Raw genomic sequence first — 72,089 nt, 5'->3', positions numbered from 1 at the left:
GAGATGCAGTAAATATTCTTTGGGTTGATGCTTGGCTTTCAGCAAGAGTCAAGTTGCAGCTGAATTGAGTCTGAGTATTTTGTAGGTGCTCTGTAGTAGCCTAAGGTTTACCTTGTTTCCTGGTCCCTGGCAGCCTGGACACCCTTTGCCTCTTCACTGGAGGGCCAACAGGGGTTTTTGAAATGACCCTGTGGATGGGGTAAATGGAGCAGGTTCTGTCCAGGGTGAGGTCCCTGGGAAGCTTCTAGCATGGTGTGTTAATGCAGGCTGGGAGGTCAGGAGCCCCATGCCAACCAATGAGACCTGAAAGCTTAGTCCCAGCCTGGTAGAAGGTTAAGGGCAATGTGCCAACATGAGGCTGACCTGAGCTTAGTTCAGATGTTGCCATTTACTGGCTGTGTGACTACAGGCTCCTCTCTGGTCTGTGAAATCGGGCTCATGTTGTCTTCTGTGCTCATCAACAAGGTTGGGGTTGAGGATGCAATGATATAGAAAGAATGTATAGATACAATGGAGTGTGGGACACAAGTGTCCTGGGAAATTAAATGAGAACTTTGAACACCTTTTACAGAAGGCAGCAGAGTAAAGAGGAAACCTTGAACCAGCGCTCATATCTTGGTTCTGTAACTTTGGGGCTGCGTGACCTTAGGTAAGTTAGTGAACATCTCTGAATCTGGTTCCTCATGTGAATGCATACTCTATTATCATGAAGGCATAATAGTCTTTCCCACCCTAGTGCCCACCTGGGACTCTCTGTGCTCCAGGAGAAAACTCCTCTGGCCAGAGCCTGCCACCACAGAACATGGTCTGTCCTTCTCTGACCCCAATCCACAATGTCACTTGAAGCAGATGGAATGAGAGGGGCAAGCTAGGGAAGAGCTGTGGAAGCTTGGTTGGATGCCAGGGAGCAGTGACAGTAAAGTGAGGTCCTGCCTGCCCTCCTGGTGGTCGTGCTCCGGCAGAGGGGTGCATGTTGGAACATATGCTACAAAGGGCAAACAGGCACGGGAGGGGATAGGTGTGGGAGGAGGCTGTTCTGGTTTGGATGTGAGGGGTTCCCAAAAAACTTAGCTGTGAGACAATGCAAGAGGGTTCAGAGGACAAATGATGGGGTTGTGAGAGTCTTAACCCCTCAGTGAATTAATCCCCTGATAGTGATTGACTGAGTGGTGACTGAATTGGTGGGGTGTGGCTGGGGAGGAGGGTCATGGGCCAATTATTTGGGATATATATTTGTATTTGGCAAGTGGAGCCTCCCTCTGCTTCCTGATCATCATGTGAGCCCCTTCCCTCCACCACACTCTTCCGCCATGAGGTTCAGCTCACCTCAAACCTTGAGGAATGGAGCCTGCTGTCTGTGCATTGAGACCTCTAAAACCCTGAGCCCCCAAGGCAACTTTTTCCTCTCTACAATTGTTCTGGTTGGGTCCTTCCATCGTGCAGCAAAAAAGCTGACTAAAACAGAGACTATTTTCAATCAGGTGGCAAGGAAATCTTCCCATATGGTGTCACAGGATACAGAGGAACAGACTGACCCAAGGTCAGCCAGCAAGGTTCTGGAACATTCCAGGGGTCTGCCCCTTCTCTCTGCACCACGCTGTGTCCAGGGTCCACTCACACTTTCTCCATGGCCTTGTCCTACTCGTGCCCACACCTCGGCACGGACAGCCCAGCTGGCTAGCCCTTTCTTCTCTCAGGCAGCTGAAGCTGCTGGGAGGATCTGAACTCCAGCCAGCCATGGCACTCTCGGGTCCGTCCCTGCCCAGTCATGGGGAGGAGGCTCAGAACCCTCTCCTCGGGGGGGGGGCATGTTGGGGGCCAGGCACTTACAAAGGCAAATAATACAAAGGCAAATAAACATTGGCTGCTGATAGCTCCAGCTGTGAGGGCCAACGATGTCCCCTTGGTCCAGATGTTGGCCTCACCCACCTCCCTCCTGTGGCAGTACATTTGAAGAGGACCTTGGGGGCCAGAGGAGAGCAACACAGAATGCGGGGTGGGGAGGGGGCTGTTAGGCCACCCAGCACAATCCGTGCACAGCTAGCCAGCATGGTCCTCTGCCTCCAGGGTTGTCCGGACAGCAGGGGTCACTCCTGGGCTGAGAGTGTACCAGGGAAGATGGGGCCACAGCCTCCTCTGTCCAATGTCTCAGATTTCCTGGCTGGGAATGAAAACTGAATCCAGAGGTGGAACCAATGCATGGACTTTACGCTCTCCCAGGATAGAGTGAGCTCCTTGTCCCTGGAGGTTTGTCAGCAGGGTCTGCACCTTCAGAACTGGCGAGAAGCAGGCTACTCAGGTCATTGGAGAGGGTTGGGACCAGAGCCTTCCCTTGGATTCTTGCCAATTGCCCAACCCTTAATCCTGAAGCCCACAGGGTGCCCAGTCCACCCTCCCCTCCAGCACCAGGAGAGTCTAGAACTTCCTTCGTCAACTCTCCCTTCCCTGAGTGGGTCAATGTCTTGATGGGACCCTCCCCCGCCCCAGGTGCACACCGACACTTCTCCTAATGCATCCTGGCTGGCAGGCTGGGAGCCACAGACGGCACTATCACATGAGGGGACATAAGGGGGCTCTCACATTTCCCATGCCTGTGCTCCTGGGCCCCCAGCATTCATGATGGCTGATTTCAACATGAAAGGGCCCCTTGAGAAGGAGAGCCCCTCTCCCTTTCCCCCTCACCTCTATTAAGCCCCACTCTGCAGCTAACCACTGTCTGAGCCTCCCTCCCTCTGGAGCACCCTCTCACTCACCTGCCAAGCCTTCCCCCAGACTGCTGCAGCCTCACCTCGCAGCCTCCACCAGCCAGAATGAGAATCCCAAGGTGGGGTGGGGGGCTCAGGGCTCCATACTGCAGAGGAGGAGGGGGGGCCTGTCTGTTATAAAGGTATAAGCCATTTGGCCAACCATAGGCCAGAATGACTGAATAAATCTTTGTGGGTGCTTTAATGCTCTGAGGACAGGAGGTCTCCCAATCTCAAATCCAAAGACAGGCAGAGCAGTGAAATTTCCCATGAGGCCTTCCAGGCATCTGCCCTAAATTTTCAATGTGGCAACTTTTTTAAACTTTTATTTTGACCTAATTTTAGATTTACAGAAAAGTTGCCAAAAATAGAACAGATAGCTTCAGTACACCCCTCACCTAGCCTTCCCTAATATTCACATCTTACATAACCCTAGTAAATGATCAAGCCTGAGAACTTATCCTTAGTTCAGTACTATCACCTGAACTTCACATCTTATTGGATGCTGGGTACAGTGGTGCATGTCCGTAATCCCAGCAGCTCAGGAGGCTGAGACAGGAGGATAGGGAATTCGAGGCCTGCCTCAGCAAATTAACAAGACCCTAAGCAATTTAATGAGACGCAGTCTCAAAATTAAAAAAAAATGAAAATAAAAAAGGGCTGGGGATGTAGCTCAATGGTAAAGCAGTCCTGAGTTAGACCCCCAGTACCTAAAACAAAACAAAGTAGCTCTTATTGGAATTTCCCATTTTTCTACCAAGATCCTTTCCTTATTCCATCACCCCATTCCGGACCCCACACTGCATTTAGTTGTTATTTCTCTTTTGTGTCCCTGATCAATTGGTTGCCACAGTCCGGCTGCAGCAAAATAACCAGGGGGTGACGAACAACTTGTGTAGATTGATACAGCAGGAGTCGGAGCCATTTATTGTAGGACAGGAGGGGTATATATACATTCCACACAGCTTATCTTAATTAACATAAACTAGATACAGCAGTCAACCAATAAGAAATCTCCACAGTTAATGGCTCGCTGGCGCCACCTCACAAACCACTCCCTCTGGCAAAATGTCAGGCGCCATTCTGACTTGTTTACAGACCTTAACATTGGTGACATTCCCTCAGTCTATACTCATCTTTCATGATCTTGACAGCACTGAGGAACAAGTGTTTTGTAGAACTGTGGGTTTCCTTGTGTTTTCTCTAGATCAGAGGGAGGCTCTGCAGTTTTGGCAATACCACAGAAATGGTGCTGGCTCCTTCTCAGCTCACCATATCAAGAGGCTCATGTCTTCAACATGTTTGATTACTGGTGGTGATGACCTTGATCACTTAGTTAAGTTGATGTCTAAAGGGTCTATCCACTATAAAGTTACTATATTTTTCTTTTGAATTAATACATATCTTGGGGAAAATACTTTGATATATATGTGCAACTATTCATAACTTTATAATTTAATTTACACATATATCTTTTTTAATTTCTTTGTTTAGTTGTAGAAAATTGTTATATCCTTATTTATTTTATGTCGTGTTGAGGATTACACACAGTGCCTTACACATGCAAGGAAAGTGCTTATCATTGAGCCACCACTCCAGTCTGACACAAGTATATCTTTATCATACAATATAGTAATTTGACACATATATTGATAATAATGGTGTAATTATCATTTTGCCTCCTCAAATACTTATCATTTCTCATTTTGTTTATCACATTTACTTTCTTCTAGTAATTTTGAATCATATCATATATTGTTGTATATATAGAATAGAACACAAGAACAAGTTAATCCTACCGGTGTTTGTGCCCATTTAAAAATTTGCCTACAACTAAAGACTCCAAATGTTCAGCACGTTTTTTTAAATATTCATAAAATGTCAAATTATTTAAACATAATGAAAATGATGCCTGTAATCCCAGAAGCTTGGGAAGCTGAGGCAGGAGGATCATAATTCAAATCCAGCCTCAGCCACTCAGAAATGTCCTAAGAAATTTAGGGAGATTCTGTCTCAAAATAAAAAAAAAAGATAAAAGGGCTAGGGATGTGGCTCAGTGATTAAGTGCTCCTGGGTTTCATTTCAGGCGCAAAGGAAATAAATAAATAGAATAAATAAAATAAGTAAACTGCTTATCCACAGAAAAACTTGGAAGAATCAAAACACTCTTTTAAACAAAAACGTAGACATCAAAGTCAATATCATGAGAGACTGGGATTTTTCCTCAGAGGTAGAGTGATCAACTAGCACATGTGAGGCACTGGGTTAAAACCCCAGTGTCACATATAAATTAAATAAAGATATTGTGTCCACCTACATCTAGAAAATAAACATTTAGAAAATAAATATTTTTAAAAGTGTATATCATGATTTTTTTTAGCTAAAATGTTTCATTAGTGATTATATTAATACTTTGATCAAAATCAAAGCAAAGTTGCATATGGTCAACACAGTTGAAAATTGTACTAGATTTTTTTTTCATTAGTGAATATGACACTCATGATCAGGGTGTTGAATCCTGCAGAAGAGGAACAGTTACTGGTTTTGTTTGGTCCCAGATAAATTTTGGGATGATCCCCTGGTTTATGTTGTAGCTAGTGGATCCATGGTTACTTTGCAGAATCCTGTGGTGAATAGATGCCTTGGAGGACCTAAAATTCTCTGTGGAGATTGAATTTAGGCTAAAATATTACAAGCTTAGTGAGTTTACACTGAATTTATTTTCTCCCAATAATCTGAGGCAACAACTCAGTTGTTACACCTCCATAGAAGATGTAAGTAGGCCTACCTATCATCAATTTATTGGTATTTTTTTTCTTACTCAGCATAGCTCCATCAGTTGACTTGTAGGTATGATGTGAAAAGCAGTGTGAAGAAAAGTAAAACCTTCTGCATAGATTAAAAGAAAAAAAGGAACTCATGGGCAAGCTGAATCCTGCTTAAAATAGTATGAAGGAACTGTCATTCTTAGAAAATGGCAGGAAACAGAAAGTTCTTTTCATTATCTCCACCCTAATAAATGCTTAAAGAAAAGCAAAAATCACCCAGTCATTTCTAATGGAAGAATAACCTTCTTTGTTACAAAGAGAAAGTGAGTAAATATCCAAATATTGAACATGTGGTGATGGAAATGCTAAACATACTGACATTCATTAGAGGTCAGGAGAGTCACATTACAAGAATTTTTTTTGAACCTTCAAAAAAAAAAAAAAAAGACAAATGCTATGTACTGATGTTTATGTGGGCTCTTTCTGGTCCAGCAAGGGGTTTCACAAAAAATTGTAGAAGAGGCTGTGTCTGTGAAGTCACTAATCAAGACCTCTGGACATCAAGCAGGAAGCAGGTCTCATTTTATTGTGAAGTTACCATGTATATATACTCAGGCAGTAGCTTATCAGATTACAGGCAGCCACCAATGCAATTTCTGCAGTGACCAATCAAGGAGTGAGCAATGGAGTAAGAGCAGGGAATTTAACACATAGCCTCATGCCCAGGGTTGTGCCTAAGGGGTAAGTAGTTTGCTATTCACACAACCTAGCATGGGATAGTGTGTTGCCACTCAGGCACTCTTAATGTATGCTATGAAGGCAGTATTCCATGAACTTGACTCTAAGACATTATTGTGGCCTTACCTCTCTAAGATTTTTTGAGGTTCAAGGTTGTGCCATACTTCTGGTCTCTTTCAGATGAGATCATTGTGGTCAGGTGATGCAGGGGTGCATCAACCTCATGACAGGAGTTTTGCTACCTTTACATGGGGACACAGCAGCAAGTCTGCTTATAAATAATTGATGCTTGAAGTCTCCTTGGACTTGCATTCTTTAACAGAGATCATTAAGTTATCACTTTCTGGTAGTAAAATCTCATCTATCAGCAATAAGATAAATATGGTGTATTAAAGATTAAACACTTTCATTCAAAATTAAATTTAATTAAACTATGTCAAAGATAGCATTTTGTAATTATTAGTTTTATTAGATGTATTATTTGGTAATTTATGATATATATTCCCCCCTTGTGACAGAACAGCTAGTTCAATGACCTTGTGGGCCTTCTTTGCCTCAGGAGAATCCAAGTTGGGTGCAGCTCTGACTTGAGAGCATGTCAGCAGGAGGAAATCTCCTGTCTGTTCTTGATGTCTGTGAAGGGTCTTCGCCACAGCTTCATTATAATTTTATGTTATAATCTAGCAAAAAAGTGCTCACATTCTGTACTGTTTCCAAGTGGGCTGCTCTTTACTTCCTCAAAAAATATTTCAGAAAATATTCTTTTAAAAAAACTGTTTATCATTGAGGGGTTTAGTGGGCAGAAGCCATATGGAGATGTGATAATTTTTAAAAATTCAAGGTCTTTTTTAGAGAAAAATCCCCACATAAATGTAGAGGGCTTTATGTTATTGTTATTGTTGGTGGTGGTGGTGGTTTTTGTCTTATTTCAGCAGCATTCCCAGCTTATAACTAAGTGGGCTTGAGTCATGTTCTACTAGGACCTGTTATAAAAACTAGGACCTGTTATAAAAACAGAAAATTACTAACTTTCTAAGTGTGGTACCAATGACAGCAGCTTCATCCTCCTAGGATGGCTATGAATTCCCATGCACAAGAATTATCTGGAGTGGCGGGGGTAGTGGTTTATTGATTGGCTAGTTTCCTCATTAGCCTAGAAGGTAAGAGGGATTCTGACAAAGGACACCATAAGAGTCAATGGCCTTTACCAGAATGGGAGGGGGCCTTCAAGAGAGGTGCTTGAAATCCTGTGATTGGAAGAGGCCAGGTAAAACCTGGTGGATGCTCTAGAACAGAATTCATAAATGTAGCTCCTGATAGCTGTATCCACACCATTCTATTTTATTTATTTATTTATTCTTTTTAACAAAAAATTTATATTGGAACACAGTTAGCAAGGTATTTGTTGAAAGGTGCTAGATTTGAACTCCAAATAGGTCATATTATCCATAATATTTGCTCCTGGTGATTTATAGAGCATCATCATTCAATAATTTTTGTGATTATGGAAATGTTCCATGTCTATCCTGCCTAATTCAGTAGCTTCAAGCACATGATATTTTGGCATATAGATCCTGTGACAGAAAAAGCTGAGTTTGTCAATTTGATGAATTACATGGCCAATGGCCACAAGATTGGGGAGCACCATTCTAGGACACCAAGGCAGAAAATGGAAGCATTTCCTCTAAAAACTGGAAAAATACAGGGATGCCCATTTCCACAACTTCTATTTAACATATTTCTTGAAACAGTGGCCAGACCAATTAGACAAATAAAATAAATTAAAGGGATATGGATAAGTAAGGACGAACTCAAATTAGCACTATTTGCAGACAATATAATTCTATATCTAAAAGACTCGACATATTCCATCAGAAAACTGCTAGAACTAGTAAATGAAGTCAGTAAAGTAGCAGGATACAAAATCAACACCCATAAATCAAAGGCATTTCTGAATATCAATAAAAAATCTTCTGCAAAGGAAATGAGAAAAACTACTAACTTTGAATAGTATAAAAATTATAAAATCCTGGGGAATCAACCTAACAATAGCTGAAAGATCTCTCCAATGAAATCTACAGAACCCTATGGAAAAAAGATAAAAGATGACATGAGAATATGGAAAGATCTATTTTTTTCTTAAATAGGCAGAATTAATATTGTCAAAATGACCACACTATCAAAAGCACTATACAGATTTAATGTAATCTCAATCAAAATCCCAATGACATTCCTCAGAGAAATAGAAAAAGCAGTCATAAAATTTATCTGACAAAATAAGAGACCCAGGATAGCTAAAGCAATTTTTAGCAAGAAGAGTGAATTAGGTGGCATCTCTATACTAGACCTTAAACTATGCTACAGATCAATAATAACAAAAAACAGTATGGTATTGGCAACAAAATAGACTTGTAGACTAATGGTATAGAATAGATAACACAGAGACCAATGCCCATAATTAGAGCTCTCTTATATTTGACAAAAAGCATAAAAAATGTACATTGGAGAAAACGATATCCTCTTCAAAAAATAATGATGGGAAAATTGGAAATTCATATACAATAAAATAAAATTAAACCCCTCTCTCTCACCATGCAAAAAACTCAACCCAAATTGAATCAAGGACCTAAAAATTGAACCAGAGACACTGTGTATATTAAAAGAAAAATAGGCCCAAATCTATCTGGTTAGTGTCTGACTTTCTTAATAAGACTTCAGAGCACTATGATTTATATTAAGCAACAATAAATACTATGGATCTAAATTAAAAAGGTTCTTTTCATCAAAAATCCTGGATTCTAAGGGTGGTGATTCTCCACCCCTTGGCCCAAGTGAATAGGTCAGAGGACATAACTTATTAAGGCTGTGTTAACCATGTTTATACTTACTGCATATTTAAGTTTCTCCTCCCAGAATCTGGATGTCACACCAGCCTCAAGTCTAGTGAGGCAACTAGAGAAATTACACACTCATCACAGAGTGGACAAGACAAAGAAGTTGGCTATAGGTCTTCTTGTACACATCCTTGGGATGGCTCTAGAACTAGGACCAGGTCCCTGTAACATAAAACCATCTACTCATGACATAGGGACCCTCTTCTAGACTATGCATATAATAAAAACATCACTGTTCATCTGAGTGTGTGCATATATGTATATGTGTGCACCGTTATAAAGTGTGTGCCCAGTTGTGCCTCCCATCCTGGCCTCATGCCCTCCCCCGACCCTAGATGACCTTTACAAATCCTGCTACAACAAAAGCAATACCTATGTTTAGCATAATTTTCTTAGTTTGAAAGAAATGTTCTCAGTTATCCTGTCAATAGAGTATCCTTGGGCCTCAACTATATCTACATGTATGGCTTTCTAATTTTGTTTTCAAATTAAATGATATAATAACAGAAAGGGCCTCATTAATAGAAAAAAGGCTCACCTAGATCTCAGTGAGTGAGATGATTCTTGGAGTCTTGACCTTCCTCTGGAGAAATGTGGAAAATTGGATCAACAAATGGTTGCCTTTATGTGTGGTGGGAGAACACTTCCCCCTTAGATATGGGAAGGAAGTCCCCAGTTTGAAGAAAGTACACACTGAGTTGATGGGGAAATTTTCCACTATGCACTGCAAATGTGCACGGTGGAGTAAAATAGTTGTAGCAGAGGTTATAATGAGGAGGAGGAAGAAGATGGTGATGGTGATGGTGATGGTGATATACACACAGTTGAACTGCTGTGCCAGAGCAACAGCTGTTCTGATGACATTTCTACTATTGCTATTGGAGCAGAAGAAAGCATCAGTCTTGATTCCAGCATAAAATGTGCAGGTGGTAAATGCACCAAAATGTGTCACAAAAGTTTCTGTAGCCTGGACACATTAAAGAATAGCTATAGTTTATTCAATAGGCTCCACTTTCTATTAAAACACAAGGCTTAGAGACAGATTTTCATACTAAGACTCAGTTACAGGAAATACACCAGTGTCCCACCATGCATGGGACAAAAGCTGCCTCTCTGTGCTGTGCAGGACAGGGTGCAGCTGGCACAGCGAGGCAGTACTCCTGTCCACATTATTTCAGGTGACAGAGGCTTTTGGTGTCATCTAGAAGAAATGGCAAGCTCTTGGCCTCCTCTATCAACAAATAGCGGCAGAGGTACTACTCCAGGTCAGAGGATAGAGTTGCCCAGAAAAGACAAAGAAGAGACTAGGGTGGGGGTTCAGGACAGAAGATTAAGAGTCAGGCATTGAACTGGAAGTCAGAACAGTTCATCCTATGCCCTGGACTGTAACCTGAGTCTGAGGGCTGAATCTTTGGGTCTCTCCAGGACATTCAAAGAAGCCCTGGACATAGAACAAGACTCACCTAAGAAAGGTCCTGGAGGAACCTGGCCTCAGGTATAAGCCTGAGTAGATTTTGTAGGGCTGAAAATCACACAAGAAACAAAGCTGAGGTGCAAGTACCTTAGAAGGGATCTCTGGAAGGTAGGTGTATAAATATCCCTTAAGCAAAGAGGATCCTTTCACTTAAGCAAGTTCAGGCCCATGATCATACCTTAGGCTCTGAGGCAAGTTAGATTGTAGAGCACTCTGCAGAGTCTCCTCAAGGAGGCTGTGCATGCTCCATCCAGGGAAGGGGCCAAGTATCCCCTCCCCCACCTGTTACTGAACATGATCAAAGAGCCTTAAGGGATGATGTGAGTGGACATGGAAGGAGAGGCCAGGGAGGAGTGGGAAGGCATCTCTGCAAGTTCAGCAGCAGGCTTCCTGACTGTGTCTTCAGAGCCAAAAACACCTGGATCTTCTGTTCTATGCTGTCATAATTATCCAAAGAGCTGCTGTTCCCATTAGAGTGGGTAGGCACACTGGAGGAGCAGAAGTGTGTGCTCACAGATGCAGGCCCATTGCTGCCTTCCAGGGTGGTCTTGGAAACACCCCGGATTGCTTCAGTGCACATCAACTCAGCAGAAGTGTCTGCCCCGCCAAGGTCACTTCCATAGGCTCCCTCCTGGTGGTGGTGTTTCCTGGAGGTGCAGCAGCTGTGGCATTCTTTGGTGGCTTGGAGAGGTGGTAAGAGTACAAGCCCCTTGGGATGAGGTCTGTGTCCCTGGGGACTGCTGAGTTCCTCTTGCTGGGTGTTCTCCTGGGGGCTTCAGGGAAGACACTTTTCAGTGAGCTACCCAGGCTGCTGGCAACTTTCAGCCCCTTCTTGATGAGCTGGGCTCTTGTTGCTGGACTCCTTCCTGGTTTTCTCCAACTGACACAGCTGGATGGCCTCTTGGATGCCATCATTGCTGCTGGAGTCAAGATCTTGTGCTGGGGCTCCAGGGACCTGGAGCTGCTGCCCCTCCCTTCAGCCCTGCAGTTCCTATTGCCCGTGCCCCTACTGTGTGCTGCCTGGGGCTTGGGGACAGCAGACTTTGTGCCGCCCAGGTTCTCAGCTCTGTGGTCACCTTAGGCCTGAGGCTACTGGGTGCTGTGCTAATCTTTTCTGATCTGAAAGTTCATGAAAGAAAAACTCCTAACAGGCTCCATCAGACTGTGGCTAGCAGCACCATGACAGGGGCTCCTGGGTGGGTTTCAGTGTGGATTGGGGAGAATTTTCATTTGACTTTGTTTTCGTATCCACAGACCTGTCACACTTTTGGTTTTCATGTTGTCTTTTCTCATTCAGAAATAGTTCTATTTCTGCTTGGATGCTCTGCTCAAAGGAGTCATCGCTGCTCACCCTGACTGGGAAGTCTGAGCCCTGTTTCCCACCGGCCTCCAGAGGCTGCCAGGAACATTGCATGATGCCAGGGTAAGTTTTAGGGGAAACAGGGTGGGCAGGGTGCCACTGTGTGGAGGGTCTGTTTTGCCTCTGCTATCCTCCCTGCAGCCCTGCCAGGGTGAGCCCCATTGGGCATGGGCTATTGTTCTAAGGAGAGCAAGAACCAGAATCCTTGTACATAGCCCTGCCTAAATGCACACTAACATGATGTTTTTATTTAACAGATGTGTCCTGGTAAATATGATTTTTGTAGCTTTTTGTAAATTAGTTATACTGCTGTAAAAAATATTTTTGAAAAATGTTGTCTTTTGTTTTTGGAGGGTGTTCCTAACTGCATCTTTCTGTGGTCCACTCAGGAGCCATTGCTGGACATGCAGTTTGATTCTTACCTTCATGGTGAGGGTCACCCTGGCTGGAACTCTGGTCAGTTGGTAGTTCAGATGCTCAAATCTGAGGAGGCAGTGGCCGCCTTCCGGGAAGCACTAAAATGCCCTAGTGTCTGTCAGAAGCTCCCAGAACAATGCTTCTAATAAAAGACACAATGGTCCCTAACAGCCAGAGCAGTTCCTCTTAAAATTGTAATCACAGCCTTGGATTAGTCAAATGTTTCTAAGCACAGTGACTAGGAAGCAAACTGACCAGCCAGTGTGTGCCTCTTGAGACCCCATTGAGACAGTGGCTCTCTCTGCAGCCTAGTCCTTCTGTGTCCTGTCTCCTGCAATCACTAGGTGATTCTAACATCTACAAAAACCTCTTTTTGTAGGAGACCTGCTGTTCTCCTCTTTTGATCATTATGCTAAGAGATCACACCACATGTGCATTTAAACTGTCCTTTTCTTGATTTGTGCACACAAGTGAATAAGTACAGCAATTAGGTGGTTTGCTCCATAGACAAATTTGCCAGAGCTCAGTGCTGGGGACAAGCCTTGCATACCTACATATCTGCCATCCAGGAGCTGCAGCCCAGTCAGGGCTCTGAATATTGACAGAGCCACTGCTGTTAATGCCTCCTGCCACCCACCTCCTGGGTCAGAAGGGTGCTGATTGTAGGACATGGCCTCTGGTCCCCTGAGTCAAGGCCAGGTGTTGCTGCCTTGGTTTTCTTACCTTCTGCCCGGTGGTACTAAGTTATCCATGGTCGCTGAGGGAACAGGTACACTGGCCACTGATGTCCTCCAGTCACCCCATATTCTGCAACTCTTATTCAGCTGTAAGGCAGAGTCTACCTTTTCACCAGAGGATATTGTTGGTATTCTAATGTGGATGTGAGTCTTGTACAACTCCTGCACCCCTGGGTATAAAGAGAAACCCAATTCTGTACCCAAGTGCAGACCCCCACCCACAGTGAGCATCAGCTGGGTTAAGCTGCAGTCCTGAGTATCTCAATGTGCCTGTGTGTCGCGACCCCTTGCCCGCAAGGAAGACGCAACTCAGGAATCTTCTTTCAGCAGTTTATTCAGGCCCTTGATATTTCTTCTTCTCACCCCAGATGCCCCTCCCAGCCTTAATAAAGCATCTCAAGCCCCAATGCGAAGCTGCCACATGGAACTTTCTCATAGGGTGTTGAAAAACCATGCGCCAACTCTCCCAAATAAGGAGTTGTTTGTCACAGACCACAGCGGAGCCAGCGCCATCTTGTAATGGCGACCATAATCTTCAGAAGCGGCTCACCACAGTTCCCCCTTTCTGTTTTCTGAAAACAATACAGGCGAGAGTAGAGGTCCTATCCCACTGTGCAGAAGTGGCTGCATAGTATGGCTCAGTCCTAAGGAGGGCCCTTCCCCAGATCCGAGGCCATATCAGCCGACTCCTTTTTTCGTGGGGCGGGACGTGGACATCGAACCCACATGCAACAGGACATGCTCTCCTTGAGGTCCACTTCAAGGATCACTCAAGTGCAGTGCCTTGCCTCACATCCTGTATCGTGACGATGGTGGACGAAGGGGGATAGCTGAGGCTGAACTGTGGCTGTTTACACCGACAAACAATTTGACAACACCCTGAAAGAAAGGCACGGACTTTAAGGCGATAGAGTAGCACTAGTGTGGAAACCCATCTGCGTGCAATGGCAGCAAGACCGGCAGAGTGCAAGGGCTTTCCAACACTAAGAGAATAACGAGGAAAGACATGCCGATCCTAGTGCAATGTTATAATAACTTGGGGTGCAATGACCATGTCAAAGATTTACTGTTTAAGATGCGCAAGCCAGAATTGAAGTGAATTGCCATTTTCTAAAGCTGCAAGAGCTTGGATGATCATAGCCTTATTGGGAGCACTGCGAGCCTTGAGGCGACAGAGAAACCACAAACAGAGAAACATACTGAAGCAACACATTGCACCAAAAATGCCTACCCCCACCCACTCTTTAAAAAAGGAAAAGGCAGAAGATATCCAATTGGCGAATAGACCCAAACTCACGGGATCAACACGGCTACTATTCAAGAGAGCTATCTGGGTTAGTTGAGACTGGATCATGTCTTCCACTTCCATGGACCAATTTCTGGCCAAATATTCGCCAATGATGCGGGAAGCATTCCTGGAATCATTAAATCTGACAGAGGTTATGCATAAATGTGCACGTTGGTCAACACAACCCAAAAGCACCAAGTCAGCCAATTCTTCTACCTGAGCTTGGAGTAAATCTATCCTTTGGTTGGCAGCTAAAATCCCTGACAAAATATGTTGATTAATTGTATTTTGGGATTCAAGTATAGTGGAAGTGTGTTGGACAACTTGATTAATGGTGGCAACAGTTTGTACTTGATTGGCCATAGCCACTCCAGCTGTAACCGATGCAGCAGCAGATACCGCCACGGCTGTCACTATAGCCGCTGTGATTCCAAAATCTCTGCGGACTCTAAGTAGCTCAACAATAGGGAATTTATCAGGATCCGCAGTGACCGGGATTGGGACAAAAGTTGGAATTTTCATAACCACTGCTACAGTCCAGGAACCATTCCAACACTCAGATAAGAGACAGGTAGTATGAGAACAATCCAGCATCCCCGACGAGGTGGCATTAGCCAAAAGGAATAAGAATGGGGATTGGACACAGACCATTGCAGGGGGCAATGTGGCATTATACAACAGAGAGTTGAATGAAACAGATGTAAGTCTATTACCTCATTCACTTTCCCTAACAGTACCAGAAACATTAGCCAGCCAACTTTTGGCTCCTAGCAACTGAGCCAGTGCAGAATTATCGGCTGAAGCCCCCTTTTCATTGGAAATCAGCCATTGAAACCAGGACCAACCTACTCCTGTAGAGGAGTTGGCACTGTTTTTAAAGCTATAAACATACCTCTTAAGAGAGGGGGAAAGGGAGAAACCTTTAGCAACTTGATGTTTCTCCCAAGAATGATCTTGACAAGGTGTAAATGTTGGGGGGAAACCAAGATTAGGGGAACAGTAAGGAGAGGCCTTGAAATGAGTGGCATATCCAAGTCCTCTTAGGGATTGATCAGAAGTCTGCACTGGCCATCCCTTAGACCAGTCCTTAAGGGCTATGATACTACGATCTGCTCCTGTATCCAACAATCCCACAATAGATTTACCTTCTATGCTTAATTCCAAAGTGGGGCGATTGCTCATATCCAGTGACAAATAGGCATAATTCCCTCCGGTGGTACCAATCTCATTTCCCGTCCGTGACCTTGAGTCAGCAGGGAAGTAATTATGCAAGCTAGGCAAAATTAGCAATTGAGCAATCCGATCCCCTGGGGAGATATGCACAATGCCCCTTGGAGCTTCCACCATAACCTTTACTGCCCCTACAGTATCAGGTCTTATGACTCTAGGGAAAACATGAAGACCTTGTAGGATAGAGGATGCACGTCCAATTAGCAAACCTACAGTGCCAGGTGGTAAAGGCCCTTTGAACTCAGTTTCCACCAATTGGACTCCCATCTTAGGTGTTAATACGAGTCTGGAGGTGGAAGAGAGGTCCAATCCTGCGGCACCTGTAGTGGCTCTCCGTGTCTCGTGGGATGGCGCAGAGAAGGCCATGTCTCGGGTTCGGGTGTGAGATTCTCCACTGCCCCATATATTTGTGGGCCCTGGGGTCGGGGGCCCCTTCGGCCGTTTTTTGGCCCAGCTGAAATAGGCTGTCCATGGATGTCCCTCACTGATCTACACTCTTTTGCCCAATGCTTCCCCTTTTTGCATTTTGGACACAGCCCCGGTTGACGAGGGCCATTGGAAGGGCCACCGTGAGAAGGTCCAGTAAAATTGTCTTTTTTGGGACAGTCACGTTTGAAATGGCCGGATTGACCACAATGGAAGCATGTTCCGGCACCAGGACCGCCCCCTTTTGCAATCCGAAGTACAGCAGCTGCAAGACCTGCATTAGTTAAAGGTCCTCCAATCTCTCTTCACACTTTCATCCATGCTTCTATGCCCTTGTTTTTATAAGGAGTGATTGCTGCTTTACATTCCTTGGTGCATTGCTCAGAGACCAATTGCTTGATAAGGGGCATGGCTCTATCAGGATCCCCAAAAATCTTTCCAGCGGCATCCACCATCCTTGCTACAAAATCTGAAAAAGGTTCTGTAGGGCCTTGTAGAATCTTGGTCAAATTACCAGACACCTCTCCTCTATTTGGAAGTGATTTCCATGCCCGAATGCAAATGTTGTTAATTTGATCATATGCCTCAAGAGGGAATCCTGTCTGTTGATTAGCAAATCTACCTTGTCTCAAAAGCATAACCTTGTCCCAATGGGGGTGTCCCGCCGCATGGTTTTGGGCTGCCTGCTCTACCGCGCCCTCTAGCACAAAGGCTCTCCAGTCGAAATATTTACCTGGAGATTCACAAGCCCGAACAAGGCTAGCCCAATCAGAGGGAGTCATACAGTATCTAGACAGACTCTCCACCTGAGTTAGTGTGAAGGCGGCATCCACCCCATAAGTGTGCACAGACTCCGCCAGGGTCTTCACAATTTTGAAATCTAAGGGCTCATGGAATCTTCCCCTATTGTCATCCTGGAAAACTGGATAAGCAAGACCCATCTCAGCGTTAACAGCCCTCCATGTTTGGGCATGGAAAGCTCTCCCCGAAACACCCCCACCGTACGGCGGTGGATCCGGAGGATCATTTTTCTTGAGCCCCTGCTTATTTTTGTTCCCTTCTCCTATAGCTAAACTCCCTAGCTGACGAGACAGCCTCCCGAGCTCTTCCTCCTCATCCTCCTCTTCCTCTGACCCACTTTCGTATGGGGGTGTGCGCAGCGTACTGAGATCTGGATACAATTGTCTCCTCCCCTGTTTCATGCTTCGCACACTCCCATCCTCCTGAAATACCTCACTTCCTGCCGTCTCCGATTTTTCCTCATGCTCTAGAACTTCCTGTCCTTTAGTAAGTGCTTCCTGACATCTGCCATCTGTGAGGCAACTACGGACCCTCTTCCAAAGGGGTATCACCCCACCCTCTAATATGCCTTGCTCAGAAGCAAAGTCAAGATCTTTGCCTAACTTATCCCAGCTAGGTACAGTAAGGCTGCCCGAAAACGCAAACCACGGTGCAGCAATATATGTCTTCTGTAAAAATCTCTGTAAAGTACTACGTTTCACTTTTAGGCCCTTGGAACGTAACAGGCCATCTAAGACCAGGAGAAGCGGACTTGAAGATGCGACACCCATGACACAACAAAAGACGCACAAAAAACAAAAGTGAAAGTACACAGTGCAGCTGCAATAAAATGTAACGCTCTCTCTTGCTTTACAGAAGAGCTGCCCCACTTTTATCGTGGATCCACTTACCTGGGACTAATTCCCGCTTTGATCGCAGATCCCACTTACCTGGGACTAACCGGTGCACCACCCCTGACTACTGAAAGTTCTGGTTCCTGGGTCTCGGCACCACTTGTCGCGACCCCTTGCCCGCAAGGAAGACGCAACTCAGGAATCTTCTTTCAGCAGTTTATTCAGGCCCTTGATATTTCTTCTTCTCACACCGGATGCCCCTCCCAGCCTTAATAAAGCATCTCAAGCCCCAATGCGAAGCTGCCACGTGGAACTTTCTCATTGTCACAGACCACAGAGGAGCCAGCGCCATCTTGTAATGGCGACCATAATCTGCACAAGAGGCTCACCACACCTGTGATAGCTTCCTTGTGGTGCATTCACTCACTTAAGTGCTTATGAGAAAAACAGTTCCATGTAATACATGTTCTTTTATTTAATTTACTTTTTTTATTAGTTGTTCAAAACATTACAAACCCTTGACATATCATATTTCACACATTTGATTCAAGCCAATTATGAACTCCCATTTTAACCCTATATACATATTATTGCAGATTCACACCTGTTACACAACCATTTTTTACCTACTGCCATACTAGTGTATGTTATATTCTGCTGCCTTCCCTATCCTCTACTATCCCCCCTCCCCTCCCCTTCCCTCCTCTCCCCTCCCCTCCCTTCCCTTCTTCTCCCCCTACCCCATCTACTGTAATTCATTTCTCTCTCTTGTTTATTTTTCCCTTTTCCCCTCACTTCCTCTTATATGTAGTTTTGTATAACAATGAGGGTCTTCTTCCTTTATCATGCAATTTCCCTTCTCTCTCTCTTTCCCTCCCCCCTCTCGTCCCTGTTTAGTGGTGATCTTCTTCTCATTCTCTTCCTCTCTATTCTGTTCTTAGTTGCTCTCCTAATATTAATGAAGACATTTGGCATTTATTTTGAAGGGATTGGCTAGCTTCACTTAGCATAATCTGCCCTAGTGCCATCCATTTCCCTGCAAATTCCATGTCATTATTCAGTGCAGAGTATACTCCATTGTGTATAAATGCCACATGTTTTTATCCATTCATCTATTGAAGGGCATCTGGGTTGGTTCCACAGTCTAGCTAATGTGAATTGTGCTGGTATGAACATTGTTGTAACAGTGTCCCTATAGTACGCTCTTTTAAGGTCTTTAGGGAATTGTCAAAGAAGGGAAATAGCTGGATCAAATGGTGGTTCCATTCCCAGCTTTCCCAGGAATCTCCATACTGCTTTCCAAATTGGCTGCACAAATTTGCAGTCCCACCAGCAATGTACAAGTGTACCCTTTTCCCCACATCCTCGCCAGCACTTGTTGTTGTTTGACTTCATAATAGCTGCCAATCTTACTGGAGTGAGATGGTATCTTAGGGTGGTTTTGATTTGCATTTCTCTGACTGCTAGAGATGGTGAGCATTTTTTCATGTACTTGTTGATTGATTGTATGTCCTCCTCTGAGAGGTGTTTGTTCAGGTCCTTGGCCCATTTGTTGATTGGGTTATTTGTTATCTTATTGCTTAATTTTTTCAGTTCTTTGCATACTCTGGATATTAGGGCTCTATCTGAAGTGAGAGGGGTGAAAATTAGTTCCCAGGATATAGGTTTCCTATTTACCTCTCTTATTGTTTCTCTTGCTGAGAAAAATCTTTTTAGTTTAAGTAAGTCCCATTTGTTGATTCTTGTTATTAACTCTTGTGCTATGGGTGTCCTCTTAAGAAATTTGGAGACCGACCCGACAATATGTAGATCAGAGCCAACATTTTCTTCTATCAGACACAGAGTCTCTGATTTGATATCAAGCTCCTCGATCCATTTTGAGTTAACTTTTGTGCATGGCGAGAGAAGGAGATTCAGTTTCATTTTGTTGCATATGGATTTCCAGTTTTCCCAGCACCATTTGTTGAAGATGCTATCCTTCCTCCACTGCATGCTTTTAGCCCCTTAATCAAATATAAGATAGTTGTAACTTTGTGGATTAGTCTCTGTGTCCTCTATTCTGTACCATTGGTCCACCCGCCTGTTTTGGTACCAGTACCATGCTGTTTTTGTTACTATTGCTCTGTAGTATAGTTTGAAATCTGGTATCGCTATACCGCCTGATTCACACTTCCTGCTTAGAGTTTCTTTTGCTATTCTGGGTCTTTTATTTTTCCATATGAATTTCATGATTGCTTTATCTATTTCTAGAAAAAATGCCGTTGGGATTTTGATTGGCATTGCATTGAACCTATAGAGAACTTTGGGTAATATCGCCATTTTGATGATGTTAGTTCTGCCTATCCATGAAGAGGGTATTTTTTTCCACCTTCTAAGATCTTCTTCTATTTCTCTCTTTAAGGTTTTGTAGTTTTCATTGTATAAATCTTTCACCTCAATAAACTTAAAGATGAGGACCATATGATCATCTAGATGTGGGTTCATCTTTGTGTCTTGTATTTTTGTGTTATTGTTCCACATGTGTCCTTTGGTACCAACACCATGCTGTTTTTGTTACTATTGATCCATAGTATAGTTTAAATTCTGGTATTGTGTTGCCCTCTGCTTCATTCTTCTTGCTGAGGATTGCTTTGTCTATTCTAGGCCTCTTATTTTTAGAAATGAAATTTGTGGTTTCTTTCTCTAGTTATATGAAGACTATCATTCATTGGTAGAGATATAATGCTAATCAAAAGTACTCTAAGATTCTCACTCCCATCAGAATGGCAGCCATCAAGATTACAAACAACACTAAGGATGTAGGGGAAAAGGCACACTCACACATTGCTTGTGGGACTGTAATTTGGTGTAGCCAATCTAGAAGTCAGTATGGAGAGTTCATGGAAACTTACAACATAACCACCATTTGACCATGCTATCCCACTCCTTGGCTTAGATGTAAAGGACTGAAAAAGAGCTTACTGCAGGAACAGAGTCACATCAATGTTTATTGCAGCACAATTTATAATAGCTAAATTGTGGAACAAAACCAGATGCCCTTCAGTAGATGAATACACAGAGAAACTTTTATATATGTACACAATGGAATATTACTCAGAACTAAAAGAGAATAAAATAATAGCATTTACAAGTAAATGGTTGGAGTAGGAGAATATAATTCTAAGTGAAGTAAGCCAATCAAAAAATATCAAAGGCCAAATGCTTTATTTGATATGAGGATGCTGATTCATAATGATGATAGCAGGGCATGGGAGAAATGGAATAACTTTAGATAGGGCAAAGGGAAAGGAGGGGAATGGAGAGGGCATGGGGGTACAAATGATGGTGGAATGAGTTAGACATCATTACCCTAAGTACATATATGAAGACACGAATGGTGTGAAAATACTTTTTGTACAACCAGAGACTTGAAAAATGGTGCTCTCTACACCTAATATGAAATGAATTGCATTCTGCCATCACATATAACAAATTAAAATAAATAAATATTTTAATAGAAAAGTGAATAAATAAACAAGGGGAGGACATCCACCTTGTTTTCATGAAATTAAGAAATAAAGGCCACCAGAGCCATGAGAGTGGAATTTGGCGAGCATGCCAGTGGCTTTCTCCACAAGGAGGTGGTCCGATTCATTAATAATGAAGCTCTCCTGAACAGTGGTGGCCCCGAGTTCTACATGGCCTTTCGCTCTTATCCCTGGAACAAGGTAGAGGAGTGGATTCGCACTGTGGTCATGGACTTTCAGGTGCCTTGAGACCTCAAGAGGGAATGCACCTGAAGTGCTCTTGCCCTGGGCATGCGAGTGGTGGCAAGGCAGCGGGAGCAGCAGGGGCATCGTGTCTGTCTGCTGCAGGACCAACTGGAGGAGGGTGAGGCGTCTTGCTGGGCTTTGGCCTCTGAGCTGCAGTGGCTGTATGAGGACAGTGATGATGCTACTACTCAGCTGCACTTCACTTAGATTGTCTTTCAACAGGCAATGGATGAGCGTGAAGTGCTACGTGAGAGGCTACCTCAGGCTGAGAGGTCAGCCTTCGCAGATCCATTGCCCCCAAAGGTTGTACCTGTTATGGGAGCCCAACAGCATGGTGCTGTGGCATGGTCCCTGGAAGGAGAGGAGCAGGCAGAGGTGGTAGCACCTGGAACACAGGGCATACCACATTTGGAGGCCCAGATGCCAGCCCCAGCACCTTTGCTTTATGTGCCAGGACACCCAGGTCCTTAGCTCCAGGCATTGCAACCCCATGTGAAAATGTCTGTGCCCCATTCAGTGCCAATCCCAGTTGGATTCCCATACTAAACATCTCTACAAGCCCCTGTAGTAATGAAATCAGAATCAGCAGGAACAACAGCCACAGCAGTGACAGCAATTGCACCCCAGGTGCCTCCTCATGTCAGCTATCAACCTGGCTTGTGGGCTCCAGTGGGGTGCCAGGAGGAAATGGCTCTTCAATGTGTCCAGAGTTACCTGTGTGTCCAGAGTTCCCAGAGTTGCCTTGTCCTGAGTTGCCTGAGTTGCTGGGGCCAGGATGAATATCCTGAGAACCTTCCATGCAGATGCAACCTGGGAGATAGAAAAAGCCCCAAGCAAAAAGAAGGTCCTGAAGGTCCACATGGAATGACTTCCCTAAGGGAAAGCATAAGCCAAAGCCAAAAAGAGGGTCAGGAGAGACCCAAAGGGAAAGACCCCATGTGGGAGAGCATTAGCCTTTGCCTGGTGTTTTTAATTAAAAAACAAGAATGTCATTGGGATTTTAATAGGAATTGCATTAAATCTTTGTAAAAGTTTTGGTAGTATGGCCATTTTTGGCTATATTAATTCTGCCTATGCAAGAGCATGAGAAATCTTTCCATCTTCTAAGATCTTTTTCAATTTTTTTTCTTAGTGTTCTATAGTATTCATTGTAGAGGTCTTGCACCTCTTTTTTTAGATTGATTCCCAAGTGTTCTATTTATTTGAGGCTAGAGTCAATGGGGAGGTTTTCCTACTTTCTCTTGCTGTGGATTCATCGCTTATATATAGAAATGCATTTGATTCATGGGTATTGATTTTATATCCTAATTTGCTGAATGTATTTATTGGTTCTAGAAGCTTTCTGGAGGAATTTTTTGGATCTTCTAAATATAGAACTATGTCCTCAGCAAGGGGTGATATTTTGAGTTCTTATTCTATGCAAATCACTTTAATTTCATTCATCTGTCTGATTACTCTGACTAGAGTTTCAAAGAGGGCATCCCTGTCTTGTTTCTGTCCTTAGAGGGAATGCTTTCTCCTTTTCTCATTTAGTAATAATGTTGGCCTTGGGTTTAGCATAGATAGCTTTTACAATGTGAAGACTTTGCATACATTGTTTGTATAGACCTCACCATGAGCATGTTCAACCATGAGTGTTTGTGGTATGAGATGACAGGTTAGGATGAGAAGCAAAAGAATGGATTCCACAGCAGGAGTCATGGAAGAGGAAGATTAATTCAAATGATTGGATTAAATCCTACTAAATAGAAAATAGTTTTGTTTTCAAATTTAAAATAAGGGGGATGTGATCTTAAAATTTCTCCTTCCTGAAAATTTCCTCAACTCTTAAAAGATAATACTTTGTATACATTTTCATTCTGAATCAAAAAGACATTTTAATTTTCTCTATCTACAAATGTTTGGAGGTTCAGAAAGATTGAGACATGTGTTGGTTTACAATTACAAACCAGAAATGGAATCTTCTTTGATTCTCAAAACTATAGCTATGCATCCCTTTCATCCCATGATTTTTTGATCAATGAAATAATTTTGGGAGTAAGTCCTTTTTTTCTAATTTAACTTATTTTTATTAACAACAAATATTAATATATAGTTCTAGGTTTCAGTTTTTAAAGCAATACACAAACTATTCAACAACACACTTGGACATGAAAATACACTTTCTAATACTAGCAGCTCAGAATGTGGCATGTACTCACAATGAAAGTTCCATGTTGACCAGTCACCATGGTAATGTGGAATGCACATCTTACCTTCCATTTCCACTCAGTTGGTGTGGTGAGTGAGATGGTGTAAGTTAAAGTCGGAGAAGAGTAGGGAGGTTTTGAGTTCCTGATTGGCCATGGGAAATCTTAACTGCTGTGGGAAAGGTATGTTGTCAGTGATATTTTTAAGTGTGTTTCTTCAAAGGGCAGTTAATGTTTATTGAATATATTTTACTCTTGATTTTTTCAGCTTCAACACTGAATCTTCTCTCCTGAGATTTAAATATTTGGTGATATTGTTTTATCACTCAATTCATATATTTGCTTGTTCTATTGACCTGGTTACTGAAAATGTTTTTCTAAATTTAGATAAATGAACCATTCCTAATGCCAATAACATGTGTGCCTTTAAAGTGAATTACAGGAGCAGGACACCCACCTTGCTTTCATGAGATGAAAAAATAAAGTGAGACATAGTATATGGATGCTAAGTAAGGCTATATATATACCATGAAAGGGCAATTAGAAACCAAACCCATCTCAATGTATATGAATATTTAAAAATAATGTTAGAGAAGTCTAAATCAAGACTTTTGTAAAAGAAAAGAGGACTTAAATTTCAGAAAATGTTTCCAATTGGTTGATAACTACAGGATCCCAGGTGTTTGGGGGCTACTGGGAAGAAGGCAAAAAGGACAGTGCCTTGAGGTCAGTGGAGTGGATGTCTGATAATGGAGGAAATGAGGGCCTCAGTGGTTTCAGGGAGGATTCATTCGTTGAGGTCCACAGGTTATAGTTAGTGGTGGTTCCATCTAGGCAGGTAAGTCTGTGGCCCCTGGCCATGCAGGGTCTAGGAAGAGGCTTGGAAAGCCAGGAGCAAGAATATGCCTGATCAGAGCTGGTGCACATGGAGAAATGATATTTTAACCAGGCCTTGTCTGACTGCTCAGATTATGGCTCAGAATATTAGACTGCAGACATGGGGCAGGCCAGCTTCTTACATGGAAACATCAAACCATCAGCCCAGAGTATCTGTTTCCCTGATTAATTTCCACTAACAGGCCATCCAGGAGGGAAAAGCTCCAGGAAACTTCATTCTTGGCACAGCCATCAAGTGGCAGTTGGTTTAGAATGTCCCAAGTTCTGAAACAGTTGGTGAGCCCCAGAGAACTCTGATGATTTACATGGTCAACTGCTCGTCAGGAAGGATCACTTGGAGACAGCTGGAAGTGAGAAGACCCTGGGGGAGGATGGCTCCAAGTGTGGACTCTACCCTTTGTAAAGGTCGGGTGAGCGTTGGAGGAAGAGACCACCAAGAGACTGTCTCATGCAACAGCAAAGGGTTTATTGGGGGGTCCAGCATGCTGGGGCTCAGAGCTCACTTGAATAGAGCAGAGAACCCCGGGAACAGCTTAAGCAGAGCTTATATACATTCCTTGGAGAGGGCAGGGACTTCACATACAGCATAGCCAATCATTGCATGGATTCTGGGAGGGGGGTTGTTTTCGTAGAGCAACCAGATGATCAGGGGAGATTTCAACATACATTTAGTGGGCATTTCCGGGAGTTGTTTTCAACTTCTACATGAGTTTCAGGTTCCAGGAAAACAGAACTTAATTCTTACATTCTTAACCTTTTCACCTTGACCTTCAGATAGGCTTCATTTACATGAAATGATCATTTTTAAGTCAGTAATTGCAATAAAGAGACAGGAGCCCGGGGTTATAACTTGAACATTTCTCATGGTGTCTGCTACTGAAACCTCATGCCAAAGAGGCCTGAAGGAAGGAGTATTCAAAAAGCACTGAGAAGAGTTCTGGTTTCCTGGTTCTAGAATATCCACTAGAGGACTCAAGTGCTCAGGGATTTCTGGTCCCAGGTAAATAGCTACATTCCTGTCCCATATCCACCTCTCATCATTCTTGTGAATCTGGGCAAGACACATAAAATCTCCAAATTACAAACACCTAAACTCTAAATTGTGGTGGACAGACTCTGCTCCACCCATCCCTTTAGGCTGATATGGAGTCATAGGAGGTCACAGATATTCTCCATGAGCTTTACAAATATTCATCTGTAAAGAATGAGGAATAGACTTTCTTTACCCATTGCTCTGGAGGATGACCTCTGTTTGACACCTCTCTGTTCAAACACTGTCTACGATTGAGCTTATTTTTCCACACATTTAATGAAGTGTACTATTTAATGTCAGGACACATTAGCACCCATATGAAGCACCAGTCCTCTTAAGAATGCATGGATGTGATCATTGTCAGCCTTATACCATTACATGGATCAGATGCCACACTTTTTGCAACAATTGAGAAGGGGTTTATTTAACTGAACAGGTATTTAATTTTTGAGGTAGGATTTGAACAAAAGTCACATAACCACAGCCTCTGCTTATGGTCACTGTTTTCTCTGATTTCTATGATTCCGCCTCAGTAATTCTTTTTGACCACACAATATTGTGTTGGGTTGTAGACCTCACACATTGCATTGTTATCCTAAAGATCAATCTGACTCAGGTGCTTTGCTGCCCCAATGGTGAAAAATAAACTCAGTAGTGTGAAATCTAAGAACATTCACATCCCTCCTTCAAAATTTATTAAACATTGATTTTGTTATTTTTAAAATTTTTTATTAGTTATTCATGGACCTTTATTTATTTATTTATATAAATGTGGTGCTGGGAATCAAACCCCATGCCTCAGACATGCAAGGCAAGCATTCTCCAAATGAGCCACATCCCGAGACCCAGATTTTACTGTTTTTAACTCCGTTAACAGACTGCAAAAATACATCAGAACTTTTTTTCTAATATTCAATTGTAACATTGTCTCCCCTGCTCTGCTAACTAATACTCTACTCTCACCTTCTATGATCAATTTTTCAGTTTCCACGAAAGAGTGATATTATGCAGCATTTATCTTTGTGTCCCAGACCTATTTCTGATAAGATAATTATCACCTCTTGTTGTTGAAAATGACAGAAAAAAACATACAAGAAATATTTAAGTTTCTGGGCATGCTATTAGTGTATAAATACATACTTGAATTCAAAGCTCAAATTATACCCCCAGATATTTACAATGATCACTTATCAATTAAAACTGGTTGAACTGTTATTTGAATTACTATTGATGACCCTATGTTTTCTTGCTAGCACATTGTCAACAGCTAACTCTGTTTTATACATTTCCCAGGCTGTTGCCTCTGGCCTTGGTCCAGAGGAGACCTCTGGCCACCAAACAGTGCTGTTCCAAATGAGAATTCCAACAAAGGTACTGTGGAAATCCTGTCATTGTGTCCATTCTGCAATAAGGATTCTAGTTGATTCAGATTTCCAATTCTTCTTTTATTTAACATGTACAAATTTACGTGCTTTGAGTCATTCAGCAGTGCTATAGCTCCAGAAGTAAAGATCTAGTTACCTTTTAATTCTGTGCACTTGATTATTTCAACTGCTGGTGGACATCTGGGTTGATCATACAATGTATTTATGGTGAATGCTAGAAACATTGAAGTGATTGTATCACTATAGTATGCTGACTTGTAGTTTTATCGAATAAGCAGGGAGGAATGTAATAGCTGAGTCCTATGAGTTCCACTCTTGGGCTTGTCAGGAATCTGCACAATGATTTCCAGAGTTGTCATAATAATTTACAAACCCACCAACATTGTGTCAGTGTACCTTCTTTCTCTCATCTTTCCTGGTATTTCTATGATTATCCACTTTCCCCAGCACCATTTGTTTAAATCATAATGTCCTCTTTAACATGTATTTTGGTGCTGTTGTCCAGTATCAGGTGGATGTAAGTATCAGGTGGGTTGTCTCTGTGTGGTATATTCAATTCAAGAATCTTCATATCTATTTTCAGTTCAATAAGATACTGTTTTTGCTACTCATCTCTGTAGTAAAATATAAAATTGGTCATTGTGCTGGATTTCACCTTACTTTTTCTTGCTCAGAATTGCTTTGCCAAATAATAATAATAATAATAATAATAATAATAATAATAATAATAGTAATTATTATTATTATTTAATAAATATAATAATTAATATAATATTATATTATAATAATTATTATTATTACTATTATTATCATCATCATCATCTCAAATGAATTTCAGGGTTAGTTTTTCAATACTATAAGGAATATCATTTGTAGTTTGAAGGGGATTTATTGAATTCATTGAACCTGGATATTGTTGATATTATGGCCACTTTGACAATATTAATTCTGCCTATCCAAGAACACAGAACTATTTTGCCCCTTCTGAGGTCTTCTTCCATTTCTTTTTCAGTGTTCTATAGTTTTTGTTGTAGAGATCTTACATCCTATTTGGTAGATTTATCCTCAGGGGCTTTTTTACATTATTATAAAAAAATTATTTTCTTGAATTCTAAATCAGTGCCATCAATGTTGGAGTATAGTGACAATATTGATTTATTTGTGTTGATCTTTTATCCTGCTACATTGCTAAATTTATTCCTTCTAGAATTCTTCTGGTGAAAATTTTTGGGCCTTCTAAATATAGAATCATGTCACCAGGTAATGTGGACAATTTGAATTTTTCTTATGGTATCCTATTAATTTCCTACTTTTGCCTGATTGTTCTGACATTTTTTCAGAAAAATATATTGAATAAAATTGGCAAAAGTAGACATTCTTTTCTTGTTCGTGATATTTGAAGAAGACAGTTCATTTTTATCTCTGTTCAGTGTGATGTTGGCTTTGAAATTCTCATATATGGCTTTTATAATATTGAAACTAAGTTCCTTTTTTTCCAGGTTTCTTCTTTATTTTGGAAATGAATTGTTTCTCCTTTTTAATCAAGAGCTTTTCTACATCTATTGAGGTGATTTTCTAAATCTTGTCCTTAATTCCAACTATGGGTGTGCTAGTCAGCTTCTCCCCACCCACTCTGCTGCCTGTGGAGCGACCTTTACATGCTTCCTGGGCTTATGGTCTGGGCATCTATTCCCAGCAGCCCATTTTTACACCTGCTCCTTCAAATTCTCAATCCCTTTCAGCTGGTCCTGGGAGGCACCAGACTCAAGGAGGAAAGGACCAGAGCTTTCCTGCACATCTCTGACTTGAGTTCCCCTGGGGAGAATTCTCTCCATGCCTTTTGCTCTAGCTCAGCCAGGCAAAGCCTAGGTGCTGTGGCAGGTGCCTTTCAGGTCCATGTGTGCCTACCTGCTCAGATCTCCCAGCTCCTGGCTCCTGCAGTGGCAGCATAAGCTTGGCTGTGTCAAGGTGGCTCCTGCCTTGCTCTCTGGGGACAGCATGAATCACAGAACTTTCTTCATGTACAGTGTGCAGTGCAAAGAAGCCTCTTTTCAGCCAAAAAAACGTTGCCTCTCTGATCTCAGGATTTTCACACTGAATCTTTCTATTTTGTTTCTGTCCATTTTCTTCTTTAGGTGATCTAGCAGTGCCACTAATCCTGCTGCTGCTACTGCTGCTTCTGCCACCATCAGCTTGGATCTAATGTACTTTCTTTTTTGTCTTTGTTTAATGTAGCCAAGTTTCTGATTCTCTAAGACTCCCTGAGTGTCCACTATTGAGTTTTCGTGAAACCCCTCTTTTGCACACCTGAGAGGAAGGACTATTCGCACTGTTTGCATTACAGGTTGTGGAGCTGCAAGAAATAAAGGTTCTCTCTATCTTAAATTTGCTTCTGTCTTGTATTATTTCTTTTGCTTGAGTTTTTGACTTTATATTCCTCTATAATTTTTTCCATTCACTATTAAGTTTGGGTGACTTCCTTTAGTTCCCCTCTCACTGAGAAGCAGTCTTCTTGCCTTCTAAGTCTGGCACTGAAGAACTGTCGTGGGTGCATCCTTCCTCCATTTGCCAACTTCTCTTCTCCTGACAGCAAATTTGCACAATTTCTCAACATGCCAAGGAACATTTTGGGCCAAAATATATTTTATCTTGATGAATACCTCATGTTAACTTGAAAACAAATTTTATTCTCTCACTGTCGTATGAAGTATTTGTACAAATACCAAATAGATCTATGTGATTGATAATGGTTTTGGTAAATTCCTAGGGTTGCCATAACTAAGTACCAGCTTTCTTGGGTTGAAGTAATGTAAGTGTACTATCTTAGAGCTCTATTTCCTAGGAATCCCACATTGACCTGTTAGCAGAAACATGTTACTTCTGAAAACTTTAAGGAAGGATTTTTCCTGTCCATTCTTAACTGTTACTGGTTTGGTGGCCATCCTTGATCTGCTTGGTTTTCAACTGCAGCACTTTCCTCTCTGCTTGCATCATCACATGGCATTAGTCTCTCATGAATGTGCCCCATCTTCATGAGAACAGATGCCCTATTTGGAGAATGGGTCCACCCTGTTCAAAGAGGATATTTTTAATTGCTAAGATCACAATGACTCTCATTTAAAACCCAGTAAAATTTGGAGGTACGGTTTAAGTTCTAACTTAACCATGTTTAGAATTTAAACATGTATTTGTGTGGAAGTAATTTGACCCATAACAGAAATGATTGATTCAAAAGCATACTTTTTCTTTACTTCCTGATGGATCTGTCAAGTGTTATAAAGGAATGCTGAAACCTTCTAGTGTAACAGTAGAATATTTAATTTCTCATTGTAGTTCCTTCCATTTTTTGTCTATTTTGAATTTTTGTTTCCTGATATGCTCCTTCTCTTGCCATTCAGAAACAATCATGTTCCAGCACTAATTGAGCCTATGTGTGTTAAACAACCGTCTCCATACACTCTAGACCCATGTCCACAGTTAGGAAGCCCCTGGAGTGTTTCTTCAGCAAACCAATATACTGACAGTTACTCTATATTTCCCTAGATTGCTATCAAGTCATAATAGAGGTGGTACCCATTGTGGCAGAAGACCAAAAAAATTACATTGCTAAGGTAATGTGACCCTTCTTTGTCTTAGATATAAGTGTTGTTTTCTTCCTTTTAATTCATATTCCTTCATGAAAATATGACAGTGTTCATTATAGGTGACTCATAGGTGATGGAATTACAACTGCACATCTATTCCCTGTGAGAATGATTCAAGATGACATTCACATATGAGAACAACCATTGTCAAATAATTGTAGTGAGAATTTTCTTCAGTGGCACTTTTCCTTGATAGAAAAAGAATTTTATGCATGTCATCAAATTGTACCTGAGAAATCCCTCATGCAAAGCTCATGTATTTTCACAAGTGCCTTCTCTGCCTTACTTTGTGATCTTTGCCCCAACTGCTGTTTCCCATCTAGTTATCTAATGTCACCACAGCCAACAGTAGACTTGTGCAAATGATCTCCTGCTCACGCTGTCTTCCTTTCTGTAACTACAGGTAGCCTCTGCAACAAATGAGCAAAGTAAGTATTCTCAACTCCCTAACATGCTGAGCAAAACCTCTGTACTTAGATAGGTCACACATTCCTTCCGGTTTCTATGTAAAAAGTTATCCTGGATTTAGATTTTGTTTGGAAATGAGGATAGGCATATGGTGACAAAGTGATAATCCAGTGAAGAATTGTGGCCCACTACCATGATCCTGAAACAGCTGTCTTTTGCGTGGTGTGCATTTATGTGAATGAGCATGGGGTGGTATCTCTGAGCATGTCCATGTGTAATAATTGTGTATGTGTTTGTGAGGCTATGGGAGCTTCTTCAGAAATTCTCTTCTAAAATGCCCAGAACATTCATCCATTTTCTAAAAATAAAAACCCACACTAATGCATGATTTGCTTGATATAATTTTTTCCCACTTCATGACACCCAAATGTAGTTTTGGTTAGTAGGCCCTCTCCGTAGACAGAGATGTTGCTGAGCCAAAAGATCCAGGTTCTTCACTCTGTAAGTGAAAGAAGCATTAAGAGTTCAGGAAATTATCCTGATGGTGATGCTTTGGGTTAGGGAACTGTGTACATCACTTAGTGATATAACACACTCCAGGTTATTACAATATATTAGTAATAACTAATCTCCTACAGAGTTGTGAAATATTTTGCATATTTTAAAGTGGCCTCAGTGGTCATCTCTAGAGAAAAACATACTCCTAAAGGTACAAAATACAAAAAAAATATATCACACCTGGTTCCAATCTACTGGAAACCCAAAGCTGTGCTTCCCATTCATTCTTGTTCTTTTTTATTGGTTATTCAAAATATTACAAATCTCTTGACATATCCTATTTCATACATTAGATTCAAGTGGGTTATGAACTCCCATTTTAACCCCAAATACAGATTGCAGAATCACATCAGTTACACATCCACATTTTTACATAATGCCATATTAGTAACTGTTGTATTCTTCTACCTTTCCTATCCTCTACTATCCTCCCTCCCCTCCCCTCTCATCTTCGCTCTCTACTCCATCTGTTGTAATTTAATTTGTTCTCTGGATTTTATTCCCTTCCCCCTAAAATTATCTTTTTTTTATTGTTGGTTGTTCAAAACATTATATAGTTCTTGATATATCATATTTCACACTTTGATTCAAGTGGGATAGTAAGGATAGGAAAGGCAGCAGAATACAACAGACACCAGTGTGGCAATATATAAATCAACATAAGTGTAACTGATGTGATTCTGCAATCTGTATACAGGGTAAAAATGGGAGTTCATAACTTAAATTATCTTATATGTAATTTTGTATATCAATGAAGGTCTCTTTCCATTTCCATGCAATTTCCCTTTTCTCTCCCTTTTCCTCCCACCTCATGTCTCTGTATAAAGTTGATCTTTTCCTCCTGCTCTTCCTGCCTGCTCTGTTCATAGTTGTTCTCATTATAACAAAGAAGACATTTGGCCTTTGATTTTTTAGGGATTGGCTAGCTTCGTTTAGCATAATCTGCTCTAATGCCATCCATTTCCCGGCCAATTCCATGAATTTGTCATTTTTAGTGCTGCATAATACTCCATTGTGTATAAATGCCACTTTTTTTTAATCCATTCATCTATTGAAGGGCATCTGGGTTGGTTCCACAGTCTAGCTATTGTGAATTGTGCTGCTATGAGCATTGTTGTGGCAGTATCCCTGTAGTATGCTCTTTTAAGGTCCTCAGGGAACAGTCCGAGAAGGGCAATAGCTGGGTCAAATGGTGGTTCCATTCCCAGTTTTCCCAGGAATCTCCATACTGCTTTCCAAATTGGCCGCACCAATTTGCAGTCCCACCAGCAATGTACAAGAGTACCCTTTTCCCCACAACCTCTCCAGCACTTGTTGTTTGCCTTCAGAGTGGCTGCTAATCTTACTGGAGTGACATGGTATCTTAGGGTGGTTTGATTTGCATTTCTCTGAATGTTAGAGATGGTGAGCATTTTTTCATGTACATGTTGATTGATTGTATGTCCTCCTCTGAGAAGTGTCTGTTCAGGTCTTTGATCCATTTGTTGATTGGGTTATTTGTTATCTTATTGGTTAATTTTTTGAGTTCTTTGTTACTCTGGATATTAGGGCTCTATCTGAAGTGTGAGGAGTAAAAATTTGTTACCAGGATGTAGGCTCCTTATTTACCTCTCTTATTGTTTCTCTTGCTGAGAAAAAACTTTTTAGTTTAAGTAAGTCCCATTTGTTGATCCTAGTTATTAACTCTGTGCTATGGGTGTCTTATTAAGGAATTTGGAGCCCGATCCCACAATATGTAGATTGTAATCAACTTTTTCACTTTAAGGCACAGAGTCTCTGATTTGATATCAAGGTCTTTGATCCATTTTGAGTTAACTTTTATGCATGGCGAGAGAAAGGGATTCATTTTCATTTATTTGCATATGGATTTCCAGTTTTCCCAGCACCATTTGTTGAAGATGCTATCCCTCCTCCATTGCATGCTTTTATCCCCTTTATCAAATATAAGATAGTTGTAATTTTGTGGATTCATCTCTGTGTCCTCTAATCTGTACCATTGGTCCACCTGCCTGTTATGGTACCAGTAACATGCTGGTTTTGTTACTATTGCTCTGCAGTACAGTTTGAAATCTGGTATCACTATACCTCCTGATTCACACTTCCTGCTTAGAATTGCTTTTGCTATTCTGGGTCTTTTATTTTTCCATCTGAATTTCATGATTGCTTTATCTATTTCTACAAGAAATGCTGTTGGGATTTTGATTGGCATTGCATTAAACTTATAGAGAACTTTTTGTAATATCGCCATTTTGATGATGTTAGTTCTTCCTATCCATGAACAGGGTATATTTTTCCATTTTTTAATGTCTTCTTCTATTTCTCTCTTTAGGTTTCTGTAGTATTCATTGTATAAATCTTTCACCTCTTTTGTTAGATTGATTCCCAAGTATTTTATTTTTATTGAGGATATTGTGAATGCAGTGGTTGTCCTCATTTCCATTTCAGAAGATTTGTCACTGATATACAGGAATGCCTTTGATTTATGAGTGTTCATTTTATATCCTGCCAAATTGCTAAATTCACTTATTAGCTCTAGTAGTTTCTTTGTACAACCTTTTTGGTCTGTTAGATATATTATCATATCATCTGAATATGTGATAATTTAAGTTCTTCTTTTCCTATTTTTTAGCCATTAATATCTATTGTCTGTCTAATTGCTCTGGCTAGTATTTCGAGGACTAAATTGAAGAGAAGTGGTGAGGGAGGGCATCCCTGTCTTGTTCCAGATTTTAGTGGGAATGCCTTCAGTTCTTCTCCATTCAGAATGATGCTAGACTGAGGCTTAGCATATATAGCTTTTACAATGTTGAGGTAAGTTCCTGTTATCCCTAGTTTTTCTAGTGTTTTCAACATAAAGGGATGCTGAACTTTGTCGAATGCTTTTTCTGCATCTATTGAGATGGTCATGTGGTTCTTATGGTTAAATCTATTGATGTGGTGAATAACATTTATTGATTTTTGTATATTGAACCAGCCTTGCATCCCGGGGATGAATCCTACTTGATCATGGAGTACAATTTTTTTGATATGCTTTTGTATTCGATTCACAAGATTTTTTTTTGAGGATTTTTTCATCTGAGTTCATTAGAGATATTGGTTTGTAGTTTTCTTTTTTTGAAGTGTCTTTGTATTATTTCGGGATCAGGGTGATGTTGGCCTCATAGAATGAATTTGGAATAGCTCTCTCTTTTTCTATTTCTTGAAATAACTTAATAGTATTGGTATTAATTCTACTTTGAAGGTTTTGTAAAACTCTGCTGTATATCCATGTTGTCCAGGGCTTTTCGTGGTTGGTAATCTTTTGATGGCTTCTTCAATTTCCTCTTTTGTTATTGGTCTGTTTAAATTGTGTGTATCTTCCTGACGATCTGGGCAAATCATATGACTTAAGAAATTTATCAATATCTTTGCTATCTTCTATTTTATTGGAATATAAGGTTTCAAAATAATTTCTAATTATCTTCTGTATTTCTGTAGTGTCCATTGTGATATTGCCTTTTTCATCCCGTATGTTAGTAATTTGAGCTCTCTCTGTTCTTCTCTTTGTTAGCTTGGCTAAGGGTCTGTCAATCTTATTTATTTTTTCAAAGAACCAACTTTTTGTTTTATCAATTTTTTAATGTTTTTTTTTTGTTTCAATTTTATTGATTTCTGCTCTGATTTTAATTATTTCTTGTCTTCTACTAAATTTGCTGTTGTTTTTCTCTTCCTTTTCTAGGGCTTTGAGATGAAGTGTGAGCTCATTTATTTGTTGGTTTTTTCATTTTTTGAGGAATTACATCCAGGAAATGAATTTCCCTTTTTAAACTGCTTTCATTGTGTCCCATAGATTCCAATATGTTGTGTCTGTATTTCCATTCATCTCCAAGAATTTTTTGATTTACTCCTTTATGTCTTTTGTAATCCATTGATCATTCAGTAACATATTATTCATTTTTCATAAGATGTATGATTTTTCCATCCTTCTTTTATCATTGATATCCAGTTTCATTCCACTGCAATCAGATAAGTTGCATGGTATTATCTCCACACCTTTATATTTACTAATAGTTGTCCTATGGCATAATATATGGTCTATCTTTGAGAAGGATCCATGTGCTGTTGAGAAGAACGTGTATCCACTTGGTGATGGTTGATATATTCTATATATGTCGGTTAAGTCTAGGTTATTGATTGTGTTATTGAGTTCTATAGTTTCTTTATTCAGCTTTTGTCTGGAGGATCTGTCCAATGGAGAGAGCGGTGTGTTGAAGTCACCCATAATTATTGTGTTGTGGTCTATTTGTCTCTTGAACTTGAGGAGAGTTTGTTTTATGAATGTTATAGCACCATTGTTTGATGCATACATATTGATAATTGTTATGTCTTGTATGTGGATGGTTCCTTTTAATAGTATGTAGTGTCCTTCTTTACCCCTTTTGATTAACTTAGGTTTGAAGTTGATTTTATTTGATTTGACTATGGCCACTCCTGCTTGCTTTGGGGCACCATGTGAGTGGTATGATTTTTCCCAACCTTTCACCTTTAGTCTGTGTATGTCTTTTACTATCAGATGAGTCTCCTGAAGGCAGCATATTGTTGGATTTTTTTTTCATCCAGGTTTTTAGCCTATGTCTCTTAATTGGGGAATTTAAGCCATTAACGTTTAAGGTTACTATTGACATATTCTTAGTACTAACCTCATGCTTGTTTATTTATTTATTTTAATATGGCTAGTTTTTCCTTTTTGTTTATTTTTTTCCTTCCCTTTACTGAGTTACCTCCCACTGTTAGTTTGGGGTGCTGTTTTTCAATTCCTCTTCTTTTAGTGTTTTGCTAAGGATGCCATGCTGTATTGGTTTTATGACTGTGAATTCTTTTAAGTTTTTTTTTATCATGAAATATTTTAGTTTCATTGTCAAATCTGAAGCTAAATTTTGCTGGATACAGTATTCTTGGTTGGAATCCATTATTTTTTAGCAGTTGAAATACGTTGCTCCAGGATCTTCTCGCTTTCAACGTCTGTGATGAAATATCAGCAGTTAACCTAATTTGTTTACCCCTGAATGTAATATGCCTCCTTTGTCTCGTAGCTTTTAATATTCTCTCCTTCTTCTGTATGTTGAATATCTTCATAATTATGTGTCTTGGAGTTGGTCTAATACGGTTTTGAAGGTTTGGGGTCCTGTAGGCTTCCAGGATTTGGCAATCCATTCCATCGTTCGTATCTGGAAAATTTTCTAGGATTATTTCATTCAATAGATTGTTCATTCCTTTGGTTTGAACCTCTATGCCTTCTTCTATCCCAATGACTCTCACCTTTGGTTTTTTTTATGACATCCCATTTCTCTTGGATAGATTGCTTGTGTCTTTTAAGCATCATTTCTGTGTTGACTATATTCTTTTCAAGTTGATAAACTTTGTCTTCATTATCTGATGTTCTGGCTTCTGCTTCATCTAGTCTATTTGTAATATTCTCGTTTGAATTTTTAATTTGCTTTACCGTTTCCTGCATTTCTAGGATTACTGTTTGTTTGTTTGTTTGTTTGTTTGTTTTTGAAACCTCTATTTCGAGATAGAGTTCGTTCTTTGAAATTTGAATTTGCTTATTTAATTCATTTTCAAAATATACTTTCATTGTTTGAACTTGCTGTATAAACTCTTCTCTGAGATTCCATTCCATCTTAATTAGGTATGCCTTGACTTCTTTCTCCATCCAATTTTCTGGTGCCTCTAGCTTCTCTTTTGTATTTAAGTTGTCCTGCATTGTTTGTACTCTTTTTTTCCCTTGTTTTTTCATGGTGCTCAAGTTACTTTCCAACTCTCTTTGACTGCTGTGTTTCTGTTTTCTCCTTTAAATTTGTTTTGGTTTTTATAGTTCCACTATCTCTCCTTTGTGTTAGGAGATGATGTTTAGAGATGTTGGATTTAATTGTGATTTAAGGTAAATTCATTGGTTTTATTAAATCCTTCAGATTTTGATGGCATATAGAGAACTGAGGTTTGGACTTAGGATTTTATGTTAAGGTCGGGTGATTTGCTTGTATGGAGGTTAGTATATGTTAGCTTCTTTGGGGTGTTATGCAAATGCACGCGGATATTAACAAGAGAATAGACAGGAGTACTTGGGGGTAGTTAAGGGCTTAGGTGGAGTATAGACCTGTTCGTAGAATTCATCTATTTGCATTTGATAAGTTATATGTAGTCTGGTTGTTCATGCTGTTTTATTGTTGCAATCTGTCGGAACCTGGCGATGGTGAAGTCAGCTCTTCAAGATGGTGTCCGCTGGCTTCCTTGGTGGATTTTCCATTGTTGGGGATAGAACTGGACTGCTTCCTTCCCAATCTCAAACCCCAAACTCAGCCCAGAGCTCAGTGAGGGCATAGCCGGGAGGACTCCACAGAATCCGTAGCGCCTTTTCTCTCTGCTTGCTGGTCGCTTCTCGGCAGCACCCTACTGTCAGTAGCCGCAGGGCGGGCCGCAGGGTGGGCGTCGGATCAGTCAGCCTGGATCTCTGGTCACACTGTTGGCTCACGTTTGAGACTCAGTAACCAGTCCTCGATGATGGAAATCCTTCCCCTAAGTTTTGGTGCACCCCAATTTTGCTAGAAATTTCTAACAAGATAGCTTTTTGTCATTCTAACCCTGTATTCATCTGTGCAGTGATGCGGTACACTGGGTGTGATACACTCTATTCACAGCCATCTCTCATTCTTGTTTTTATCTTTGCTGTATATTTTCACTGATGTCCATATCAAGAAATGCCCTGAACTATTCATAAGCCTTAAATTAGTATACTAATCATTATTCTGCATCCTCCTAGTTCACCCAAATGACATGGTGGAGTTCATTCCTGGAGAAAGCATGAGTCGAGAGACCCCATCAAAAGCCATGGTAAGGTTGCTTATCTTCCTCTGAAATCCAGTGTTGCTTTTTAGTTTCTCTTTCTCTTGTAATATGATATGGTTTCCTGGAGATGACATACACAATTTCCTGACTGTGCAGATTCTCATTGGGGTGTCTGTTGCCAAATGAGACCTCACTGAAAGCAACATTAACAAGAAACAGTATAAACTACACACTGTATGATAACAAGCTTTGTGCCTGGCTATGGTTTTCCCTCCTGGCCATCGAATTCCTTAATTATCACCTAATATAGACATGTGACACAAATCCCCTAGAAAAGCTTGTGTCATTTGGTGAGAGTACATTTGCTATCTGTTCCCTTGATTTGCCCACATTCTCATTGGATATTCGAATGTCACCAAGTAAACAAAAGACTTGTGCACACAGATCAGAGCATGGCTTGATGTTCATAGTGACTCCTTTTCTCTATTCACAGGAGGATTCAAGAGGATCCATAATTGGTATGTATCCTGGGCTCACTCTCTTCCTGTTGCAAAATGTAGATGATGCCAAGGGTCAGAGAGTCTTTCTTCCTTTTGAGTGCAGAGACTCAGTGATTCCACTACCTCCTTGAGAATGAGAAGTGAGGGGTTTGTGGTCTAAATTGATTAAAATAAATCTATGTCCATTCTGCATATTTCCTTGAAGCACCTTTGTGAGTTGATCAACGTGGTTAGGTCAATGAGAGTTTTATACATGTATCTCTTTGTGCATTCTTGCAAAATGATTCTGAGTGTGACTTTGTGTTCATTTTTGCATATTTGTCTGTTTCTCTAGATATATACATGCCAAGATGCCAATGTCCACATGTTTAAACAAAAAAAGCCATCTCCATTAGATCATGATTTTGTATATGTGTAAATAGATCAAACTGTAAACTTTCCATGTTTGCAGTTCATTTCACACCAATACCTCAATTAACATGCAAAACATATCCCATCAAAACCCAGAAAATTTTCACGACACTCTATAAAGAAAAACCTCCACTTCATTCCTGTCACTGCAACAGTAGCAACTTCATTTAATAGCAAACCTCACGTGTCAGTAGGTCCTATATTTAATCAGTGCATGTAATTGTTCAGAACACTTCACTCATGAAAAATTTTCACGTTCATATACATTTTTTTGTGAGAGGTGTCAGAATTCATCTTCCAATCCCCATTCTAGGCACAAGTTTCTGGACAGGGCCAATCCTTAACAGTGACTCTCAGGTCCACCAATGCACTATGCTCACTTATGGTGGACATCTGAGACAGAGGAGATTCAAAGACCAGAGACTACTTTAGCTAAGGAAGGGCTTACTTTGCATGTGCCAACTGACACTGAAAAATACCTTATTGGGTCTTTTTGTAGACACTACTTTGTAGAAACATGTTTTAACTGGATGGATTTTCATGGGGCCTGATCAGCACAATTGCAGCTCATCTAGTTACAGAGCAAAAGTTGGGCTCTATTGAAGGTCCAGCTCAGCACAACAGTGGTGTCTGATCCCTTGTTTGGGTCTGTGCTGCCCCCTGTGTGGCCTGCAGAATATCACAATGACAGTATATATGAAACGTCTTCATACTGTCAGTCTCAAGTACTGTCTAGATCCTTCTATTCATACATACATGGATACTGACACTGAATGGTCACTGTGAGGGTAGAACCACTGTGGTCATCATTCCTTCTCATCCTAGAACTCCTCCCTGTGCAGAGTGTCTTAATCTTAGTCCACGACATCATTTGATAAATGCAACTCTGTGCTAAGATCCCACTTGTTCAGCATGTGGGGCTCTACAATGAACCAGGTATCCACCAGAGATCTGACCAGGACCAGCCAGAATCAGTAGGGAAGTTAAGATAGCATTGTGTCCAGGCTTTTCACACACATTTCTTATGAGCTCTAGGTGGGATGTGCTTGAATTTGAGGGGAGCCATCTGGATCTTAATGTTGACTTTGTTTATGTCGATTCCTCAGGCCCTCAGAGAGTTCCTGGCACTTTTCACTTTTGCATGACACCGAAGTCTACTTATAAATGAGGAGTATGAGTAGTGAGAACATGCTAGCAAACTGACTCCACAGTCTACTTATAAATGAGGAGTATGAGGAGTGATAACATTCTAGCAAACTGACTCCACAGTCTACTTATAAATGAGGAGTATGAGGAGTGAGAACATGCTAGCAAACTGCTGTCCACGGAAACCCGGGGGAAGGAAATTCTTGTCTGCTTCATCTTTGAACTCCTGGTCTTGGCCATCCAAAATAACAGTATTTTTAATTTAATTTTAATTTTTATACGAAACTTTCAAAGTGGCCAGTAGACCCATGTGGATAAAGCAGAGGACATTCCCATTCTCTTCTGGACCGCTGCTCTGATGATGGCACAGTGTATGTTCTGTGAGTTTATATTCCTGAAACTGTTGGCATCACAGTTTGCATGTCAGCTTGGTCTGTTTCAACGAGAAAGGGATAATGTCCCAATGGAAGAAAGTAGTTAAAATTTGACTCCTTACAGCTCCACTCTCTCATTAGAAGGTTTGCAATTGTTTGCAGCATCCCGTTTGAGGCCTCTGACTCCCCAGAACCCAGAGAGGGTCTGAGAACCCAGAACAGAGATGTAGATGATCCTGACTATTAATATTAGTATCACTATATTTTTCTTTCCAATAACGAAACCCAGAAACTGAATAAATTATACAGGTGGGTGTGCTTAGCTTACAGTTCTGCAGGTACAAGAGCATGGCACTAGCAAACACTTTTCTTTAGTGAATACCCTCTTAGCTGCATTGCGTGATTGGTGGTGTCTGCAGGGATGCAGGTACAGTAGAGAGACATCACATGGCAAGACACGAAGCCAGCAGGGATCAGTTGATTCATTTGCTCTTCTTATATAACAGGATCTAACAAGGGTTTGAGAAATCTGTATTCTTACTTCTGACTCTCATACCGTCAAATGTCCTCACCACCTCCAAGCAGACCCTTCCTCACACAGATTTCACAAATCTCATTGTGGCCATACTGAGCATCAAGCCTCAATCACACAATCCAGTGTGGGATAAAAAAAATCCAACCCTAGCAACCATCATAAGCTTAGTTGTGTAGAAGAAAGAATGAGTCAATCTTAAGTAACTCAGTTGATGATGTCTGTGTCTCTAAAGGTTGGACATGGAGCAAAGATTATGATTCAAGCTGTGACGAGGGAGAGCCTGCAGGTAGGAACAGCACTTGGGGTATGAAAAAATGGTAAAGGTTTCATGGTAAGATTTGAGTTCACCTACTCATGTGGGAAATAAGGAATGGGAATAAAATTGAGAAAACAGAAATATGTATTATTTTCATAAAAAGAAGGGTTAGTAGACCTTCTGACATCCTGTTCATAAGAAGACAACTTTTTCTTTGAAAGGTAAACACAATCTTCCATGTTAAGTCCCATTCTGTCCTAAATTTGCCTCTAATAAACATCAAGTAGCCTGGCTTTCATTATTGATTATTTTTTGGCATTGTGCATGAAAGAAATAAGTTCTGCACTTTAGGTTTGACCCACAAGGGAAAGAATCTAGTGGGACATACTTTCTTAGAAGCACTTTGCAAACCTGTAATTGAAGCTCTCACTAGTGATAAGTAGTGAGTAAGAAGTCACAATTCCCCTCTGAATGTTACCTTTTTAGAGCAGCACTTTCTCTTCTGTGTTTTGTCTATTTCTGGTCGAAAATGAACTCCCAAATGTGTGCAACTTAAAGAAAATTGTTTCTGTGCACCCTGGACAGGCCACTGTGTTCTCCTGTAAAAGAGTGGGGAGAAGTTCCTCCGTGAACATGTTTCTAACCTCCAGTCTTTGTCTAATTCCCAAGCACTTGGACTAGGGAAAATCTGAATTTGCTTGTATTTAAGAGGCCTAAGTCCAGAAAATCAGGAAGACTGTGGCTGTCTCTTGGAAGAACAGGATGACACAATCCCTACCAAGTACAATGGCAGAATGTGAACTGGTGGAAAAGAGCTCTTGGGATGCTAGATCTATTTCTCATTGCAGAGGTGAGGTGATGGAGACCAGGAGACAGGAATGCATACAAGAGGAAGAATGGAGAGCTTTGACTGTGCATTCTAGAACACCAGGAGCAGGAGCAACTTAAGTTCTCACCTTGAATTTAACTCTGCCTTTCCTTTTTTTAAGGCCACATCATGACCATCACGGCAATAGTCCACAAAGAAAACATAGAAAGTGATTCAGAGGATGAGGAGGAGGACAAAAGGACAAGAAATCTGCAAGTAATTGATTTTCTATTGGTTTCTCTTAATTATTCTTTCTTATGTAAAAACTCTGTAGATTTTCCATGTTTCATCTTTCCCACATTTTATGACTTTTCTAAAGGTGCTTTCCTCATCCAGATCTTTCAGGTCCTTGGACCTTCAATGTCTGTTAAATCTCTCTGCACTAACTTTCTTAGTCTTTCCTACTTTTTTTTTACCACAAGCAACACCACTGAATCATGCTGAGTAATACTGCATACCCATATACTGAGTTTGAGTTGTAGGGAGCATCAGAAATACTGAGTTGTTGCCTGACACATGAGACACAAACAATCTGGTTCTGGTTTACTGACCACTGAATAGCTGGGTTCTGACTTTGCTGGCTCTGAGCATGCGTGAATGTATCCTTCCTTTCCTAGGTCAAGATTACGCAATTGGAATGTAGGTCCCTTAACATGAATTGTTTCCAGGGGCCCTCTCCTGATTCAATATATGGGCTTAATGCAGCAAAGGCGATAAAGCAGTTTAGGAAGAGGAAATGTGAGTCTGGAAAGAATGGGAAGGAGAGCAGAGGTCAAATCAGTCCACATATTCTCCTTTGCTTTCTCAAGTTTCTTTGTTGCACTTTTTTGCAATCCATCAGAATCAATTAGAGCACTGAAGATTCTATAGTTGCATGTGACCATGGCCATGCAAGAGAAGGTACAATTTGGTAAAAATCAGTGCAGGAAGCTCTCTGAGGAATGGCACTACAGAGGGTAGGGCTGGAGGAGCCAGGGTCCTTGCTCCACCCTGTGTCATCACAGATGCTGCTCTTCAGGATTCCAGATGTATGCTACTCAGCCTTTACACCCAGATGTCCTAGAGAACTCTTCCCATTGCCTCATGTTCACTCTCTAGGAAAGCAGCGTCAGAAGGTTCTGAAGGTGAATATCCATGAGAATTTCCTTCTGAGGACATTCATAGACACTCTTCTCACAGACAACACCCTCAGCTGAGGGCAGCATACCAGTCTCAGTGATCCCTTCCCAGACCCCAGGAGAAATCAGGGTCCAAGTTCATCTTGCATTTCCTTAGGACAATTGTGGTCCTGGCCACTCTCTGTGGCCAGCAACTCATCCCAAGTGACCTTTTTACCTTGTTCTGTTTTATAGACCCCATAGGACACCAGGGAGAGCAGAGACTTTGGCCCTGGAACACAGGAGAGATGATACCTGCAGTGCACAGCAGCTGAAATTAACCTGTAACACTCGGAGCAGGAGCTTGTTTTTCATTTCCGATGACATAACTGTCTATATTATATGGAATTTGCAGACTTATATGTTCTTTGTTTAATAATTTTAATATTAGTATTTCATGTCAAATTTTTCTATTAAATTATATTTAATGGTAACAGTTGCTTTTAAAATTCATTCTGTATAATAAAACACACTTGGGAAGAGAGGTGGGGGGGAAAGTGAGGGAGAAGTGGAATTGCACGGAAGATGGAAGGAGACCCTCATCGTTATACAGAATACATGTATGATGATGTGAGGGAAAAAAAAGAAGTGTGTCACATTAGATTGGGTAGAGAAAACTGATGGGAGGGGAAGGGAAGGGAAGGAGGGAAAGGAAGGTCAGCTGAATAAAACAGACATTAGTATAGCTGTATGCATATTCATGACTGTATGACCAATGAGATTCTGCAACCTGTACACTCAGAAAAATGAGAAATTATACCCCATCTTATTCAAAAATATGATATGTCAATATCATTGTACTGTCATGTTTAACTAATTAAAACAAATTTTAACAACACACACACTAAAAGAGGAATATGTTCCTGAGGCAGATCTTGATGAATTACAAAGATTTTACCTGGTAACTTCTATCACCATTACTCCTCTCCTCCCATACCCCTCAGTTTGCTTTTTTGGTTGTTTTTTAGATTGGTATTATAACATTCACAAAATTATTGATGTGGGTGAATGGATGCAATAAAGCATCAAATAATTAAATTACAAGCTAAATTAATCCCAACTAAATTTCATAAGTGTTTAATTAATTTATCCATTAATTAGCTAACTGAATCTCAAGTCAAAACACCCAATATAAGAAAGGGCTGGGAAACAATTGGCAATATTCATTTATGAAAAATTGTGGTTTTACATTTTATATCCTTTTTTCAATTAAGAACAATATTTTTTGTAATGTATCACATACATATAAAACAAGTTGGAAAACATACATTACAAACTTATAACAATGGCTCTAAATACATTAACTGACATTTTTCTCATTGGAAATAGGTTGCTTGCTGTATATATATATAGTCCATGAAAACTACTGATATAATAAAGTCTAGACAAAATATAATTGTCTACTCTATGGTAACATATGAGCATCACTCTAATCTAACCATGCTAAAAGTTACATAATACTGTAAAAAATGTCTTAAAATCTATATACTTTAATAATAAATTCAATAAAGAATGATAATACAGGGACTGGGGATGAGGCTAAGTAGTACAGTACTTACCTCACACATGTGAGGCCATGGGTTTGATTCTAAGCACCACACACAATAACCAAATATATAAAGGCATTGAGTCCATTTACAACTAAAAGTATTTTTTTTTAAAAAAAGAATGATGGTGTTGGGTTGTAGCTCAATGGTAGAGCACTCGCCTCACATATGTGAGGCACTGGGTTTGATTCTCAGCACCTCATATAAATAAATAAAGGTCCATTGATAATTAATATATATATAATATATATATATATATTATATATATATATATTCAGATTTCAAAATTCATGCTTCTTTTCAGGTGATCCAATATTTTGCCAACTAAGTTTTCAAAATTTGTTCTAAGCCAACATTACTCATATATGTTACACATCTATTATTTCATAAATTTACTTTCCTCATGAAAGACCTTTGATAAACATCCAAAATATTTAGGTTAATTATATTTGAAATGGAGCTGAAAGAAATACTGGTATCAAATACATATATTTGAAATGGAGCTGAAAGAAATACTGGTATGGTTTTTCACTGTGACCTCAAGTATTTAAGTATTACAAGTTATTCAACCAACACAACAAAGTTAAAATCATAATGGCACAGCATGTATTGTAAATAAATCAAAACAACAGAATGTGTAACACAAAGACAGAGTAGTGGCACATTAAAGGAGAACTAGCTGAATACAAATAATTGACTACTGCAGAGCATAAAATTAAAACAGTTCAAGTGAGACAAGGTGATGGAGAGGTCACCATGAAGGTGACAACTGATGATTCTGCTGACCACTGTTGTCCAGAATGGAAATTAAAAAATCATATTTTTAAAAACTTTGATAGGTATACAATTATCTCCAGAATTAAAAAAAATAAAGATTTCCAATGCATCTGCCTTCTCTGAATAGAATAAAGCTCTAAGTTTGTCTGTCAACTGGTGTTTTGATCACACATAATTTTTACCTCTGAATTTTTTGTGTTGACATTGATGACTGTAACAACCAAAATTAGTCCATGATTACATGTTGTTAAAAACTTTTTAATAACTTACTACTCAGATATTAGAACAGTTATCAATTTTTTTACAATATCAAATTTGTCAAATTTTCATTGAGGTCATGTGGCACACATCATTTAATTCAAAGCCACAACTCATTCGTCCCCGTGATATCTTCTTCACACACACACACACACACACACACACACACACACAATACACACACACACACAAACACATTTCTTCATCAGCAGTCTTGTATAGTAAAAGTGTCTAGTTTTTGTTCATTTTTTAATGCAATACACTTCTATCTACAATTTCATTACATGCACACAGCAAACAGGAAATTATGGGTTTTACATCCTTCATGATAATTTTATATACAGGGAGATTTAAAACAGTACTTCAACAGTTTGCCTAGTAATGTGACACAGAATGATTGTATCTTGTTCTCAAATTTTAATAAGGAGGTATAAAATACAGGTTCAATAATTTAAAATCAAGTATCCATCTTTTAAAAAATAGTGTTGCAGCATTGTGTTTGGGAACAGGAACTACAATGTAGATCTGTTCTCCACATTTCCCTTGTGGCTACGGTAGTGTGCCCATTGGTTGTATATGGAATGCTATTCTTTAAAGTGATCTACATGTAGCTTGAGTTTTACCACAGTGACACTTTTATCAGAAGGTATTATGCTTTTTTTTTCCTCATCTAGAAACAAAAAATGCATAATACTCAGTACCACCTACTACCATATATAAGGTAAAGATTCCTCACAATTTAGCAATATTCTGAGCAATTCAGTTGCTTATAAATATAATGGACTATCCAAACATAGGTAAATTGCACTTCTGCTGTTATTCATTGAGGCTCTTATAAATATTTCAGATCCCTGCTTAGCCGGCTTTCTTTCATTTCCAATTCACCAAGGTTTAGAACACATTTGAGAGGCTGATTATGTCTGGTTTCAGGTAGAGAAATTTGCAAATGCCTACATTTTATACATACACATATGTGGTATTATTACCAGATTTATTTCTGAATAAAGAGGCCAGCCTCTTAGTCCCTCTGACAATTGTTATCAGGAGTGAATGGTACTCAATTTTTATCAAGCCTCTCCTCTGAGTTATTGAAGTCTCCCATAATATCATCAAATAAGTAAATATTGTCGTGCATATAGCTCTTGCTATTATCATGGAAAATAGCCAGCAGCTCTCATGAGCTCACACAGGAACTGTGGAGGCACTTCCCTTTCGTGGCAGTAGCGTCCCACACCCTCCACTGGATCCAGCCACACAGACACATGGGAAGATGGAGTGTTCTCTCTCTGTGTATTGGTAAGTTGTCTTTCTAATAACTGCTGAAAGCTTTACTCCTGAAGCAGGTAGTCCTGCTGGTTGAGGAAAATAGATACATTATCTGAGGTAATAGATAAGTCTCATTAAGAAGATGGAATAGACTAATTCCCAGCATATCTCCCATGCGTGGGAAAACTAAATTGTGAAGCAGAGCAGTAACACATCAATTATGCTTTCTGCATGGAATTAGATGAGTCTCGCTGCTATTTTATACCACATTATGTAATTTTTTTATAAATAACCATTTATATCAGAGTACCAGTTTGCTGTCTCATAAAAGGTGGCTAACACTTCTAGTTTACTTATCAGACTTATTCCTGAAATTACTTAAGGAATCCAGATACTCTATTTACTATTTATGTTCCCACTTAAGGAACCCTTACTCCTACTAAGGAATCAATAATAACATGTTCCAAATAATGTTTAATGTTAGCCTCAAATTAAACACCATACATCTGGCAATATACAATTTTAAAGAAGATTGAAACCTAACAAAGTGAAGCTAGCTATTGGCTTTCTAAATAAAGGTTTTGGAGATCCTGTGTTAAATAATGATTTATAATCAACAGACTTTCAGTAGTTGGTCAGGTTTGTCACATCAAGTTATCACATATGAAGTACTTGAAAACAATTTCAGTTTCTTTAGTGATCTTATATCTCTTCCTTACTCTTATTTTCACAACTAAGTTTTGTTAGCAGATTTTTATATGAGACTATAATACCCCAAATATATAAATGTCACATTGTGGAAGTGAAATCAATCAAAGTTTGTAAACAAAGAAGACTTTGCTTACTTGTGTAAACAATGAAGTTGAGAACTTGTTTTCACTTGTAGGTTGTGTAATAATAAAGGAGATAATGTCCATAGAAATGCTTTGCAGATTATAGTGACATTCAAAAAAAGAAATATAGTAACTTATATGTATCCTAGTTTTTGAAAATATGTTAAATATTAATAGGAGTAGGAGAGCATACATTCTCAAGTCTCTGAGTCTAAGATCAGTCTTACTCTAGACAGGATTCTGAGGAAAAAGGAAGAACATCAGAAGGAAAAATCCAGAATTGGAAAAGTGCTAAAAAGGAAGGTGACTTCTAACTGACAGGAATAACTCTGCAGTCATGACACTGCTGCCGTGCTGTGTTTTAAAATCCATGGGTAGTATTCTGCCTGGGCTGCCACAGCAAAATACCATGAAATGGTCCTCATATCCCTGAAATATGTTTCTCATGGTTCAGGAGACTACGAACTCCAAGATAAAGGTGGTGGCGAGGTGGGTTTTATTCTTGGACCTCTTCTCTTGGCTTGTAGAGAAGCTGCCATCTTGATGTGTGCTGAAATGACCCCCTCATTGTGTGGCTAGTGCAAGCTCTCTAGTGTATTTTCTTATGAGGGCACTTATCCCTTCGGGTTGGGATCACACCTTCATGACCTCATTCAACCTCAGTCACCTCCCAAAGGCTCCACCTCCAATACCATCACAGTGGGGTTTAGATTCAACACAGGGATTTTGGAGGGATGTAAACATTCAGTCTTTCTCACCATGAGATTGAGCACTATTTTTTTTTCAGATCCATTGCAAATCAAGCTAACAAATATTTGCCAAACTAATACAGAAAGCCAGTTACTGTGTTTGTGGTGTGGGAAATAGAACAGAATACATCATTTAAGATCCCTGTTCTCAAGGAGTTTACAGTGTGGTTAAAAATACAAGAAACGCAAAAGGAGTAAAGCAAGTATCCAATGTAAATAATAATTCTGAGGGAAAGAGAAGCTTTGCAAGGCTCACTGCTAAATGGGGTCTTTTTTCAGAGGAAATGGAGCAAGAGTTCTGAGAGGAGGCGTTCGTGGAGGGGAGAGGCCTTCTTGTCAGTCACATATTTGCCCCTTCTTTACTAAGGCATATTCTGTGCCAGGAGCTAGAAATACAAAATCAATCAATACTACATAGCATCTACCCTCAAGGAGGCTAACATCTAGAATAGGAAAGAAAACTGTCACTAAACTCAAGATCAAACCTCAACTACTTAAATGACTTACAAGCTTGCTTCTCCACCATTGCTCTGATGCTTCCCTTGCCTGCAGTCTGGTCCTAGGGTATGCTTTTTGCTTCTTCAAAATGCCTGTGCTTTTCTCCGTGGACCTTGGCACAGGAAGTTTCCTCTGTCTAAATTACTTCCCAGTCCATGTTTTATTCCCAGTCCATGTTTTATTCATTCCTAATTTCTCATCTTACACAACACTTGTCCCAAAAGGCTGTCCCTAAAGTGCCAGTCTTCCAAATCCAAAGTTAGGGGGCCTTTTTTTGCACAGTGACTCTCATTGTGCTGCACTTCTCAGGGAACACAGTCATTCTGTGGTGCAGCATCCCATAGCAGAATCTCAGGCTAATGTCCAAGAAATGGTTTTCATGTTGTTTTCTCTCCCATTCATAGAAACAATATAGCATATTCACATCCATGATGGGAAGAAGTTAAGAAGTAGGATTCATTTTTAGATTGCCCAAAATGAAGAGAAACTGATTATTTTTCTACAGTTCTAGCTACCTTGGGAAAATTTCATGTTACGTTACTGTCTTGACAATTTATGAAAAAACCAAAACACTGCATCAGAGTGGGAATCATGTTAAATATAGTAAATGCATCAAAATAGTTAAAATGTAATTTTAAAACTTGTTTAGACTTTACATCTATGAAAATGTGATTAAAATAGTAAACTCGTTTTCCTAAAGTTGTACTATTACCAATAATCCCACTCTTGACTGAGAATTTTAATTAAATGCACTCCAGCAGCTCAGAGGTGGAAAGAAGAGTATCACAAGTTCAAAGGCAGCCTCAGCAACTTAGCAAAGTCCTAAGCAACTTAGTGAGACCCTGTCTCAAAATAAAATATAAGAAGGGCTAGAGATGTGGCTTGTGGTTAAGTGCCCCTGGGTTCACTCCCTGGTACCAAAGAAAGAAAGAAAGATACCACCACTATACACTATATACTAATTAATACAAATATGCACTGAGTTTTTTAAGTATAATATCTAAGACCCTCTAACTTACATGTCATTTTCATTGTAACAAAACTCCAGTTATTAAACTACCTACTCCAGCAGTATGCAAAATAACAAATTCTTTCACAGGTTTACATTGTCATTCAACTTTTTAAAAGTTGAATATTCCCACAGATATTCAGGAGAATGTTTGTTCCTTCAAAAAGTATCTTTTCCAATCATCTTCTCTCTTCTAACACTGTGCCAAAGGTACATACCACAATCCTTTTTCATTTTACAGATAATATGCACTTCAAGATCCCACTTATTATACGATTTGGTTGCCAGACTCAAAGATAAGAAATTATTCATAAAATATATACAATACAGTACACAAAACAAGTTTGACTTTCTGACACTTTCATAAGCATGCATCTGAAAGGTCTGCATAAGAATATTTTGTATTGCCTGCAGAATGACTCCAAACAAGGATGACCACTGCCAGTTTCCCACTGCAGAATGAAAGAATTTTTCCCCTTTACCCTATAACCCAAATATCACACTGAGCTTAAGGATGTAGCTGACATTTTAAAAGATCACCAAAAGTGTTCTCTTTCCAATTGCAATTATGCCCTCTATCTCAGTGGGAGCCATTGTCTGGGTCTTCTCAGCTTTCTAGCAACTTTCTGGCTTGCTTTCATTATCCTGATTATCTATTCATTTGCCGCCCAGCACTCATTTTATGAAAGATCATGTCTGCCATTTCTATAATGAGTGCTTGACTTTTACTGCCAGCATAAACACATAAAATATATAATAATTAAAGTTCACTAGTCACCAAAGTCTGGAGATCCGTCATGTTGCTAATTTGATTTTTCAAGCAATTGCTTCTCCATGAACAGGGCTGATTTTGCCCCCCCTTGGGCATTGCAAGACTTACGTTTGAAGGAGAAGGCTCTAACCTAGAGAGATCGATGTGAATGGGCACCATATATTTCAACTTTAAGGCTCATCTTCAGGCAAAGAATATATCTATAAGTATGATGGCTCTCAGAGCCAACAAAAATCTCATCAATACTTGAACATAAAAAGTACTCTAAATGTTAAAGAGTAAGTAGTACAGTTTTCAAAATAATTATTTTATTTAACAAATGCCATACCTTTCCTGGAGGGTTGTTTAGACCCTAAGGAAAAGGTTCACTGATATAACTATGGGAGTCTGCACAACATAATTATGCAATTATGGTGGAAAGTTCACCATGTTTTGACTTTGGCTGGGAAAGGGCAGGGTTTCAAAACACCACCTTCTTGTTTGCACACTTCCTTTTTTCAATAACATTTGTAAAGCCCCCTAAGTGTCTGGTGGTAATGAATTTACCTGACGTTCAGTCTATTCAAAAAGAGATTAATCAATGCATGCGGTATTCATGTGGCTCTTTGGGGACCTCAGGATGTGTTTCACAGGAAGTAATGTTTGTAAATAGATGCAATGGGATACAGGTCGGCCAAGGGACTTGAGTAGTCAAACTCTCAGCTCATAAAGAAGCAGGAAGGAAAGGAACGGTTTCCACTTACATAGGTTTTCTTTATGGATAATGAAGATCTCTATGGTGTATTCAAATAAAAGGCAGAAGCTAGGAGCCCTGAGTCTGAGAGCCATTTGGCCTTGGGACATTTTCTTCACCTCTGAACCTCCATCTCATGAGAACTCTATACAATCAACTCTGTTAAAGCTCCTTACAAGAATAAGGAGAGAGGTAAACAGTAATTCTTCCTTCATAAGGCTCTTTTAAGAAGTAAATCAAATAATTTGCCATGTTTTTGATAAATGCTTTCCAAGATTTATAGTATCATGTATGCATTCTTCTGGAAAATAGATATTCTGGATAAAGTTTACAGTTCATTTCCATCCACAGAAAAATGAATGCCTTAGGAAGACACTAGTTACTAAATAAGGTCATGGATACTGGTTTCTGAATAAGAAAACCAGATCTGACCAATTAAAGACTTTATCAAATTATCTTTTTCCAATTTGAAAGTGAAATATCAGGTTGGAAGCAACACAGGAAACTTTCCTTTTTATACAGGTCTCTGCTGTGTAGCATCCTTCAACAATAAATGAGCTCATAATTAAAGCCAGTCCTGTGGATCCAGCACTGCAGCAGGGAGCTGGGCAGGCCTTTTCACTTCCCTGGGCAGAAGTGAAATATGATCTCCTCTCCCAGATCCTTTCCAATACTAACAGTTGTCTTTCTCATTAAGTGTTCATGGTAATTCTTTACTAACAACAACAACAACAAAAATCTAATTCATTTATATACTTTCAAACATAATTTTAAGAGTTTTATATATTTTGATTAAAAGAGGCATCAGCTTTTCTACATCAGCCAATTGCCTTATCCATTCTTAGCCAATCATAATCGTTTTCTTACAATTTCTTTTTAGCAGTATCATATCTGATGATACCCCCTTGATCTCAAGCTAAAGATGCCATTGTCTGGAAAATGATTCAGCCAACACAAACCTCAGGGGACAAATACTACCTGATCTCAAATAAGGCAGTCACTCAGGAATGTGGGAGGTCCCAATCTCAATCCCAATATTCAGCTGTATTATAGGATAATCAGAAAACCAAAGAAATCCAAAGTCAGTTGAAGGATTATACTGCTATGTTGATACAGTGCATAAATAAATTTTTCTCAATGTAGCAAAATACAAAGTCACAAGATCACTTGGTACTCACTTAAGGATGCACAAATAATGGGAATTGCTATATGTCAATTAAGACATGTTCAAAAGATCATTAGAATGAGTCACAATCTCTGGCTCTGAAATAGGCTGATACTTTCTAATGACCTAACTTTGACTCTGTCATTTAATCCCTCTGAACTTCAATATGTTATTAATGATATGGAAACTCATCGTGTTCATCAAAGCTATTTGTTCTGTGAGTTTTAAATCAGCTCAGCAAATCAGACTCCTGGTTTTTATAAATAAAGCCCTTCATTTACATATATGGTCCAGAGATACATTTACACTATAAAAGTATAGTTGAGTCACTGCCAGGGAGACTACATGACCTGCAAAGCTCAAGTATTTGCTTTCTGTACCTTAATTTTAAGTGTTTGCTGTCCCTTGATCTAAAATATACCATTCATGAGTTATTTGAAAATGCCAAAAAACACTATTCACCTGTATAATCTTAGGTAATTTTAGTGGATCAGACTTAAGCAGCTGATATTTGGTTCAACTAGTTGAAAGAATCAGTTAAAATTCCAATTAAAACAAAAGATAAAGCATCTAAGAATCTCCCGGTGGCTATTTGGTTTTACTGAAGCACTAAATGTTATCAATAAATATTTGTTGCATCTAATGCTACTAACAGATCATGAAGAGATTTTTACTTAAGAGAAATAATCAATGGGTGCCTCATTCACAAGAAATGGATAGAATTTGTTTTTACACATCTGATTGTTCAAATTGTGTTGCCAGATATGCCAATCAGAGTGCCACTACACTTACTTGCTTAAATCTTACTCTTGTGCTTGGGCTTCACTTAAAATTTACCTACATTTTCTAAGACAAGAATGAAAGAAATAATGAATAAATGGAAAATCTATTGAGCTGCTATTTTCTTAAATCGTTTGCATGCTATTAACTCTTTCTCAGCAACCACAGAGAAGGAAATTTTGTAAAAACCAAGCAAATGAACTTCAAAATGTGTGTATTGTGAGCCAAAATAGATCTACTCAATGTACCAAAAGATCATTTTTTAAAATGTATTCCCAAGTATTTTTCTCAGTGATAATGGATATTAAACATTACTGAATAATGGGGCTCTATCTAAATATCTTTTTAATTTTAGTCACATGAAACTTATATGTACAGATAAAATATTTTTCCCCCCCAGATAAAATATCCTCACCCATCCCTAGTGCCAAATAGCCTCAATACTTCCAAATTGAAGAAATACCTAGAAACATAGAGTTTCTAACACTATGTAACGAGAATTCTCTTTCACTATGATGAGTTGAGAATCTGGAAGACCTGGGATGTAAGTAGGATGTTCAGGAAAAACAGGAGAGCCTACCTCTTCTGACCAGTGTTCTATGAGGGCAAGGTGGGATATGAATGAGGGGAGGGTCTTAGATTGAAACACTGAAAAGGTAGAAAAGAGGGTCTAGGACTTCCTTCCCTTCCTGTTAGGGTCTCTGTGAGGAGTCCCCAGGGCCCACCAGGCTCTATACCAAGAGAGAAGACCTTGGATGAGTGAGAAATCAGTGCCATGTGGTCAGGAAAAAGCAAAGTTTCAATCTTCATCCCCAGGTCTCTCTTATTCCCCTGTGGTGGCAATGCTAATTAGAGCATATGGACCCACCTTGGGACCATTCAAAGTAACTGACAGGGTGACACTATAATAGGATCTGCAGGACTGCAGAATCATCAGGGGTAGATGATGAAAATGGAAGCGGTTCAGAAGGGAGCCCTACATTACCACCCTATATCAGCCAACTTGACCAGACTTAGCACTTCTGTAGACCTTAGCTGCAGTTGTTACCAATTATTGTCTAAAGATTGGACCCAGACCACTCTCACTTTGAAGGACAGCTGCCCAAGGAAGTCCAAGAACAGAGAAGGAACCAGCAGCCCCTACCCCCACCACCACCCCCAATCTAAGATGGGGGAAATAACTGTGACCTCCATAAATCCTAATGCCATCTTGGAAAAGAACGGGGGGGGGGAAGAGAAAGAATTGAAAATGTCATAGGATAAGACATATCTCCAAAGAGGTCCAAGGAGTTCCCAGAGAAAAAAAGAAAAATTGATTCAGGACCAGGGTAGTTATTGGCATAGGTAACGGAAAAGAATTTCAGAATGTGTCAATCAATGACATAGAAATAGGTTTATTTAAGGATTGGATACACATTCAAGGAAGAATGGGGGCAATCTCAAGAGAGAGATACCTTTGGAGGAAAGCAATGAATACACATTCAAGGGAGAAGGATACCGGTCTGCAGAAGGAGAGATAGCCCCTCAGTGGTGTGCGGTGCTAGTACTTATAGAGGGCTGGTGCTAGGAGCTGACTAAAGGGGGAGCCATGGTGGAGTTTCAGGATTTGGTGCCAGTTTTCCTTGTTCTTGCTCATTACCCTTATGGTTCAGGGTCACATGTCAAGGGCACGGACAAAGGGTATGTCTTCAAGAGTTGTAATTGGTGGGTGCTTTCTGCATTTCAGTGGTTCATGGGTATTCCTCCTCTTCTGTGGTTTATGGTCATTCCTTTGAGACTCAGTATCTCTCCCTTTATCCCAAATTCCTACCTCAGAAGTACTGAGTAATTCTCTTAAGTAGATTGAGCTAAAGCTAGAGTCATGTTAAATTATTAGATCAGATTAAATTTTAAATCCTATTGAGCTAAATTTAGTTTTTTTCCCACTGCTCAGCGGCCACAGTGCTACTAAGGAAGATCAATGAGGCTAGAAGAAAAGCCACATTTTCTTTGCACACCCAAATGGTGGTATGAATAAATTTGCAGTCACACTACAGTTATATTGTTTGTTCTAGAGTAAATGTATTGATGACAGTTTTCCTCAGGGTCTAACAGACTTCTAAATCTAAAAGTGATTCGCTATTTTTTTTAAAAGTTAATTAGAGGCCATGTGAAGTAATGGAGAAAAAAAGTGTTGAAAGACAGACCTGAATTCTAGCCCCATGTCAACTATTTCCTGGCAGCATGAGTCACACACAAAAAAAGTCTTTTAATTTCTATTGCAGTAAAATTTTGTGTTGGATATTTTAAAAAAAATGTGGGGAATTATGTTCTGTATCCCTTGGTGTCCTCATCCATAAAAAGGGCATGGGGAGACAAAGATAGAAGAAATAATGTCTATATTCTTTTTCATTCTAATATTTTGTGCTATCAGAAGATGGGAAATCGGATTATGAGAGTCACAGCAGTTCCTATAGATAGGGCCTGAGAAAAGGATTTTGCCCATATTAAAAAAAGAAAGAAAGAAAAAGAAAAGATTCTGATCATCCCTAAGTCTTTTCCTAGTAGAAATTACTAAAAAGGCAGTGTCATTTTTCTCAAATAATCAGTACTTTTTTTAGAGTCAGCTCAGCAAGAATTTACCAAAGGGCCATGATTCCAATAAACTTGAAAGGAACCTATGGACAGCTGTATTATTCAAAGGCAAAATCTGTCACCTATGTAGGATTAAAAATGTGTTTCCATCTCATCCTTTTTGTTACAAATAATTTGAAAATCAATTCCTCTATTAACAATTAAAGATGGCAAGTGACCAACCTTCGGGGCAAGTCCCATGCACAAATGAGGCTCTTATCTTCAAAGTACAAAGCTTTACAAGATGACACTGAGGCCTGTTGAATGTTTTTATTTGAATATGAAAGAAGGATCTTTTGCTTCTTTGCTGCCTTCCCCTGAAATTTGCTCATTTTTATCAATAGAAAATGCTATGCATGTAGGATTGATCTATTAACCATTTTCAAACTGCAGTTAGGTTTTATAGACTTCTAAAATTTTTCTGTTCAGTGAGATCACATATATTTTTATACTTTTGGCAAAAGAAGAAAAGGCAATGTTCTTGTCAGTGAATCAATCATTTGCTGATTCGAAGGGGCATATAACTCTCCATTAAGGGGAATGCACCAGAACAGGTCCAAAGAAAGAACAATAGTCACACATGCTGGCAATAATAATTCTAGTTTCAACTGTTGGTCGCCTTCCATATGCCACGCAGTGAGCAAATGCTTTTTGTTACGTGGACTCATTAATTCCTCAAGAGCAAGCGCTGCCATCACCCTGGGGTATGAATGGAAGTTTTTCTGAGTGCACTTCAAGAAAAAGTTTTAGCCATCCAGTTGTTCATCAGTCTAATGGCTAATTTTGTTTCTAATAGGTAAATATTTACAGTGCTAAGAAGTCCACACTATGCATCTCAAGCCCACAGGTGAACCACAGTAACTCTGCTCTCCATGAGCAAAGACTGCCATCTTGTGGAAATCATACACTTAACAAAAGAATATCACCCTACCCAGCCAGAAAGTGTTCCTGGGCCTCACCAAGAATTTTGCGACTAGTTTCTTGCCTTGTTATGGGCATATATCACTGTTGCTTATAATTAAAGGGGAAAACTCTCCTTTGGATGTTGTTAAGCTTCATTTAAAGGGCCATCTTCCCATGAAGATTTGAAAGAGAACTTATCTTTCTGCTGATTATAGAAATTACATTTTACTAACTTACTTTACCTAATCCTTAAGTCAAGTTTTTGTTAAATAATTCAAAAGAGGGTGTGGAAAAAAACCTTTCTGGTGGAATTTCCAGGAGCACTGGATTTTGTAGTGAGCTTTTATGACAAAACTCTTGGCTCGGGGAGTCTTTTCATTCTCTTCCAACACAATAGCCTGGAATAGCCTACATTCCTTGGAGTCTGCTGTGGGCTGGTCAGAACTGCACTGAGAGACCCTGTAGTCCAATTACTATGTGTATCCCTGAGCTGCTGTGATGGTAAGATGGACCACAGAAAGAGCTCCTCGCAGCTCCTGGGGTATACCAGAAGGCTCCTAGAGAACTCAGCTCTCTGAACTTAAAAATTTTGCAATAAAATGAATTCTTTCATTTATCACCTTTGACTCCTAAAAGAATTGAAATGGGTGAAATATAAAATGTAGAGTTTGGTAACTGTTCTTAAAGCTAAACTATTTTCCATGTTGAGAACAAATAAGGAGGTAGTAAGTTGAATCATGGAGATCTCAGATACCCCTGAGGAACCAGAGTGGGCAGTCATCAACTCCTGAATGAATGAAAGAATGAGTGGACATGAAGTGAGGCCATTAAAAAAAAACAAAAAAATTGTTTTACAATGTCGCCTAGGCTGCTCTGACTGGATGTGCAATCACGCTTTAGAAGAAATTTTGTACCCAAGGAAATGCCTGATGTGAAGTCCCTCTTGAAATATTTATTGAATGGACAGATGAATAAGAAGGACACAGAACAAATTACAAAATGGCTTCAATGATAAGGGGGGAAAAGTAGGATCTGAGGACAGAGTTCCTTTGCTAAAACTGAATTAGGCATAGTCTATCAATAAACATACACCTGCTCTGTGAGGGGAGTGTGTGTGGCGGGGGTGGGTACGCATTCCAGAAAGGGGATCAGGCATTGATCAAATGACTGCAAATAATGCGAAAGGATGATAAGTGTCACGAGGGGAAAATCTCACACTTTCACAGACACCCAATAGCAGAATGGCAGGAGGATCAGGAGAGCAGTAAAAATGGGTTTCATTTTGTGTGTAGATAATTGTCAGCCTCCGTATACATGGGCCCCACACCTACAGATTCAGGTTGAAAATAGTCAGAAAAGAAGAAGTTTTTCTGTAATGAATATGTCCAGACTCTCTAATTGTTTTATTCCCTAAATAATACAGTCTAACAACTATTTATAGACAGCATTACCTTTTATTAGGTAATAAATAATCTAGGGATGATCAAAGGCATAAAGGAGGGTGCCTGTAGGTCATATGCAAGTGCTAAGCTACTTTATATAAGGGTCTTGAGCATCCTCAGATTTCGGTATCTGTAGGGGAACCTGGGTTACATTCCCCATGGATACTGAGAGACAAATGTATTCTCATTAAGCAAGGGTTGATGTCAGTCCCTTTTATGTCTATACATACTTATAAGCACAAATTTAAGAATAATTATTTGTCCCAACATGATTACATTTTTCCTTCAACCTTGAAGGAAAATGGTGCCCTGACAATCAAGTGAAAACACCTAAAGGATGTGCCATTTCATTTCATTATTATTGTGGTATAACACTTAACATGAGAGCTAACCTATTAACGAATTTTTAAGAATATAATACAGTATTATTGTCCATAGGCAAAGTGTTATATAGTAGATCTCTAGATTTTATTCATCTTTCATAACTGAAATTTTATACCATACATTAGCAACACTACCATCATTTAAACGGTATTCATGAAGAGGCCAAGCAAGTAACTTTGATGCTACGATTATGTATTTGTATGATCCTAGTAAAAGTACCAGAAATTCCCACAGGTAGTTCCTTCTTTGGATCAAGACATTATTCCTCAAGTATATTCCTCAACTTGTTTCCCAGTGTGTTCTCAATATGTGTTACTTGGGGAGGAAAATGGGGGAAGGGAAATGGAAGTAAGTATGGGAAAGGGTGAGTTCAACAAAATCATACAGGCTTACTTTCCCACAAATGGTCTTGGAGAGTCCAAGGCTAGCATCTTGGTATACTTCCAAGAAGGTGCTTCTCAGAGTTAATGACCACAGAGCCCTTTTCCTGCAGAGGCTTTCTAGGTACTAGTGTCCTGAGGAATACACTTTGGGGAATTCTGGAAAAGGAAATGAATTTATCTGGGATAAAGACTGGAATACAGGAGACATGGAACCCATTATTACCTACAATTATTTTAGTAAATGATGTTAATCAATTAATCGCCCCTTTTGAGAAACATTCTGAGGTGATGGGAAATTAGGCAGATTGATTTCACAAGAAGCAAGGAGGAAAAGCCCAGGCTGTTGGGGAGGCTCAAGGGCACTATCAGTCCTGCAGTATCCATGGGAGTTAACAGAGCCGAAGACCAGCTCTCCATGATAGGTGGAGACAGAGATTCTCCTAGGGCTGGTCTCACTCTTGATTAAATCAAGTTGAAAGTTGATCCCACCCCCAGTGTCCTTCCCCTTATCATTTTCCTCAGTTTTCTAGCCCCAGGCTGGTTATAAAAACAGGTAAAAAGGTTATGTGACACCAAAAGTTGGTGATTTACTCCTTCCAAATTGGCCTAGTTCTTTTCCCTCACCTTTTAAACAGTCTCACCCCAAAGAATCCAAGACCCAGGATGAGATTACAAATGTAGGACACAGGAGCACAAGGAGATAGCCTCTGGGTCCCTCTCTTCCCACCCCCAGCCATGTCCTGCATGGGAAGGTTCCCCTGCTCAAAGCTGTGTGTACCTGAGCTTGCACATCCGTGCTCTGTGCTCACTCTTAACACTACTACGTATGTCTTTGGTACCCTTGTGACAATAAGATCTACTCTCAGGAGGACATCCCGGGAATAGAACTGAAAGAGCACTGAGCTATTCGGCCAGAAAATTCCAGAGAACCCTGAGGATGTGCACATTCTGGACAGTATATAACCTGGGCCTCTGAGGAGGGGCATTGCTGGAGGAGCGGCAGGCCAGGCAGGTATTGGATAGAGCCCAAAGAATATTCAGAATTGAGACTAATTCCTCAATGAGAATCACACTTCAAAAAGCTGCAGTCTTTGCAGTTACTTCCAGAATGCGGAGAGAAAAGATGAAGAAGAAGAAGGGCATTTCTTATTTGAATTGAACTACTTCTAAATGCCTCTGGTCAGCTTTTCTTCTTGTTCTCCAAGGTGAGATTTCTTCCCCTTTGGCATTAAAAGGAAAACTAGATCAGTTGTGTGAAAAAACAAAAAAAATGATGTATTTTATCAACTTCAAACTTGTCCCAAGGCTTTCTTGCACACTGTGTTAAATAATAGAAGTCTTTTTAATTGAATTTCTATGTGTGTAGCATATGCCGGGCGACATTACGCCAGCATCTTGCTCAAAGCAGCAAAACGTTCTTCATAAAAGCATTAAGATCCAGAGGATCCTTCTGTGTGTAGGAAAGGCACACAGAATTGCAGCAGCTTGAAACCACATCAAAACAGGGCCTCTGAAATGTAATTGTAGAAAGTCACTGCACCAAACCAGGGACAGGAGTATTTAGTTATAATAAAACCAAAAGCTGGAGGAAAGGAGAGAGGAGGGGGATGGGAGGGAGGGTGAAGATGGGGGAAAAGTCCCGCAGCACAACCTCATCTATAGAACCAGAGCCATCATGATCAGTTTCCTCATAGTCCACCTGTAAGCTCATCTATAGATCCCTGTCGACCCGCAGCCACCATCCTTTAGAGGTGGGGTTGAAATCAGAGCTGTCATGGAGAAGGCAACAACTATGTCTGCAATAACATGGGTTGTGTTCTTGACCCCAAGGATCCTAGAACTTCAGCAGAGTGGTGACATGGACATCTTGAAGCACAAATGGTGGCCTAAGAATGGCCAGTGTGACCTGTACTCCTCAGTGGACACAAAGCAGAAAGGAGGCGCCCTGGACATAAAGAGCTTCGCGGGGGTCTTCTGCATCCTGGCTGTGGGGATCGTCCTGTCCTGCTTCATAGCCATGCTGGAGACCTGGTGGAGCAAGAGGAAAGGCTCCCGGGTCCCATCCAAAGAGGTACTTGATGAGCTTCGGCTCTGACTTGAACCAACAAGCAGGCCGTCACTCCAGGCAGGCTGGCCATGGGGAAAAGGATAATGAATTGGGGGCGCTCATTGTTCTGTCTTTCTTTGAAGACGGAAAATAAATTTCAGTGAATGGAGAAATGGATAAGGCCACTACTAATTTCCATTTTAGGCTCTAGCAGATAAGTGGAGAGCAGACTATAGTATCTCAAAGACTGACAAAGCATGTGTCATGAGGCCCTTTGAAATGTTCCTCAATCTCAGGATAGACTTTAAGTCAGTGATTTTTTTTTTAAAGATAGTGATTTCCTTGACTAATTTATAATGATGCTCACCATTTCATTTTATTTAAATTAGTTATTTAACTTGTATATTAATTACTTATTTGGGTTTCTAAGACTAGGCCTGAAAAATGCAATGCTATAGTGAAAAATAATCAGAATTTTCTCATCGCCACTGGTGATCTATTACAGGTAGATCTGTAGGGTTGTCCTGTGATTTGGGTTCTTTCATGACCCCAAGCTTGCCAGATATAATCAAGGAATCATCCACAATTCTGTTTTTCTCCTTTTCTCCTGAGCCATCTTAGTTCCAGGGCCATATTAAATTTTTCTAGATATCTGAAAGAATAATTGCAGAGTTACACATACTGTCTCTTTTAAAGTACCATGTGCCTTGTTTTCATTACAAATTATGGGGTTTATAAGTTACCAGAGAAAATATAAAGTTAAAATGAACTATTTGATTCATTTATGTTGTTTCAAATGGACCAAAAGGTGAATTAAAAAAAATGAAATTACATTCACTAAAATTTCAGAAATTGAAATGGAAGACAACCTGAATTTCTTTTACGATTTGATCTTGTGAATAGTTTCAAAAGAAAGTTTTAAACTTTCTTTAACTAGAACTTGGCTGAGACTGGAGCAAATCCTGAGAGGATTTGCTTTGATGCACAAATTAAAATGACTTCTGTTTTTCATACGATTTTTACACATTAATGTATTATTTCAAAAGGGCTGTTTTTCTAAAGTAGTCTAAGGACTCTATCTTTACCACCTTATGTGAAAAATTGATCAGCATCATTTCAAGGAAAAGCTTGGCTCAGACAAGATAAATCTTAGCTTGCTACCTGTGTGATCATCCGTTCTAAATAAGTGGAGAGCGAGTTAAAAATTAATCAGGTTTGATTGTAGTGTTTTCTTTGTGGAATAAGCTTCTGGTATCTCTGTTGACGTTGATTCAATGCAAAAGACCACATTAATGCAGCATTATAGCTGAGACTTCATATTCTCAAAAATTTAAAAATTAAGGACTCCCCGAGCTCCTTATATTTTGAATTACTATATGTGATATTAAATTTTTGCATTATTATATCTGTTGATGGATGACTATATTACAGTTGCTGTGGGAACCATAAAATTATATGTCTCAACCCTCTAAAGTCTCAGTGATAATATTGCATTAATGGATATTTTTATTGGATTTTAAAATGAGAAAGAAGAAGGAAAAACAGTGATGCACATCAAAATATTTTTCACTGAGGAGCGCCATAACAGCATGATGAAAAAAAAAATGCAGGCCCCATTCTAACTCGTGACAGCTAATCCAAATCCTAGAAACAAATATTTTCTCCTTTTATGATTAATAGATATTTTTAAACCCTCACAAATTTAATTTGTTGAGCTTGGCTATAAATAAGAGTGATAACATGAACAATTTTCCTTCTTGATAGCTCTACTTTTTCAAATATTGGGTTTTAATACTCACATTTAATGAAAATACTAAGGGATATAAGAGAGGTTTCATCTTTAAAAATCTGAGGTTTTACTTCATTTTTGTTTATTAAGCGCCTTCTTACAAAAAAATCATTAGCATAGCTTAAAAGCATCCTTGGTTTAGAGCCATGTACCATAAAACTGACCCTAAGTTAAAACTATCTATCATTCCCATGTCCTGACTTGAAGAGGTCTCTAACCATCCTGCTGACCTCACTATATTGCCTGATTCATATGCTAGATACCTGAAGTAAATGAAATCTCAATTAGAAATTGGTTCTCTTTTTCTCTGTCTAAAAAAGTCTTACATAACGCTGGCCTACAAGAAATAACACTTTAGTAGTCATTAATACTTTAGTATGAAATAGCACATCATATCCCTTTTCTCTAAGAATGAAAATTTAAGGTTAGAACTAGATGGTGGAAAGGATCAAAAATCCAATTTGGAATGAGACACTGAAAAGGGAGGAACTATGTATAAAGAAGAGGTGGAGGGGTTTGGAGGGAGTTGCCAAGACCATACTTTTCCTTCATAGGGTTTTGCCGGGCCTATCTTATATAGAATGGTAATCACTCTTCTACTATTCTCTGATCTTTCTAGTTGCATGTGGTGTATGCTCATTTTAGACTTTTCACTGAAAAAAATATATATTTATCTCAGAATCATATTGGTATTCCCAGAAGCTAATAAGCACAGTGCCTGATTCATATTAGGTGCTCAATAAATATTTGTTAAATGAATAAACCCCAAAGTTCAGTTAATTACATGTTTGCTGAACTACTTTTTCCTTTTCTTTCTTTCTTTTCTTTTCTTTTTTTTTAATTAATTTATTTTTTTAACCATGGAAGCTAGTACTGATGAGAACCTTATTTTCTTTTTCTTCATCTCCAGGATGACAAGGAAATTGACCTGGAGCACCTCCATAGACGTGTAAATAGCTTGTGCACAGATGACGACAGCCCCCATAAACAGTTTTCCACCTCGTCAATTGACTTGACCCCTCTGGTCATTGACACTTTGCCAACACGACAAGCACTGGAGCAAATCAGTGATTTCAGGAACACTCATATCACCACAACAACCTTTATCCCAGAGCAGATCCAGACTCTTAGCCGCACACTGTCAGCTAAAGCGGCCTCTGGTTTCGCTTTTGGCAACGTGCCTGAGCACCGAACTGGCCCTTTTAGGCACAGGGCACCTAATGGGGGCTTTTTCAGGAGTCCTATAAAAACAATGTCATCTATTCCTTATCAACCGACTCCTACCCTGGGGCTCAATCTGGGTAACGATCCAGACCGAGGCACCTCCATATGAGCATCAAACAAAATCTCTTCACTGTTTCTTCTTTAGGACTCCCGTTGCAAGGAGCAACTGTAATATTGTGGGACTAACATGGATGTAACTTAAAAAAAAATCAGGATTATTAGTAATGATTCTAGTTCTTTCTCCCCACCTTCTCCTTCTTTTCTCTCCCTGTTTATTTCTCTTTTCCACCCCCCTCTCTTCTCGTATATTTCCCTCCATTTTTTTTTCATTACTCAACTTGTTCCCCCAGAATATAGTATTCTAGGATCCTATTAGTCTGCTTTTCAAATACTGTACTTCAAGTTTAGGAAATGTGCACTGAGTATACTAAAAGTTTATGCAGGTTTAATTTTACATCAAGGCCTCTTACATAACATTTCTCTATTTTTAAAAATATAATTGCAATAACTTCAGTCTTTTTACATTCTTCTGCTGCATCCATATAATGCTCCACTGCTATTGAGTGTCCTTTAACTGTGGACCAAAGGCAATCCCTGCAGTGTTTAGAAAACAATTTCAAGACCATTCAGGCCACAAAATATCAGAATGCAATTTTGTAGGATTACAAAAAGCCATTAATATGCCAGTCAAGACTACAGTTAAAACTACTCTTGCACTGCAACAGTGCATATGACCTTTATGTGATTGTACAGTATCAAAAGTTTTTTCTTATGTACAGTAAACTTTATCATACGGCAGAAGCCTCTATTGTGTTAAATAACTTAGTATCTCATATATGTATATATATATATATATATATATATATATATATATATATATACATATATATGCACCTATATAATGTGTATATATATAAAAAGGCAGCCATTGCTATTGCAATTCATTTAATAAAGCTTTAGTTTAAAAAAAAAGTATTGTATACAGGAACTATGTATAGTGCAGGAGGTCTTTTCAGTTAGAAAAGGCAGGTTGCTTTAATGTTATTCTGACTCGCATTGTTTGCCAACAGAGACTATTTTATACTTTTGTTATTAAAACATCCAGGGCGATTTAATATTTGTTCCTAGATGTAATTCATTTGAATAGGTTTTGCATTTGTTATTCAGCAGTGTATAAAGCTAACCTTGATAATTTTACTTTTAATTAATTATCTAAATGGAAAATGCTATTAGCTGAATCATATCCACTACAGTACCTAGAGCTCCATAGGAGTCTAAGCATAGATCATAAAAGGTTAAAAATCCTCTTCCAAAGCAGGAAGCCAATCAATATAACAACAGTAGTTGGGGAGGAATGAGAGCCCTTCAGAAGTATTGATGTGGCCTTAATTATGTCATCCATTACCCTAAAAAAAAAAAGAAAACGTAATTACCACGCTGGGCTCTCATCTTTACCCCTTTATACGTTCAGTTCCATTTGGAGGAGTTATGTATTTTTTAACTTAGTGCCAAGTGTATAGAAGGACAACAGCAAAAGCAGTGCCTCTTTGGGCACAACCCTTTTCAAGTAGCATTCTTATCTGTTAGAAATGTAGAAAGAACTTCATTTGTAATCCTTAAATTAAAATGTGGTAAGTAGGCAGCAAGAACTTATCCTGTGTTTTTACGCAGCCATGCACTTATTTTAAGCTAATTCACTCCATGGCTAGGATCGAGATAGGAATCAACCTATGTGATTTGCTTTAGGAGAAATTAAGAGGTATATTCTTAAGGCATATTATATTTTGATGCTAATTCTGTTCTGGGGAGCACCTTGTACTGTCACTGTTTTTGTACTAAATCTTCAAATATTGTCTACTGTGTAAGGCAGAGAAATTTCTTATCATGCAAAAACCATTTTGTTTCCAGGGTAACAAGTACCTAAGTGCATGCACAACTTGCTTTCCCTTGTAACATTCATGATCTCATTCACAATTCTGATTTTAAAACAAAACAAAAAAAAATCTTTACAATGAGCTATATAGGGACATACCAGATGTTGCAGTGATTTTAGCTATCAACAAACTGTTAACCATGTACAATATTTAAAATAGGCTTATTTTGATGTATTGCCTATTATACAAATACACAAAACATTTTTGGAGGCCTCAGTTATGAGTGGCAGAGCTTTCTGTGTATAATTTTTCTACATAATTTGTCTAATAAAAATGTTTTCTAAACTTGCTCTCATACTATTGAAGTCTTAACTGTAAAATTTGAAAATGCTTACTTACTTTCTGATTGAGCTGAATTTTTCCAAAAATTTGTCTTGAATTAATTAAAGCATAAAACACACTAAGTTACTAACAGAACTATTGCCAAAGTGAGTGGCTTTCTAAAATCCATACTAAGGGCTGTCTTAAGCCAATGACAGACTGCATTTCTGCTATTTGGGACAATTTGAACCAACAATATATTTGCCTTTCTTTCTGGATATCTCTATGAGCACTTTTTTGGGGGAGAGATTTATCCTAGTTCACAGAAACAATGCAACCATTATAATAATAGCAGGATTGACTGTCAACCAAATAAATACTTTTTAAAATAGACTTTGCTGAATGGTACTTTGCTTCATCAGTTAAAAAGAAAAAAAAAAACTTGAGAAGATCCATTTCCCCTACATAATACCTTCTTTTTTTGTTTCTGTTATATCAAAAAGAGAAATAAAGGAAAGAAAATTAAGGAGATCTTCTCTATTAAAAAATTTCTTTGCTGTTAGAGAAAGATTCATCACACTGAATCTTTTAATCTAGAAAATCATTCAGACTAAGTTTGGATTAAAACCTGCTGTCTAAAATTCCTTCAAAAATAATTTTTTAACCATTGAAACTAGGAGGAAAATTTGAGGTCCTGACTGCCTCTCTTATTATATGAATAAGGGAACCTACTATGCTAAGATTTGACTTGCCCACATTTTTGATAATCCAAGACTTGAAACTGAACCTTTTTTCTATTTAACTCTGTCATCAGTTATCTTCACAGGGGTCTTTATGGACTTTGAATCTAGGGTTGACTAGATAAAATGTTTTCATCTGCTCCTCTCACCATCCTAGACTGCAAATCTCTAGGATCTTTCCTTGCTCATTTGGGACCACAAAGATCATCTGATTCAACTGGTCCTTTTGCAGATGGGGAATCAAGCACTCATGTTATTTACCCAAGGTCACTGCTCCTGGCAGAACTAAAGCTGGGTCCTGATTCTATAGTATCAGTTCCTCCAGCCATAGTTTGTGGGGGCTTGACCACTTAGACCAGTGTGTTATTTCAGTACAAGACAAATACCCACTAAGATGTCCAGTTTATTCCATTAGTGAGTCATTAAGATACCTGGTTGTCACTTTTACATCAGAACTTATGCACAGGTTTTGCTTTAATCATACATGCATAACAATTGTTAAGACCTCCTTTCTTCCTATATAGATTAACCTACAGGCAATTTTTTGTTTTCTTAATTGTTACTATTTTTTTCATATTCTTTAGTTTGGGATTGACTGTCACCCAAATAAATGCTTTTAAAAATAGACTTTGCTGAATGGTACTTTGCTTCATCAATTAAAAAGAAAAAAAAAGTTGAGAAGATCCATTTACCCTACATTAATACCTTCTAAGCCACATAATTAAATAACAGATTATCACTATTTTATAATCCAAATTTTCTGGTGAAAAGCCCTCTGGATTATGAGTACAGTTAACTAAAGCAGAGCTAAGAGTTTATGTACCGGTAAACATGTGTTTTCTCCTTAAGTATAAACCTTGTGATGATTGATAAAAATACAGTGCACTCACTAAAATTGGGCTTCCTTCTAGAGTATTTTTATTTCTATATCCTATAACCAACCTTTGTGGCATGATGTTAATAAATGGATAACAATTTTTGCCATAATTATCATCTCAACAAATTTTAACAGATATCTTCTCAATAAATAGTTTTAGACACTCTGCTATGAGGTAGCATATCCGAGCTCCCTAGGTTGAAATGACTTTATGGACACTGAATTAAAGCCAGAGCTTGTGTTACATTGCATGGATTGAACTAGATCTGTGTCTCCAGAGAGCCAGCTGGGTGACTGCCCCTGGGCTCTGCAGTCAAGGTTGGCATGAAAGAATGCCTGCGCTCAGCTCTGGGTTTGGATGTGTTCCACCTCTTTGCTCTGTCCTTGCCCCTTACCCACATGCAGAATATGGGAGCCACCTTAGAGACGTTCTGAGGTGACATGATGAGTCCTCCCAAACCACTACAGTCCTTTCGGGGCCTGGATTGTCCAACTGACGAGAGCAAGCCATCCTAATAGTTCTCATGAGCAGAGCAAGAGGCAGCTGAGTGGGCTTCCTAGGTTCAGACCATCTCCACAAAGAAGACCTGGAAATTTCCCCAGATGTCAGACAAAGAGTCCAAACTTTCAGAAATGTGAAAATTGCTATAAGCCACAGGCCAGCTACTATCTAACCCTGTATCCTTACCAATACCTGCATACCATTCAGACTGGCACCTCCCCGCAGGTGTCTGTGTCAGAAAAATGCCACATTAACTCATTTTCTATCCCTGCAGATCTAATTAGTCAGGAGAGTTAGAGCTTTGTAGTGTTTCAAACTCCTTGCTTCAAAGGAACTGAACAATCTAAGGCTCTTTTTCATGTTACAACTAAGCTCCCTGGCTGCCTTTTCTGTCCTTTCTAAGACACCCCGGATGCAGTGCAGCCTAGGAGCCAATGAATGTGAAATGGGCCCCAGGCTGCCCACTGTGACCACAACTTCCCACCCACCATGCTTCCAGAAGACTAGGAACTTCATGGCTTTGCTCTATTGTATAGAGCTGCAGAGACGTGCTGAATGGTCACCTGACACATGATGCCTTCCCCCCACCACAAGGAATGGAAACTGCTCTCTCTCATTTGCACACCTGAATTTTCCAAATTCCCATTTTTTTTATAATATTCATATGCTTTGTTTCCACATAGTATTGATGGCAACACAAAAATCACTCAAATTTGAGTGCATTTTCCCTATCTGAAGTCTCCATCATGGCTTCCACACAATTTAGGGTAAAGTATTACCTTTTAACTACTTTTACACATTTCCCAGAATTTCTAATTTCTTCAGAGTGGAGAAGAGAAACTGCCTATGGTATTTGGACACATTCCTGAACTTATGCTATCCATGTGGCAGTGTAGCCTTTGTGAGGCATGAGAACTTAGCTTCCTTTTGAAGAAATCTCCTAGCTTTCCACCTTGGAACTGACAGTACATTTCAAAGGTCTCAAACTATCCATGATGTGATCAGAAATTTACAAAACTGTCAAGACAACATTAATGCTCATTAATTAAAAACTAATTAAGCTTTTATAACAGCTGCTTTAGAAGGAGAAACATATGTCACAAAATCAAAGAACAATACAGAATGAGAGACTAGATGAAAAATATGGCTTTTAATAAATATTTTGTCTGTCACAGAGTTGAAATGTGAATAGAAGGCAAACTTCAATTTTAAAATTATTATACTGTTTTTTAAATTGGTGCTGCTGAAAACACTTTGGGAGGTAGTTGCCTTAGAAATTAAATAGCTACTTCAGTGGCTATTTGTAATTTTTTTGTTTAAATTTGACATCACTATTATTTTTTAAGCTCACACAGACATGCATATGCAAAGAAATCCTGAAATTGAAAAGTAAGTATTTTACAGCTTGCCTATTCACTGTACAAAAGATTAATAATTGGAGGCCTTAAAGAACTAGTTCTTCTAATATATAATAAAACAAAGTTCAATTTGTAAAAATTTAAATTCAGAACACTTTCAGGATCACAACTATTTCCTGAAGCAAGGAATACACTGGTATCTATCTCAGACTCAGTGAATAAGTATATGATGGTTAATATTTAATTCATTTTCAGAATTATATTAAAATTGACCTTAAAATTAATTCTAGCCTTCTATTAACACCTGTTCACAAAAGTTGGCTATAAAATTTGTTGTTAGAAATAAAAACACAAAATGAATTTGAAAATGGAGTTCAGCATATCTCATTTGACTTTTTCATGCTAATAATGGTTATTGAATAACTAATATGCTCAAGCGCTCCTCTAGGTACTATTTTAAAAAGCTTTGAAGGTTAGTTGTTCAATGCATTACAGCTGCGTGATAGCTTCCCCGAAATCTTTGACACTGAATATCTAACCCAGAACTACATTAGCACACAATGTTTTCCAATGAGTACAATGCTTTTTTTTCAGAATTAATGTGCTTAAAATAAAAATTAGAAACAACTAAGCTGCACAGCAAGATAGTACACATAATTGGGACTCCCAGATTCAGTTCTGTATGACTAAGCATTTTAAAGTGTGTTTATTGCTCACTCACTCAGATTTCTCCATGAAAATGTCATGGTTAAAAGACCATTCACAAATTGAGCAACATGTGTGCAAACACTGCTCACAAGTACAGTCTCCAAAGTGTCTGGTGTGTCCAACAATCAGCCATCAACAATTGAATTTTAATTAACTCTTAAATGGTCATCATCATCAAATGAAGTTTTATTCCTTCATAATAAAGATTTTTGTCTCTCTCTCTCTCTCTCTTTTTTTTTTACAAAGTATTAGTATGTACACATAAAGTAAGTTTTCAGGGAGAGAGAATATTAGAAACAAAAAAAAATCACATGAGATCAATCTGTCCCTCAACAAATACTTTCTGAGCACCTACTATGAATGTGGCATCATAGAGCAGAGCTTTTCTAACTGCTGTGCCAAGACACACGTCCAGGCCACCAGAGGTTCCAGGGTCTGAGATATTCATCCCCTCATTTCTCGAGGTAGCAAAGTAGACCCCAGGGCTGGAATTCCACCTGTGTATCTCTCTCTCCTAGTGTGCCTCAGGAACTTCCAAAGTTGGATAAATAAAAAAATAAATATTTGAAAAGTGAAATAAAAATTTATGCATAAATAACATCAACAGACATGAATAAACAGTCTAGCATGATAAAGGATATATCTGTTAAATTAGTGGTATAGAGAAATATTCTTTGAGAAGAGAAAAAGAAAAAGGTACCAGTTGGCTATTTGGCTTGGGATAGTTTCATGGAATAAGTGGAAATCTAGCAGAATTACTGAGAGTATGCAAAGAGCAGAAGAATAATTTACTACATGCAATAAAATGCTCAAGAATAGGAAGAAATTGTTCAGAGGAGCAGTAAACATCAATATTTGGAATATGATTTCATATCAGGGAGCACCC

This window comes from Callospermophilus lateralis, unplaced genomic scaffold (genome assembly GCF_048772815.1).
Source record: "Callospermophilus lateralis isolate mCalLat2 unplaced genomic scaffold, mCalLat2.hap1 Scaffold_122, whole genome shotgun sequence".
In the NCBI taxonomy this organism is placed as follows: domain Eukaryota; kingdom Metazoa; phylum Chordata; class Mammalia; order Rodentia; family Sciuridae; genus Callospermophilus; species Callospermophilus lateralis.
The sequence above is the reverse complement of the archived record's forward strand: the minus strand, read 5'-3'. Positions refer to the sequence as shown.